Here is a 71,888-nt window from a genome sequence, read left to right as displayed (position 1 = left end):
TCGTCAAGTTACGTGAGGAACCAATATTTTTTATGGTCTATGTAAAAAAGAAAAAAATATTTTCTGAAAAGGCTTATTTTTAGCATTGAATTTTGTCTTTTTACACATGCTACACGACAAGTCGATTTTTCACGAAACGACTTTGTGAGCGTGTAGGACGTGAAGATGTACGTGCCAATTTTTCGTTTCATTATTTTTTGAAATTTTAAAATGTGTGTAACGTGCATTTTAAAATAAAGGGAGCATATGCTCCCATATGCCAAAACACCATTCTCCGAATATATGCGAATTTTCTGTGCCCATTTTTGGATTCGATGAGCGACGTGACGTTCCCTCTTTCGGAAGTAGGTCTACCACAACTCACTGTGATGAACAGTGGGCATAGGGGATGTGTGGGCATAGAGGACTTCAGAATTAGATACCAGTTCTAATGGGATAAGTTGCAACATCTAGTGTAGTTTGTTGAAACATTCCCGTGAATTGGCATGCATTTCTGTGTTAAGGGAAGTGCGCAAAAAGTAGTTTGGTGTATGGGCTACTGTGCATGGAGAATGCCTACTTAGTTGTCTTTTTCGTTGATGACCAATGGTTATCAAAACCAAATCTGTCTATTGGGTATTTGTATCATATCCTCCCTGTTCTTTGTAGAAGTATTCGCCTATCATGCTCTTTGCAGTGTATGGGCTACTGTGTGCAACACTTCGTAGTAGTATGTATATGTTTTAAGATGCGCAAAATAAAGGGCACAACATGTTTTTTTGCTTTGCATATGATTGCTTACTGGTGATGACTGATGGCACTGTTTCTGTTATAAATAGGTGGGATTCTCAAGGTCCATTCAAACCATTGCACTTGATGAATCCAGCACGGCTATCTTTTATCCGCTCCACACTCTGTAGACATTTCAGGTACGTTTACTGTATCCTGCATTTTATTTTCTATGGAGCATTGCTATGGTGTTTTTTAGTTTTTCTTTTCCTGAAGAGCAAGCAGCTATTGGATAGCTAATTGCAGCCATCTTTATTCCGTATTCTGATCATTTACCATTCCTCAGTTCTCGTGATCAATATTGTTACCTTTTGCTATATTTGGCCTAAGTGGTCCCTCAGGGTTCCACATTTGCTCTAGTTCTTTCCCCCTAAAGTTCACTCTTCCAGGAGGGATCCATATTCAGCTAAGCCACTTGAAGGTCTTAAACTTATCGATGTCGGATGTGGAGGTGGCATTCTCTCAGAGGTATCAAGCTTTAACAACCAATCCTTTTAAGAAAACCTTCTGTTGTTTAACATACGAAATAATAAATATATCTTGAGGGTCTTAGAGCAGGTCTAACAGGCCCCGTATAACCCGCCCACCCCGTAAAATTCCGGCGACATACGGGGCAGGCGCGGTTTGGGCCGTCTAGCAGGCCCCGTATTCGGGCCGCCCCGTTTCGGCGGAATACGGGGCCCGGAAATCGGCCCCGTCGCCCCGTACATATAGTGGGCGCAGGTGCGAGTGAGGGGTTCACCCCTCGCTCGCAACCCTAGCTCCGCCGCGCGCCGCCGCCTCCTCCTCCTCGCTCCGGCGAGCAATTAGCCGCTCCCCGCGCCGCATTCGCCCGCGCCGCTAGGATGGACTCCCGCCGCCGCAGTAGGGCATCGCCGGCGAGCGGATCGAAGCGATCCCGCTCGCCGGACACCGTAGAGGAAGCATGGCGGCTCAAATGCAAGTACTCCGCCGCGGGGAGCCGTCGCGCGGCCTGCAAGTACGCCGGGGCGGAGTACGTGCCGGAGCCGCTCCGGGAGTACGCCGCCGGTGGGCGGTGGTACAAGCAGGACCCGCCGCTCAAGCCAATGAGCGGCGATGCGTTCGAGAAGTGGCTCGCCGACTGGCAGCGCGACCGCGCGTCCAAGGCGGCATGGAGGGCGACCATCGGCAGCAGCAGCGGCGGAGGAAGCGGAGGCGGCGACGAGGAAGAGGAGGCGGCGGAAGAGGAGGCGGCCTTCCGCCGTGCGCTCGCCTTATCCGAGGCGGATGCCGCCGAGAAAGCTCGGGCGGAGGCAGAGGAGGAGGCGGCGGCCATCGCTCAGGTGGAGGCGTTCGAGGCGCGGCAGGCGCGGGAGGCGCGGGAGGCGCGGGAGGAGGCGGCGAGGATCGCCTTCATCCCCTACGTCATTCTTGACGACTAGAGGTAGGTTAGCTTAGTTTGATCCGTAGTATGATCACCAATATGTATGTATGAATCCTAGTATGATCAATGAAGATGATCTTCCCGGGCTTTTTATTTTTGAAAATACGGGGCGAAATACGGGGTCTGCTAGACGGAATGGCTCGAAATGTTGCAGTTTTTCGATACGGGGCGAAAAAAGAGACTTATACGGGGCAGCGAAATACGGGGCCTGTTAGACATGCTCTTACATCTGTGTGAAAGGGAGAACTAAGTCAGGTTCTCTGGTATAGAAATGGATACTGGACATGTAGTAATTGGCCTCTTACTTATCATATTCTTTTTTATATGAGGTGTCACATTGTACAGTGTACCCACTTTGATCTTTTAGAGTGGAAATTCGTGTTCACATCTATAACCATCTTCCAGCATTTCAACTTATAGTCTCTATAGCCTATAAAGAAACATTGAACTATCCAAGCTCTTCACTGTGTTCCCTTGCCTATATTTGAGTCAGCTTATTAATGTAGAGTTAGTGCATCTGTAGTCCAGACATGCCATAACTAGTTGGTTTGAAATAGTCAGTTTTTGTCTTAGATCAATTTCCTTGTGGTGTTACAGTGCAATCAGGACTAACATCTGTTCTCTTTTTATGTGTGATTGAACCGACGAATAAAATATATGTTTTTTTTTTTTGGATTCTTGGTGTTGGGTGACAGCCTCTTGCTCGAATGGGAGCTACAGTTACTGGGATTGATGCTGGTGACGAGAATATAAAGATTGCACATATTCATGCCGTATGTATTACTCATCTTCATGCCAATTATTACTTAGATTTAGACAAGAAATGTATACTGCTAAGTTTTATTAGCTTACTGCTGATGCCTACGAAACATATAATGCTAATATACGGTCTGACTCATACGTTGCCTGATGGTATATTGGTATTAGAACATGATCAGTATGCATCCATATTAAGCTTCTGGGGACTGATAATTCCTTGTACTTTTCATCAACCTTTAGTCATTTACTCATGTAGACATTAAATTCCCCTACAAGTGCATCGATTGGTCATGATTTTGTAATGCAGGAATTGCCAGAGAAATGATGAATTTATTGTATTTTTAACTAACAATTTTTGGTTCTTGCCTTCGCAGGCATCTGATCCAACAACTGCTTCCATTGAGTATTGCTGCACAACAGCTGGTAATCACTAATCACTTTCAGGGCATGTTTGAGTGACACTTCAGTTATGTTGCTTCACTATGTAGTTAAAACATTTGCTATCTTGATTAAATATATTTTACTCTCAACAATTAACTGGACTGTAAAGGAACATCAGCATCTTCCAAATTTAAACTAGTTGAGGTTAAAATTTTTTTTTGAGCGAAGAGTCGAGGTTAAATTTACATATACAAGTGATTATCCCTGCTATTTCTTATGGCTGAAGACAGCATAACATATGTGTATTATTGTTCATATGCAGAGGATTTGGTAAAAGAGAACAGGCAATTTGATGCTGTAATTTCCCTTGAGGTATGGACTTTTTTCATCCCGTCTTACATCCATGTTGTTCTCCAGAGAAGGTGTTTGATCAAGAATAGAGTGCATCCATAGCTTATTTTTCATAGAATAGTGTATCGTGAGGTGTTTTGGTTATTATTGATGTGGGATCCTTTTTTTTACCCTCAAATGGTATTGGAAAATGATTTGATTAATATGTATTTGTTTTGCACATAGCTTCTGTTAGAGTCGCGTTGGGAGGGGAAGATGGCTCTAGCCACTCAAATAAAGACATCATTAGGCTAGTTAGGACTGTATTGATTAGTGGCATCTAAATAAAGAGGAGAGCTACCCACACCATCCAAACAATCAAGCCAGAAGAAGTTCATTAATCTATTCTGCCTCTGTGTGCATCTGTGTCCAACGAAAACAAGTCATCAAGTGAGAAATATCTGGAGAACTCGCATAATTTATAACAGAATATCGTAACACACCATATAAGCTCGTTGTGATAGCTATGTTCCCACCAGTCAGTGCAGATTTTAGCCTGTTGCATGTGTATCTTTCTTGACGAAAACTAATGTAGTGGATCATAAATATGAATTATCTTAATTTGCGTGCAGGTGATTGAGCACGTTGATAATCCTCTGGAGTTCTGCAAATCTCTATCGGCCTTGACAGTTCCCAATGGCGCCACTGTTCTTTCTACCATTAATCGGTCAATGAGAGCATATGCGACTGCCATCATTGGTGCTGAATATATTCTCAGATTGGTTAGTCCAATTGTCCATCTTATATTTTATTTATTTCATTTCCTATCGAAGATTGATTCACTTTCTCGGCAGTGTATTATGTTGGAGAAATATGGCATTCCATGGTGGTTAGCTTAGTGAAATCTTGACTCATCTGTTGATTGTAAGCTCTTAGCACTTTTGCTAATGTCATGAGTAATCTCGATCCAAACAAAATAGGTCATTGAATTTATCAGGTACATAAGTTTTGTGAAAGGAAATCGGTCGTTGAATTCATGGTAAAAATTGAAATGTCTATCCTCTCTAACATGTCTTTCGGTACATACTGGTCGGAAGTGCGGTCTTATGTTGAGTTCATGACTATGCCAGGTTGCACAGGTGACAGATAAATAAATGCATAGGGATATATTGATCAGGTAGTCAGCTGTGTTTACTGGGTTATAACACTAGAATTCAGTAACAACTCAGATCCTCCGACGAAACACTCATATGCTATATGCTCATCTGCACAATTACCAACATGCTGTTTCAACATATGCTAATTCGAACTTAACATGATGCTCCGCTGAATGAGCATCAAATATGACACTGTACTCTAAATTATTTTCTTTGTACTTTTACAGCTTCCTATAGGCACGCATGAGTGGTCCAAACTAGTCACCCCAGAGGAGCTAGTCCTAGCGCTGCAAAGAGCCTCGATCTCTGTAAACTACTAATCACTGCCACATGATGATTTTGCTGCCAGTTTATTTTACTTATAGCTTGACATCTTCTCTCCAGGTAGAAGAAATGTCAGGGTTTGTCTATAATCCGTTTACTCAAGGGTGGTCTCTGTCTGATGATATTAGTATAAATTACATTGCTTACGGCATAAAAAGAAGCGAAACACCGTCAACGATTTCACAGTAGCAAGATAATGGGTGGAGAAAGGATCGTCTGTGCACCTTTGGAACATTTCTTGGAAGCAAAACTTATGCAACTCCATATTTTATCAGGGATCTCACAATCAAGTAGCACCAAGAAGAGATTGTCCTTTTGCGTTATCCCCAGGAACAGGAAACACGGAGTAGTCTTGTTTTCTTTGAGAAGTTGATGGGAGAGAACAGCTACCATGTAGGGCTGCTTAAGTTTCCACAGTTTGTAATAAAAGTATGTTTCAGGCAAGTTTATCGAGTTCAGGGTAATACCTTGCATCTAATCTAGTACATCAAGGAGAGCAGGAAGTTAAGCAAGGAATATTGTTTTTGGCTGTCTTTATGTCAACAGGTAGTATACACAATTATATTTGTATATTGTTTACACTTGGCTAAGCTGATAATTTGGTAGTGTATTTATTGCTTCCGATGCCACTTTTATGTGATCGGGAAGAATACATTAGTCAAATGATATTACTCAATCTGCAAGGCAGGTCAAAACAATCAAGATCAGCCAAACGAAATGCCAACATGACACCACAAATAGCAGTCCCCAGGGTAGCTACAATGCATTAACATACGCTGCCAGAAGCATTTCTCCTAACTAAATTACCATAAGATTTCTCATTCCCAGAAGCAGGCTTGCACATCCCAGAAAAGGCGAACACTTCTTCTACCCTCATTCCCAGAAGCAGGCTTGCACATCCCAGAAATGGCGAACATTTCTTCTACTTGGGGCATCTCCAGCGGCGCGACGCAAACGGACGCTGAGCGACCATTTTCGTCCGCCGCGACCGGACGCTGAGCGACCGTTTTCGTCCGCCGTCATCAGAAATGCGTCTAGCACCACCTCCAGCAGGGCGACGCAAAGTGACCGGGCCGTCCGCGGAGACGCAAACCTGGACCAAATATACGCCTAGGATGCGTCTCTGTCGGACGCTCGGCGAACACGGAAAGTGTCCGCTCGCGTCAAGCGGATGTTTCGTCGGGCCCGCCTGGCAGCGACCCTGCGTCGATGCGTCTTCTCCGCCAGTACTGGCAGCGAGGCGTCGTTTCGGCAGTCTGCGGCCGCGTAAATGGCGATGCCTTGCGTGGCGCGGCCGTCGCCTACCTCTGCGCACGTAGTAATGGCGATGCCACGCGTGGTGCGGCCATCGCCCTGCCTCCGACCTATATATACAGGGGCGCGAGCATCTCATCTCCTTCCCACTAAACCCTAGCCGCCGCTGCCGTAGCGCCGCTTCCTCTCAGCCTCCAGCAGATCCACCATGAGCAGCGCCGGACGCGGCCAGGCTGCCGCTGACAAGGGATTAACTTGTCAATGCCTACAGATTGTAGACTAGGGTTTTGCTAGAAGTAGAGGGCAAGTAGATCTCGAAGGTTTAGGCGAAAAGTACTCGGCGATTATGAAAACTAGGGTTATGTTGACAGTAGATTCGATGCTTTCTTTGTCCCTCGACTCCCCCTTATATAGGAGGTGGAGCCGAGGGTTTCGTGATACAAAAGTTACAGAGTTCGGGAGGGATTCGTATCCAACCCGTAAGATTACAAATCTCTATCTTTCCTAATACAAACTATCTTTCCTAACCATTAAATGGGCTTCCGAGTCTTCGTATTCTTCGGGTTCTGGGCCTTCAGTAAACCCCGGGTACCATCTTTGGCAGGCCCATTGGGGATGCCTATGTCAGTAGCCCCCGAGATTTTTCTTGAATCGGAGAATCAGGGAAAATCTCCAATTTTACTCATCACATAATCTTTCGATATGCAAACACTATTTTGTACAGGGATAACGGTAGTTGGGGCTAGTTCATCTGACGGATCAGGTACTAGTTAACTGCTCTAGTGGCAATCCACAAAAACCTACTTCAAGATCACGTCCCTGGACATGATCTCGGGATGCTTGGTGTAAACTTCGACGGGTGCCGCTTAAGGTCTTACCATTCCGTCGAGTCCCGATCAAATTTATCGGGTACCTAACGCGTCCGTTAGGATTTTTCTTCGTATCCGTTGATACGGATAAAAGTAGCGAGCGCGAGTCTTTGGCGATGCCACGCCCAGCAGAACGGATGCTGGGGTCTTACCTTCGCAATTTTGCGGCATTCAGAAATTGATCGCAACTTTGGCGTTACGAGAATATATTGTCGAGTGCTTTTCGCCTTTGGAATAGCACATTTTATTGAGTCATATTTGATGACTTATTTTGTCTTCCCGATGGGAGTATATGTAGAGTTAGGTATAACTCGAAATATACTCTCTTGCTTTTCTATCTTTCTTTCTTTTTCTTTACAAATTTCATCGGGCACGCGAATAGCGTTCCCGATGGGAGTAGCCCCCGAGGCTACAGCCAAGAACTTGTGCTTGGTTGTAGGCTCAACATTTTATTGCATATTGTCGCTATATTTATAATCCTTGTCGATATTTTCATATCTATCGGGTGCGCGACCAGCGCTCCCGATGGGAGTAGCCCCCGAGGCTATGAACAAATGCTTGCATTTGAGCATAGGCTCTCGACATTTCTATATTGTCATACTCGAAATTTTCTATTTTTTCAAAGTAGCCCCCGAGCATTTGGGCAAAAACTTGTATTTGATCAAAGGCTCCAAAAGTATTCAACTGATTTGTCTTGTCGCCATTCTCTTTTTATTTTTCTTGTCGACATACTCTCCCTTGTCAAATTCTCTTCATCTCTATCAATAGTCGAAACTCTTTCTGCACTGTGGGTCCATTGTTCGCACCACGTTGACACGTCGTGCAAGTGGGGGATACACGTCCTCCGCTTTTCCTGGCGCACGTTCTGTAACCTCGTCAATGTTAAAAGACCAGTTTGCCCTTGTTGCCACGTGGTAATCATCTCCTGCATTCTTTCTTCATCCAACGGTTCCGTCGCTTCACCGCACCTCTATATAAATTCCCCTTCTTCCTCCTCGAGCACTTCTGCTCGCGCCGTTCTCTGCTTTCCTCTGCAAAATCTCCTCGTGCGCTCCACTGCTCCTAAAGCTCTCCGCTTCGTAGCCACGCTCCACCGCCATTGTTGATGCCACCGCGTCGCTTGACCAGGCACACCACACCTGAGTCGTCAATGGCTGCCGCGGATCTTGGAACTGCGGAGTGGGAGAGGTCCAAGATCACGAATCAGGATCTGAATCTCCTGAAGAAACTGGGAATCACTGCCAAAGCCAAAGCAGTGTGCTTCCCCAGTGAAGAAAGCTACCCAGCCCCTCCAATGGGATACCGGGTAAGTTTTGTCGACCATCTCATCCGTGGTTTATCCACCCCCATCCATCCTTTTCTCCGTGGACTACTCTTTGTCTACGGTCTCCAGCTTCACCACCTCACGCCAAACTCAATCCTCCACATTTCTATTTTCATCACGCTTTGTGAAGCCTTCCTTGGCGTCTCGCCCAATTGGGCGCTTTGGAAGCGCATTTTCTTTTGTCGCCGCAATGGCTCTCCCAATGTCGCCTATAATATAGGCGGCGTTGTTATCTCTATTCGTTCTACTGCTGATTACTTCGACGTCAAGCTCCCTGACTCCGTTCAAGGTTGGCGCAAGAGGTGGTTATACATTCGTGAAGAGAACCACGGATGTGCAGAGGACAACATCCCTCCGTTTGATGGTGCCGAGAAAATTCTCCGTCGCCGTTCCTGGGATGCAGAGGCTACCGAGGAAGAAAGAACTTCGACTGAAGCCCTGATGACTCGCATCCATGAGTTGCAAAATACTCGCGGCAAGGAATTGTCAGGTATCCAGATTATAGTATATTTCCTTAAGAGTAGAGTTCAGCCTCTGCAAGCTCGCAAATTCCCTCTCTGGAAATATACTGGCGACAAAGACGTGGATCGGCTGTCGGTGGATTTGGAAGTCAAGGACTTGGAAAGGCTTGTCCGAAAGATCACCTCCCTCAGCAAAAAGGATTCCGTCCCCTCTTCTTGTCGCGTGAAACCATACAGTGCCGCCCATGCACTTCCTGAGGTAATCATTGTCGCTTAATTTTTTATTGCCTTGCTTTTGGCATTGTTTGCTCCTTTCTAATATTCTTCTCTCTTTTTATACAGAATCACCCAAATCTTGTTTCACTTCCTCCTCTTCCTGAAGGTGGGGAAGTCGAAGAAAGGGCCGTTGTCTCTAATGACAACCAAGAGGCCTCCTCTTTTGTGAATGAACCCGCAGATTCTCAAAAGTCTGCGGGATCTGCTGAAAAAGATGGTGCCTCTGAAGACACTACATCGGCTCAATCTCCTCCTCCTGCTGTTTCTCCGAAGGGCAAAAGGAAGAGAAATGTCGACGAGGACTCCGGGACCTCTCAACCCGAAGAAGCTGCTCCTTTCTCGAAAAAGGCGGGTTATGACCCATATCTTGCGAGTATCATCAGCTCGTAAGTTCCCTGTCTTTTGTATTTTCTTATTCGAAGAATCTTTTGCTTGCCTTGCTCTTTATGCTGCCGCCCTTTTTTCCATAGTGATGATGACGAAGAAACGCCAACTTTGGACGTGGCTGCTCGAACGAGTACGTCACGTACCCTAGTTATTTCAGAGCCACGAGTTGAGGGAGAAGAATCTTCGCCTCCCCAACAAAACCTCGGCGCCTCTACTCCTCCGTCGAGCCCCCGAGCCCCTTCACCGAAAAGGGCAAGGACGGAGATTATCTCGGAGCCTACTCTCCAATTGGGTGGCTCCTCTAATCCTCTCATGGAAGATGTAAGTTCTTTTCTTTTTGTCGAAGTTTTATATTTCCTTTGTTTTCTTCTGTCTGTCACCATATTTTTCTCATACCTCCATTTTCTCTTTTTCTTCTCTTTTTTGTTAACAGCCTGTGATAAAAGATCTTCTTCGCATCGGTGCCCAATTTGTTGGGTACCGTGATTATGCGAATAAAGCTGAAGGTAATACTCTGCTTCTCTTTGCCTCTGTGCTTTTTGTTCCTTCTTTGTTGTCGAAATTTGTAACTATATTTATCTTTCACTGTAGAAAAACTGGCGGAAGCAAATGAGCGTGCGAACACACTTGCTCAGCAATTAGAGCAGAGTGAAAAGGCTCGCAAAAAGGCTGAGTCGGATGCTGTTAACGCGCGAGCAGAGGCCGACAAGGCCAAGGCTGACGCTGCTGGTGTCGAAGAACTTCGAAAGAGGCTTCACACTGCCGAAACTTCTCTAAGCGATCATATAGCTGCCCAATCTGCTCGCGAGGAGGCGATCCTTAAGCGTGTCACGACGCAAAGTCGCCGCTTCGTATGTAAGTACCACTTCAATATTTTTTGTATTTCCTTCTCTGTGCTTCTTTTGCTTACTCAATAAATTTCGTTCTTGACAGCTAGAACAGCTCAAAAGTTTCAACTTGATGAACCTGTCAATGATCCTCTGCTTGACGCCCTTTCACTCCTCGAAGTTCATGGATGCGAGGCACGCGAAGGCATTGATCAGGCTAAAGCAGGGCTGTCGCGACTTTTTCCTTATTTCTTCCCCAGGAGAGAGGCACCCGAGACTTTCCTTGACCTTGCCAAATGCTTCAATCCAGCAGAAGATCTTGGATTAAAGGTGCGCCATGAAAATATGAAGGTTGCCGTGGAGAACACTGTCGCCTTAGTTGTCGATAGCCAACGATCCGTCGACTCGGTCGAAGGTTGGCGACACGGAGCAAATAGAACAGTCGAGGTGGAGATCCTTGATCAAGGCAGCCAAGCCCAACACGAGGAAAATCCTGGCTTACATCGGGATCAAGCCATCTTCAACTCCTAGCTCGTCAAAGCCGGAGGTCTAGTTGAATGCCTCTGCTTTTTCTTTTTAGCGTACCTCTTTCTTTTGGCTTTGTCGCCGTAGTGTCGAGAACTGCTTCAGTATCCCTTTAGAAGGTCCTCCTTTTGTAATAGACATGTATATGTTTATGGAAATGAATGGAGATCTATCTTTGCTCAATGATTGATGTCGAAATTTTTCTCTTTGCCAGTTGATTTTTGACAATTATACGCCAGCTCCTGGTCCTTCCAATATTTCGCCTTCTTCTCCCACAAAGGAAACTCCTGCTGATGCTTCGCCTGTCGAAGATTCCTTGCCGCAAGAATTGGATAAACTTCGCCACCAACTTCAGTACGTGAAGAAGCAATCACTTGTACTGATGGAGAAGGCTCGCAAATCATCTGAAGCCGAGGAAATTGCACTCCAGCAAGCACAAGCTGCCATTGCTGAAAAGGATTCTGCTGTTGCTGAAGCCACTGCAGCTAAGTCTCGAGAGGATTCTATGCTCCAACTGCTAACAGATGCTAGCTTGGATATGGCGGGTAGGTTTCATTGTCTTTATCTTGCTGCTTTTCCTTTGCTGCTTGCCTCCTTATCGCTCACTGAGTTGTTTTGAGAAACAATAGGTGCTTTTTTGGATGCTACAACTGAAGATGAGCGTGTTGAAGCTCGTACCAGTGTTCTTCTTCGGCTTGCGCGTGAACATGGGTCGACTTTTTGGGGCACACCCGAACGGACTCGCCAAATTGTGAGATTCCAAGACCGTGCGGTTCAGGTTCGCGAGTATCTGGATTTCTGTACGAGGACTCTGGCTCTGGTTTATGGTACCATGTTTCCTCGTAATAAGATGCCAGAGACTCTTCCTGCATTGATGGACAAATTTCGAGATGCTCCTCGTATCCACGGCTTTGTACGAGCCCAACTAGCTGCTGGCGCAAGGTTTGCGATGATCATGATAAAGATTTGCTACCCGAAGTTGGATGTCGGGCAAATTGTTCCAAAGTGCCTGGAGAAGATGTCGAAGAAAAGGAGAAACTTCGGCAAATATGACGACCTTGTTACGCCTGTTGCTGAAGCTATGATGGACGAACTTCTTCGGATGGATGCCGAATTCTTCGTGAAAGGTAGCTATGCTGAGCATAGTACCCGTGCTGTAAATAATGAACGCTTGACCATAGATAATTTATTGAGAAATCCTTGAAGACAAACTTATTCCGAAGTTTGTGTCCTGTATATACGAACTATATTGTAAAGTCATTTTATTTTTGTCGCCAAGCCCCCGGGCGTTTTTTGATTGCAATTGTTTATTATAATGCGAGGGTGTCCCAAGGCAAGATAATATACACTGTGTACTATTTTTTGCGGGTGCAAGCCCCCGAGTCTTTTGTTGATCACTATTTTGTCTATATCTCTTTTTGTTTTGGCGAGGTATGTTTACCAAGGCCAGATACTTCTTTTGCATTTGTCGACACTGTGTTTATATATATATTGTATCGTGTAGGGAAAAACCCCTAATCTTGTCGAGAAGAAAGTATATAATTCCACTATCTTTATTATATTGCAGCACCACGAGCCCGCCTCATTAAAAACCTTTCCCGGCCCCACTCGGTGCCCCGAAAAAGGAAAAGAGTGCGTCTGAAAACTCGTGGGCGTTTCAGTACATTGTAGCTTTACAAAGGAGGACTATATTTTCGACACCTAGGCGTAGAAACGCCTGAGCTGTGCCACGTTCCAGGGATTTGGCTCGTCAATCCCTGTCTTCTTGTCTTTGATTACGTATGCTCCTCCTTCGATTACTTCTGTGACGATGTAGGGTCCAAGCCATGGTGATTCGAGTTTTTCGTGACTTTTTTGGTTGAGCCGCAGAACTAAGTCACCAACTTGAAAAGACCTTGGCCGCAATCGTCGACTGTGATAGTTTTTCGAGTCCTGCCGATATTTGGCGACTCTTGACAGGACTTCGTCTCGAGCTTCATCGAGAGCATCGACATCATCCTCCAAAGCTTTTCTCGATGTTTCTTCGTCATATTCTGTGACTCTTGGAGAATCGTGCTCTATTTCTATCGGCAGGACTGCTTCGGCGCCATGAACCAGAAAGAACGGTGTTTCCTGTGTCGCCGTATTTGGTGTTGTTCGGATACTCCACAACACACTTTGTAACTCCTCCGGCCAAGTATGCCGGGCTTTTTCCAATGGTCCTAGCGAGGCGTTTCTTGATGCCATTGCGAGATGATGCCATTGGCCTTCTCGACTTGTCCATTGGTCCGAGGGTGTGCAACGGACGCAAAACTTAATTTAATGCCCACTTCGCGCAGTATGCTTTGAACTCCTTGGACGTGAAATTGCTGCCGTTATCTGTCACAATCTTGTGAGGAACTCCAAATGCGAAGACAATGCTTTTCACGAACTTAATCGCTGACGCGCCGTCCGGTGAATTTATCGGCTTTGCTTCGATCCATTTTGTAAACTTGTCGACAGCAACAAGCATATACTCATAACCTCCTGGCGAAGCTTTGTGTAACTTGCCCACCATATCGAGACCCCATTGAGCAAAGGGCCAAGATAGCGGGATTGGCATAAGTTCCGCTGCTGGTGAGTGAGGTCTTGCCGCAAACCTTTGACACGCGTCACAAGTGCGCACTATTTCCTTTGCATCCTCGATTGCTGTGAGCCAATAAAATCCTGCTCTGAAAACCTTAGCTGCGATAGCTCTGCTACTCGCGTGGTGCCCGCATATCCCTTCGTGCACATCTTTCAGGATGATTCTTCCTTCTTCGGGTGTGACGCATCTCTGTAGCACTCCCGAGATACTTCGTTTGTACAATTCCCCTTTGACCACAGTGAAAGCTTTTGATCTCCTGATTATTCGCCTTGCTTCAACTGGATCGTCGGGTATGACTTTCCTTAGGATGTATGATATGTAAGCCTGCATCCATGGAACTTGTACCATCATGACTAGTTCTTGCTCTTCTTCTTCTTCTGCTGTGTTTTTGGCGATACTCGAGGGTTTCTCTTTCTTCTCCTTTGTTTTTGCTGGCTTTGTTGATCTCTCGCTAATCTCCTCCCAGAACACGCCTGGAGGGATCGCAAGGCATTGGGACCCGATGTTTGCAAGAACGTCGGCTTCATCATTGCTCATCCTGCTGATGTGGTTTACCTCGCAACCATCAAATAGTTTTTCCAGCTCGTTGTACACCTCCTTGTATGCCATCATACTTTCGTTTACTGCATCGCATTGGTTCATGACTTGCTGTGCCACCAATTGTGAGTCGCCGAAAATTTTCAATCGGGTTGCACCGCAAGCTTTCGCCATCTTCATCCCGTGTATGAGAGCTTCATATTCTGCTTCATTGTTAGATGCGTTTGGGAACGTCATCCGCAAGACATATTTCAACTTATCGCCTTCGGGTGATACCAAGATCACGCCTGCTCCAGCTCCTTCCAATCTTTTGGACCCGTCGAAATTCATGGTCCAGGTTCTCGATAAATCTGGGGGTCCTGTGTTTTGTAGCTCCATCCACTCTGCAATGAAATCTGGTAAGACCTGCGATTTTATTGCTTTTCTTTTCATACGTGATGTCCCGAGGGAAAGTTCTATTCCCCAAAGGGAGACACGACCCGTGGCTTCTGGGTTGTTCAATATGTTTGACAAAGGAGCTTCATTGACCACTATTATCGGGTGCGCCGAAAAATAGTGTCGCAGTTTTCTTGCTGTCGTGAAAACTCCATATGCCAGTTTCTGATATTGCGGATACCTCTGTTTTGAAGGCGACAGTACTTCGCTGATGAAATATACTGGCCTTTGAACTCCATGGAGCTTGCCTTCTTCTTCTCTTTCGACTACTAAGGCCGTGCTGACCACCTGAGGTGTGGCTGCAATGTATAAGAGGAGAGGTTCTTTTTCTTTAGGCGCCACCAAGATTGGTGGTGTCGAAATTGCTCGCTTGAGGTTCTCGAAGGCTCTGTCTGCTTCTTCGTTCCATTGGAATTTTTCCCCTTGCTTGATCAATGCGTAGAACGGCAACGCCTTTTCTCCTAGCCTGGCGACGAATCTGCTTAAAGCTGCGACTCGCCCCGTTAACTGCTGTATTTCTTTCAACTTTGTTGGCTTTCTCATAGTAACGATAGCCTGTATTTTTTCGGGATTAGCTTCAATCCCCCTTGCTGATACTAAGAACCCGAGAAGTTCTCCTGCGGGTACTCCAAAAGAGCACTTTGTCGGGTTCAGCTTGAGGCAGAACTTGTCGAGGTTTTCGAAGGTTTCCTTCAAATCTTCAATCAGCGTTGACCCTTTCTTTGATGTTATTACGACATCGTCGATGTAGACTTGTACATTTTTCCCGATCTGTGTTGCTAGGCACTTCGCATCATCCGTCGATATGTTGCTCCCGCGTTTTTCAGACCAAAGGGCATTGTTTTGTAACAAAACACGCCATAAGGTGTGATGAACGCTGTTTTGGCTTCATCTTCTTCTTTTAATCTGATCTGGTTATAACCAGAATATGCGTCCAGGAAGGAAAGACGTTCACATCCTGCCGTGGAGTCGATGATTTGATCGATCCTTGGGAGGGGAAAGTGATCCTTGGGACAATGTTTATTGAGACACGTAAAGTCGACGCACATGCGAAGGACTATTGTGTGTTTCTTCGGCACCATCACCTGGGTTAGCTACCCATGTGGCTTCCGTGGATATTTCTCCGATGAACCCGGCATCTTTGAGTCGATCTATTTCCGATAACATAGCTTTGCGGCTAGGCTCTGAAAAACGCCGCAAAGGTTGCTTTACTTGGTCGTGCAAGAGGATCCAAATTGAGGTGGTGCTCGGCAAGTTCCCTGGGTACTCCCGGCATGTCGGCTGGACACCATGCGAAGATTTTCCGAGTGCTCACGGAGGAACTCGACGAGCGCGCTTTCCTATGCGACATCCATGTTTGCAGCAATAGACGTCGTTTTCTTTGGATCTGTCGGGTGGATCTGTACCTCTTTTGAATCTTTATTTATATTGAAAGTTGGCTCCTTAGATCTTCCTACCTCTGGCAACACATCATAATCAGTGAGCCTAGGTGCCGCATATTCTGCTTGCATCCCGAAAGTTTCTGACAGTCGATGGAAATCTTTGTCGCATTTATCGGCCAGTGCAAAGCTTCCTTTGATTGTGATAGGTCCCTTAGGCCCAGGCAACCTCCACAGCAGATATGTATAATGCGGCACTGCCATGAACCTAGCATATGCTGGTCGTCCCAACAAAGCGTGATACTGCGACGGGAAATCCACAACTTCGAACTCCAAATTCTCTATCCTGTAGTTCTCTCGGGTTCCAAACTGAACGTCGAGGTTGATTTTGCCCAGTGGGTAACTTGGCTTCTCTGGTGTAATCCCATGGAAACGTGTGTCAGTTGGTTTCAAGTTTGCTAGGGATATGTTCATCTTCCTCAATGTATCTGCGTACATAAGGTTTAAGCTGCTGCCGCCATCTATGAAAACTCTCGACACGTCAAAACCAGCAATTACTGCGGGTAAAATAAGTGCTGATTGTCCAGGTCGAGGAACTTGCTGTGGATGATCCGCGATTGTGAAGCCAATATCTTGCCCTGACCAGTTTAAGTATTCGACTGTTGGTGGGGGCATCTTCTCTGCCATGAACACTTGTCGAGATATCACCTTCTGCGCTCTGTTGGATGGCCTAGCTTTCTGAATCATTAGGACTGCACCATTGGAATTGGGATCAACATATGGGAGTGGTTGTGGTGCTGCCGCTATTCTGAGATGATGCCGATTTTCGTCGGTAATTGCGGGAGGAGGTGGGATGTGAATTTCACTTCTTGGCCCTTGAGGATTTCTGTTCATAGCTTGATTGTTTGCGATTCCTGCGGCTCTCAACATTGCTTGAAAATTGCGACAATCTTTCTGGAGATGTCCTGACTGCCTCTTGCCATTACTGTCGAGATAAAAGTGCATCTGACATGGTCCGTTCATCATTTCCTCGGGGGACACGTAAGGTCTTGGGAACCTTGGCCCATTATTTTGTCTGCTGCCGCGAGAATCACCTCTATTGTCGCCTTGATGCTCGTTACTCCTTTGATAATCATCGCGACTGTTTCCTCCAGAGTTTCCTCGAAAACTAGCCGATATATGGCCGGGAGCATCGTTGTTGTAGAACTGGCGAGAAAATCGCCTTCTATTTTGAAAATTTCGACCACGATCCTCTTCTGGCGACCTGTGTCGCTTGTTATATATTGCGTCTTCTCCATCTGCCCACTTGTTAGCTATCTCCATCAATGCTGAGATTGACTTGGGGTTAGTTCTCCCCAAATCCTCGACGAAATCTGCTCGTCGGATTCCTGCTACGAACGCATCTATGGCTCTCTCGTCAGATATATCCTCTGCCGAGTTTTTAATAATGTTCCACCTCTGTATATACTTTCTCATCGACTCGTCGTGTTTACGTCGGCATGCCCTCGAGCTCTTCCAACGACGCGGTTTCTTGCGGGTGGATCGGAAGTTCTTTACGAAGATTTCCTCAAAGCTTTCCCAGTCGTCGATGGAATTTATGGGGAGTTTCTTTATCCAAGATCTTGCGGCACCGCTCGGGTGGACTTGGATACTCCGCATAGTCGTTGCTCTGGTTCCTCCTACCAGCTTTACCATCTCGAGATAATCCACTAGCCAATCCTCGGGATCTTGTAGGCCATCGAATTTCTTGAAATGCTCGGGTAACTTGAATCCTTTTGGGACTCGAGTTTTTCGGACTCTTCTCGTAAAACACGGGAGCCCACACATGTCTTCGTCGGCAAGCTCTTCTGAGTGCTGACGATCTCTTCTTTCTTGTCGCGCTCTGTCCACCCTTGTTTGGGCTGCTGTGTCTCTTGCACCACTTGCTCTTGGTGGGTCCTGAACTGCTGTGTTGTGTCGTGGACTATTTTGCCTAGGATTTTCTTCGGGAGGCGTTGTTGCAAACGCTGTTCCCATTACTCCTACTCCAGCCATCGCCATATTGAACAATGGTTCTCTCGGGTCCCCAGGAGGTGGTCTAGACGCTAGGATGTAAGCCTGTGTCGCCATGTATCCTGCTTCTGGCGTTTTTGGGATGATATTTCCCCTTGTATCAATCGACATGAAGGACATGTCGAGATTTTGAATTATGTTTCCTCTCTCTGCTTCTGGTATGTTTTGTAGTCGAGACATTGCTCTCCTTCGAGCTTCTCTGTGACTATCTCCTGTATTTCCTGATTGTCGACTGAGTTCTGCTCGACGTCTGCTTGACGCGGATGCCGCCTCTTTTCTTCTGTTCAGGGAAGCTGTCTGTTTTACCAACTCTCTGTTTACTCGAGCAAGTCTATATTGATATGCTTGAAGTTCTTGCACAGTAGCAGTGGTGGTCATAGGTTCTGAACCATCCATGGCTTTCGCAGCCCTATCCCATGCTTCTTGCGGGAGTTGGACTTTGTTGCGGGGAGGATTCCCGATATATTTGGTGCCTAGACCTCTTGTGAGATCAGCGGGATCGACGTATGGATTTCCCAAATCGTCGAAAGCCTCTGATGTTTCTGGATCTGATCGGCTTGCCTCTCCTATCACATAGATCTGATGATATTTTGCACATTGATTTTTTTCAGGATTAGTGACACCATCGTATAGAGTGGTGAAGACCTTTCCGATGGCAGCAGATTTGTCGATGAAGTTGAAGCTGTCGATGCTGTCGGAGTCGCTGCTTATATAGGAGTCCGCAGACGACTCGAAGGATGTGTTGCTGAAGATCTTGGCGAGCTTTCCGCTGGCCTTGCTGTCGACGAAGCGTGTCGATGAAGACTCCTCGTCACTCGACGAAAAGTTAGAATCGTCCGCTGAAAATTCCGACGAGATCGGAACTTCGAGACGGTAGGATCCTTCCTTGTTGACGCCAAATCGGAATTTTCCGAACGTCATGATGATGGGCTCCTCCAGATAGGCACATGCATCCATACGGGAGGGCGGGTGAGGAATAAAATTGAATAGATCAGTTTTTTCCTTGTTACCTCGATCCATCGCGTTGCTTGCAGTCGATGAAGTCGAAGATCTTGAGCGTGCCATCGAAATCAGATCCTTGCAGCCTCTAGTTCCCACAGACGGCGCCAATTGACAAGGGATTAACTTGTCAATGCCTACAGATTGTAGACTAGGGTTTTGCTAGAAGTAGAGGGCAAGTAGATCTCGAAGGTTTAGGCGAAAAGTACTCGGCGATTATGAAAACTAGGGTTATGTTGACAGTAGATTCGATGCTTTCTTTGTCCCTCGACTCCCCCTTATATAGGAGGCGGAGCCGAGGGTTTCGTGATACAAAAGTTACAGAGTTCGGGAGGGATTCGTATCCAACCCGTAAGATTACAAATCTCTATCTTTCCTAATACAAACTATCTTTCCTAACCATTAAATGGGCTTCCGAGTCTTCGTATTCTTCGGGTTCTGGGCCTTCAGTAAACCCCGGGTACCATCTTTGGCAGGCCCATTGGGGATGCCTATGTCAGCCGCGCCTCCACCTCCCACTCCACCTCCTCCGGCCTCGAGCTCCTCCAAGGAGTTCGACTCCGAAGACAGCACGGGCGACCTCTGATACGTCTCCAACGTATCGATAATTTCTTATGTTCCATGCTACTTTATTGATGATACCTACATGTTTTATGCACATTATATGTCATATTTATGCATTTTCCGGAACTAACCTATTAACAAGATGCCGAAGAGCCGATTCTGTCGTTTTCTGCTGTTTTTGGTTTCGAAATCCTAGTAAGGAAATATTCTCGGAATTGGACGAAATCACCGCCCGGGGTCCTATTTTTGCACGGAGCTTCCGGAAGACCGAAGAGGGAAGGAAGTGGGGCCACGAGGTGGCCACACCATAGGGCGGCGCGGCCCGGGCCCCGGCCGCGCCGGCCTGTGGTGTGGGCCCCTCGCGCCGCCTCTTGACCTGCCCTTTCGCCTACTTAAAGCCCCCGTCGCGAAACCCCCGATACCGAGAGCCACGATACGGAAAACCTTCCGGAGACGCCGCCGCCGCGAATCCCATCTCGGGGGATTCAGGAGATCGCCTCCGGCACCCTGCCGGAGAGGGGATTCATCTCCCGGAGGACTCTTCATCGCCATGATCGCCTCCGGAGTGATGAGTGAGTAGTTCACCCCTGGACCATGGGTCCATAGCAGTAGCTAGATGGTCGTCTTCTCCTTGTTGTGCTTCATTGTTGGATCTTGTGAGCTGCCTAACATGATCAAGATCATCTATATGTAATTCTATATGTTGTGTTTGTCGGGATCCGATTGATAGAGAATACTATGTTATGGTGATTATCAATCTATTGTTTATGTGTTGTTTATGATCTTGCATGCTCTCCGTTATTAGTAGAGGCTCGGCCAAGTTTGTACTCTTAACTCCAAGAGGGAGTATTTATGCTCGATAGTGGGTTCATGCCTTCATTGACACCGGGACAGTGATGTGAAAGTTCTAAGGTTGTGATGTGCTGTTGCCACTACGGATAAAACATTGATTCTATGTCTAAGGATGTAGTTGTCGATTACATTACGCACCATACTTAATGCAATTGTCTGTTGCTTAGCAACTTAATACTGAATGAGGTTCGGATGATAACCTGAAGGTGGACTTTTTAGGCATAGATGCAGTTGGATGGCGGTCTATGTACTTTGTCGTAATGCCCAATTAAATCTCACTATATTTATCATATCATGTATATGCATTGTTATGCCCTTCTCTATTTGTCAATTATCCGACTGTAATTTGTTCACCCAACATGCTTTTATCTTATGGGAGAGACACCTCTAGTGAACTGTGGACCCCGGTCCTATTCTTTACATAGCATACAATCTACTGCAATACTTGTTTTACTATTTTCTTGCAAACAATCATCTTCCACTCGATACGTTTAATCCTTTGTTACAGCAAGCCGGTGAGATTGACAACCTCACTGTTTCGTTGGGGCAAAGTACTTTGGTTTTGTTGTGCAGATTCCACGTTGGCGCCGGAATCCCTGTTGTTGCGCCGCATCACATTTCGCCACCATCAACCTTCAACGTGCTTCTTGGCTCCTACTCGGTTCGATTAAACCTTGGTTTCATACTGAGGGAAACTTGCTTCTATACGCATCATACCTTCCACTTGGGGTTCCCAACGGACGTGTGCATCTACGCGTATCAAGCTAAATTTATGGCGCCGTTGCCGGGGAGATCAAGACACGCTGCAAGGGGAGTCTCCACTTCTCAATCTCTTTACTTTGTTTTTGTCTTGCTTTATTTTATTTACTACTTTGTTTGCTGCACCTAAACAAAACACAAAAAAATTAGTTGCTAGTTTTACTTTATTTACTGTCTTGCTCTCCATATCGAAAACACAAAAAAATTAGTTACTTGTCTTTACTTTGTTTGCCTAGTTTACTTTTTGCTTATTTCATCATGCTTAATCCTAAGTTTACTTTGGAAGAGATACCGGTAGGACGTGGGTCCATAGTTGGGAGAAATAATATAGAAGAATTTTTCAATCATGTTAGTATTACTGAAGATTTTGAAGATAGACACTTGGTAGAACTTGCACCTACCTATGAAATTGCTGCTGCTCGCTTTAGTTCGCATGTTGGAAACTAAATTTGTTAATCTCAATCCTATAATCCAACACATGTTTCTTACACTCGGTGATATGGAAGAAGGGGAAAAGAAAGATTTTGTTCTAGAAACTCTTCTTAGAGAATTTGGGGGATTAGCAAGAGAGGCTAGAAAGGTCTTAGCTAAATTTAATATGCTAGGTTCTCATACTAATTTTGTTGGTCTCCTTGAAAAAATGGACATAGATAGAATAAGATACACTAATAATATTAATGATGGTGGGGAGATCAAAGCACCAATACCATGTAAACTCCTAGCTATGAATGATGCACTAGAAAATAACTATGCTTGGCTTGTTCCTGAAAATTCGTTCGATGAGAGTAGCAAGCCCAAGACTAATGAAAAGGGAGACGCTAAAACTTATGTATCCAATATACTACGCTTAGTTGAGAAAACTCCCAACACCCCTGGTTATGATGTTGATGCTTCTACTCTCGATGTTACTTGATTTGCACTTTCTGCGCCTAGCTGAAAGGCGTTAAAGAAAAGCGCTTATGGGAGACAACCCATGTTTTTACTACAGCAATTTTTGTTTTGTTGAGTCTTGGAAGTTGTTTACTACTGTAGCAACCTCTCCTTATCATGTTTTTGTGCCAAGTAAACTTTCTATGTTAAAGTTGATGTTATATTTGGGATCGCTGCGCAGAAACAGCATTGCTGTCTGTCACGAATCTGGGCACAGGCCTCTGTAGAAAATTCTAAAAAATCTGCCAATTTACGAGCGTGATCCTCAGATATGTACGCAACTTTCATTAGTTTTGAGTTTTTCCATTTGAGCAAGTCTGGTGCCATCTTTAAATTCGTCTTTACGGACTGTTCTGTTTTTGACAGATTCTGTCTTTTATTTCGCATTGCCTCTTTTGCTATGTTGGATTCATTTCTTTGATCCATTAATGTCCAGTAGCTTTATGCAATGTCCAGAAGTGTAAAGAATGATTGTGCCACCTCTGAACATGTGAATTATTAATTGTGCACTAACCCTCTAATGAGTTTGCTTGAAGTTTGGTGTGAAGGAAGTTTTCAAGGGTCAAGAGAGGAGTATGATATACTATGATCAAGAGGAGTGAAAGCTCTAAGCTTGGGGATGCCCCCGTGGTTCACCCCTGCATATTTTAAGAAGACTCAAGCATCTAAGCTTGGGGATGCCCAAGGCATCCCCTTCTTCATCGACAACATCATCAGGTTCCTCCCCTGAAACTATATTTTTATTCAATCACATCTTGTGTTCTTTACTTGGAGCGTCGGTTTTGTTTTTGTTTTTGTTTTTGTTTGAATAAAATGGATCCTAGCATTCACTTTGTGGGAGAGAGACACGCTCCGCTGTTGCATATGGACAAATATGTCCTTAGGCTTTACTCATAATGTTCAAGGCGAAGTTTCTTCTTCGTTAAATTGTTATATGGTTGGAATTGGAAAATGCTACATGTAGTAATTCTAAAATGTCTTGGATAATGTGATACTTGGCAATTGTTGTGCTCATGTATAAGCTCTTGCATCATATACTTTGCACCCATTAATGAATAAATACATAGAGCTTGCTAAAATTTGATTTGCATATTTGGTCTCTCTAAGGTCTAGATAATATCTAGTATTGAGTTTTGAACAACAAGGAAGACGGTGTAGAGTCTTATAATGTTTACAATATGTCTTTTATATGAGTTTTGCTGCACCGGTTCATCCTTGAGTTTGCTTCAAATAACCTTGCTAGCCTAAACCTTGTATCGAGAGGGAATACTTCTCATGCATCCAAAATCCTTGAGCCAACCACTATGCCATTTGTGTCCACCATACCTACCTACTACATGGTATTTCTCCGCCATTCCAAAGTAAATTGCTTGAGTGCTACCTTTAAAATTCCATCATTCACCTTTGCAATATATAGCTCATGGGACAAAATAGCCTTAAAAACTATTGTAGTATTGAATATGTACTTATGCACTTTATCTTTTATTAAGTTGCTTGTTGTGCGATAACCATGCTTCTGGGGAACGCCATCAACTATTGTTGAATATCATGTGAGTTGCTATGCATGTCCGTCTTGTCTGAAGGATCTATCACCTTAGTGGTTGGAGCATGCAAAATTGTTAGAGAAAAACATTGGGCTGCTAACTAAAGCCATGAATCATGGTTGAAGTTTCAGTTTTGGACATATATCCTCAATCTCATATGAGAATAATAATTGTTGCTACATGCTTATGCATTTAAGAGGAGTCCATTATCCGTTGTCCATGTTGTCCCGGTATGGATGTCTAAGTTGAGAATAATCAAAAGCGAGAAATCCAAAATGCGAGCATTCTCCTTAGACCTTTGTACAGAGCGGCATGGAGGTACCCCTTTGTGACACTTGGTTGAAACATGGCATGCAAAGATCCGGTAGTCCAAGCTAAGTAGGACGAGGTGCGGGCACTATTAGTATACTATGCATGAGGCTTGCAACTTGTAAGATATAATTTACATAACTCATATGCTTTATTACTACCGTTGACAAAATTGTTTCATGTTTTCAAAATAAAAAGCTTTAGCACAAATATAACGAATCGATGCTTTCCTCTTTGAAGGACCTTTCTTTTACTTTTATTGTTGAGTCGGTTTACCTATCTCTCTCCACCTTAAGAAGCAAACACTTGTGTGAACTGTGCATTGATTCCTACATACTTGCATATTGCACTTGTTATATTACTTTATGTTGACACTATCCATGAGATATACATGTTATAAGTTGAAAGCAACCGCTGAAACTTAATCTTCCTTTGTGTTGCTTCAACACCTTTACTTTGATTTATTGCTTTATGAGTTAACTCTTATGCAAGACTTATTGATGCTTGTCTTGAAGTACTATTCATGAAAAGTCTTTGCTTTATGATTCACTTGTTTACTCATGTCATTACTTTTGTTTTGATCGCTGCATTCATTACATATGTTTACAAATAGTATGATCAAGATTATGATGGCATGTCACTTCAGAAATTATCTTTGTTATCGTTTTACCCGCTCGGGACGAGCGTAACTAAGCTTGGGGATGCTGATACGTCTCCAACGTATCGATAATTTCTTATGTTCCATGCTACTTTATTGATGATACCTACATGTTTTATGCACATTATATGTCATATTTATGCATTTTCCGGAACTAACCTATTAACAAGATGCCGAAGAGCCAGTTGCTGTTTTCTGCTGTTTTTGGTTTCAGAAATCGTAGTAAGGAAATATTCTCGGAATTGGACGAAATCACCGCCCAGGGTCCTATTTTTGCACGGAGCTTCCAGAAGACCGAAGAGGGGAGGAAGTGGGGCCACGAGGTGGCCACACCATAGGGCGGCGCGGCCCTAGCCCTGGCCGCGCCGGCCTGTGGTGTGGGCCCTCGCGCCGCCTCTTGACCTGCCCTTTCGCCTACTTAAAGCCCCCGTCGCGAAACCCCCGCATCGAGAGCCACGATACGGAAAACCTTCCGGAGACGCCGCCGCCGCGAATCCCATCTTGGGGGATTCAGGAGATCGCCTCCGGCACCCCGCCGGAGAGGGGATTCATCTCCCGGAGGACTCTTCATCGCCATGATCGCCTCCGGAGTGATGAGTGAGTAGTTCACCCCTGGACCATGGGTCCATAGCAGTAGCTAGATGGTCGTCTTCTCCTTGTTGTGCTTCATTGTTGGATCTTGTGAGCTGCCTAACATGATCAAGATCATCTATATGTAATTCTATATGTTGTGTTTGTCGGGATCCGATTGATAGAGAATACTATGTTATGGTGATTATCAATCTATTGTTTATGTGTTGTTTATGATCTTGCATGCTCTCCGTTATTAGTAGAGGCTCTGGCCAAGTTTGTACTCTTAACTCCAAGAGGGAGTATTTATGCTCGATAGTGGGTTCATGCCTTCATTGACACTCGGGACAGTGTGATGAAAGTTCTAAGGTTGTGATGTGCTTGTTGCCACTAGGGATAAAACATTGATTCTATGTCTAAGGATGTAGTTGTCGATTACATTACGCACCATACTTAATGCAATTGTCCGTTGCTTAGCAACTTAATACCGAATGAGGTTCGGATGATAACTCGAAGGTGGACTTTTTAGGCATAGATGCAGTTGGATGGCGGTCTATGTACTTTGTCGTAATGCCCAATTAAATCTCACTATATTTATCATATCATGTATATGCATTGTTATGCCCTTCTCTATTTGTCAATTGCCCGACCGTAATTTGTTCACCCAATATGCTTTTATCTTATGGGAGAGACACCTCTAGTGAACTGTGGACCCCGGTCCTATTCTTTACATAGCATACAATCTACTGCAATACTTGTTTTACTATTTTCTTGCAAACAATCATCTTCCACTCGATACGTTTAATCCTTTGTTACAGCAAGCCGGTGAGATTGACAACCTCACCTGTTTCGTTGGGGCAAAGTACTTTGGTTTTGTTGTGCGGATTCCACGTTGGCGCCGGAATCCTCGTTGTTGCGCCGCATCACATTTCGCCACCATCAACCTTCAACGTGCTTCTTGGCTCCTACTGGTTCGATTAAACCTTGGTTTCATACTGAGGGAAACTTGCTTCTATACGCATCATACCTTCCACTTGGGGTTCCCAACGGACGTGTGCATCTACGCGTATCAACCTCCTCAACCCGGTCAGGGACGCCGCGGCCCTGGCACTCGCGGCACAGGAAGCAGAGGAGGAGCTGGCGGGCCACGCGGCGTTGGACGCCGAGCTGGAACAGCGCAGGCTGGCGGCCGCCGCTGCAGCAGAGGACTCCGACTCGGAGATATCTTGGTCCTCTGAAGACCCTGATGCGCCGACGCCGGAGGAGAAGGCGGCGGAGCAGAGGGCCCTCGTCGAGTCTTTCGAGACGCTCAAGGACGACGCTGCCAACGCGAGGGAGAGCTCTGGGGTTACCCGGAGGTGGCCTTCGCACAGCGTCACATGGTTGCTGATGGCCAGTATGCTGTTCGGCGAGATGTTGTGCGGCTGCAGCCCGTACGCCTTTAGAATTTCCGAGAAGAAATCGCTAGGCGAAAAGGAGAAGCCACGCTCGATGAGCGCCTTGGTCACCACCATTTCTCCGGCTTCGGGGGCTGGAGTCAATGAACCCGGAAGTGTCCGCCAGGACCCGGGCTTCAGGAATCCTTCCGCCTCAAGGTTGCAGAGCTCGGTTTCCTGGTGGTGCAGGGCCACCACTTTCCCTTGGCTTCGTTGTCTCTCGCGCGAGCCTTGGATTATTTGGCGGCTGCTTCCTCCACCTTCTTCTCCATTTGTTCTGCCCCCGCGGTTTCTTCCGGGTTGGCAGATGTCCCCTCGATGTTTTTGCCGGAATCCTTTGAGGGCTCCAGCTGAATTGGGACAAAAGGAGGAGGGGCGGAAGAGATAGGCGTCGCCATGATCGGCTCGGAGGAGGGAGGCGGAGTTGAAGAAGACATCTGAAAACAGAATGCGAAGATATCTAAGCTTAGCCGGATCCAACATTGATACCCTATTCATCCCTACCAACTACGGCGAGAAAGCAAAGCTTTAAGGGCTTACCGGAATGGATTCCGCGGTGGCCGGAGTCGCCGGCGGTGAGGTTTTGCTGCGGCGGCTTGCTGAACTTAAGAACATGAAGAACAGCTCACGGCGGCGACTCGGCTCCGGCGAACTTCCGGTGAACTCCGGTGCGGCGGAGGAGGAGCTTGGAGGCGGCGCTGTGCGAGAGGTGAAAAGGGGGGCGAATGAGGTGATTAGGGGTGAACAGCAGATATTTATAGGCCGAGGGGAGGAGATTCGTGCTCCACATCCTATGGTCGGAACGCAAGCGTCGCGCCGTTGGATGATCGACACGTGTCAAAAACCCTAAGCGGTAAAAATGGCTAAGGATAAGTTACCGCTCAAATCGCGCGAAAATGGCGCCAAGATTGGCGGAACCATTTGAACTTTTCAAGGTTCCGGGTAGCATTTTGAAAATATGTAAACTCTTGTCCAGAGCAGGGGAGTAACCCGGAGACGTGTTGTAACGATACTCTCGATGGATGAAGTCCCGCGGGATAAATGTATTTTCCGACTAAAAGTTGGGAAAGGAAATGATATGAAGTTGGAGTTCTTCAAGTTTCCCCATGTTGCCAAGATTGTTGGAGGTTGTTAAGCTTTAGCAAGGCGGAAACAAGAAGTGAATCTCGGAGAACTCTGGGGGCTACTGTTGTGGGTATACTTCATGGGTGTACCATCGACATTGCCTAGATCCGGCAAGCCCGGGTGGCCCACAGACAGTGGTGTGGCATGTGGCCAATCGGGCGGCCCAGTTGCTGTTGATCATGAAGGATGAGGTTCAGCCCAGGATCGGGAAGCCGGATCCTAACCGACCTTCGGAGGAGGCCGGATCCGTGAAGGCCCATGAGGAACCCGGATCCAGTACGACGTAGATAGAAGGCGGATCCTTGACGTACACGGCAAGATATTGTACCGTAGCTAGGCAATCTGTAATCCGGCTAGGACTCTCCATGTAAACCCTAGATCCGTGCGCCTTTATAAGCCGGATCCCGGGAGCCCTAGAGGCACAACCACAACCATTGTAACAACGCGAAAGCGCCCAGATAATTGCAGACAAGCAGCAGTAGGCCCTGTCTTCGAGCAGGTGTTCCGAAGCTGGGTAAATCGCGTACCACCGTCCCGAGTGCTCTCCGTCCTATGGCCCCTACTTCTTTTCCCCCTCGTGAGGATCCCTCCTCCGAGGTATTGTCGAATAGGCAACGACACCACCACAGCCTAGTGTGCTCAATCGGGGTATGTCATATTCAGCGGCGCCGCAAGGTGCGACAACCGGTCCGGGGGCGAGCAGTGGCATCAGGTCCTTTATTCCGCTGTAGGGTGTGGCAGGCGATCCGGGAGCAGGCGGCGCCGACGGCAGGCGTGGTGGCTGTGACCTGTGAGCGAACCCTAGACGTCGGGAGAGAGCAGAGAGGAGAAAGAGAGAATTGTGTGGGTTGTGGCAAGCAGGGTTGGGTCTGGGGGTGGGGGGGGGCGGTGCGAGTGCTGAAAGCGGTGATGACTTCGTATCTTTTTACACCATGAAGATTGCCCATCGTTGTAAATTGTGGCCTAGGAGTAGTAGGTGAGACCTAATGTCAGCGGGAAAAGGCAGACATAAAAGTGTCAAAACTCTCACCGACCGAGCTAAACGAACGACCTAGATCATCTGAAGTGGAGATCCAACGCCTCTAAATGCACCAATCGGAGGTGGTCTCAGCAGACTGGGTACACAACAGGCTTAATTGCTTACTGTAGTATTTCTCTTACAGAGCATTGAGAACAAGCAAGTGCGTGTGCACTTGCCCTATGCTAGAGCGTTCCACGATAGCGCAGGTTGTTTTGGCTGGCGGAGTATTTGCCTCGTTAATGGATTTCGTCTGGCCCGTGGCGATTGGCTGCAGCTGGGCAAAACCGCGGATGTTATACCCCTCTGTACACTGCCAATGGGCCGTAGCTGACGAGGGGCCATCCTGTCATCGTGTAATTATAGTGCTCATGGGATGGGCGCTGGCTTTTTGTACTACTCGTTGGAGTTGTACTGCATCTGCACGCAGGTAGGCACATCTCGAGCCCCACGCAGTGGCGGAGCCAGCACACAACCATAGGGTTCAGCTGAACCCAATAAAATTCATTAAACCTTAATGTAATCAATATGTGATGTTGCTAGTTAGTGCAAGATTACACAGCACAACCAAGAGCTGAACCCAATGATTTTTGGATCTAGCTTCGCCCCTGGCCCCACGTCCCTGCCATTGTTAGGTCTCCCACGCACGCAATGCTCCTCTTCCCAGTCCCACTCTCGGTCTCTTCTCCCACGGTCCCAAGGCGGCGGCGCTTCAGTGCACATCCGCATCTTCCCCTTCTTCTCGGCAACATCGTGGGGTCAAGGGCGGGCCACGACAGTGTGTGCAGACGGGGCTACAGCGCCAGCGCTCTGCATCTGGTGGAGGGGTGGCATCGTCGTCCGGAGCACCACACGGAAGACGAAGCTGGGATCATCGTCCGCGGGAGCAGCCGAAGCGGTTGGAGGCGAAGCATATCGCCTCGCTGGGCGGCCGGGAAAGGTAGAGTGGCTCGTCGACTCGGCCGCTGGAAAAAAAGATCGCCCTCACAGGTACCCTGATGTATTCATTCCTTTTTTTCTCTCATCGTTTCCACATCGGGTGTATGTCTTGTTAGGGAGGGGAAAATATTTTACACACGAAAGCAAGATACATGGAGAAGGATGCACCGCTGCTACGAAGGTTCCTTTTCTGAAACTATTTCTGTTGCCCATTTTGCTTTATTTCCACTTGTAGCTGTATCGGTAAGAAATTCAGATTTCTCATGTTTATTGCATGCTTGTGTCTTTACCTTTGGTTTTAACAAGGTTACATTCCTATGCAACCACCATAGGTACGAATTCTACTGTATTGACCGAGGGGCAATTCATACTGTTTGGGGAGATTGGAGAAGCACTTCTTAGTAAACAGGTAGGCCTTTACATACTGCTGCATCATCTCGTAGTGCAGATTTAGGATGCAAATCAGCATGACAATGTTCCCTTTTTGTGTTTCACATATCTTTTATACGACACATTTAGGTTGCAGGCTCAATGACATATTTGTGGATATTTACACTGATCGACAGTCTATGGTTCTCTATGTGGACGTTTTAGATAGGTCTGAAGCGAATGTGGTGATTCAGGCTCTGACCTGCATTTGTGTGGTTGTTTCCTTGACTAACTTAGTGCAATTTCTTATATAGTATATTCCCTCTGCCCGACTTACTGATAAAAAAATATAGCCATTCATTCATGTACACTGAGTCTAATAGCGACTTCCCAGCAAAGGTCAATTTATTGTGTTCCACACTGACCCTGCAAGCCACAGGCTAGGTGAAATAAGCTTAAAAGTGGCAATATTTAGAGAATTAGTTAAGTATTAAGAACGTAGCTGAGAGTGCATCGACTCAATAAAATAGATATGGTGCATGTTTAAATTTTAAGCATCCAGATTTCCTTGCCCTACAATATGCAATGGTGAATTTATTTTCAAGCCTTATCTTGTGGTGTGTAGAAAGCTCTCATGTACGCCACCATGACCAGGCTGCTTCACGGTACAGCAAGACAACGGATGGTCTACACTTCTTGGCAGAGTTAGTATCATGCTGATTCCTCTATTTTCATTGCTTGATTCTTTGGCTTTAATGAACTTATTTTGTTCTCCTTTATAGTAGCATGATTGGAGGCTAGAAAGAAAATGTGCTTAAGTTATGATTCGTGTTGTAAGTTATAATATGAGAAGCTGGTTGCATTTTAGAGATTGAACAACACCTGCTTCATGTTTGTACAGAATGAGGACAACATACTTTGCATAAACAGGTGTAATTTATTACCGCTTTAGTTCATGGTCAGCATTTTTTGCCTCTCCATTGAAAGAAATCAGTGTTTCAGTAAATAATAGGACATAGCCATATTAATTTTTCCTGATAACATTCAGATTCACTGAACAACTTTTATTTTTTTGCGTCGCATTAAAAACTAGATCAAGTATTAGGTTATAGAGCTTTGTGTGTCATGCCCAACAATAGAACAATTTGTTTCTCCTACCGAAGTTTTTAAATTATTATTATGGAATTACTTACAATGTCATTTTACTAATTGCATAGAAAGATGGATTGAGCCTGATATATGGAGCATTTTTGTGTGTAGGTGCTCTCAGAGTGTAAATAATTCATGTTGATGCATTTAGTCCACATGCATGTCATACTCATGTTCTTTCTTCTTACAAGTGCTTCTGGATTGCTGGTCACCATACAGATGCAGGTAATTTTGCTTTGTTATGGATAATGAATGTTATTAGTTTGGTTTCTAAAACTTAATAAATTTAAAGTAAAATATAGACCTTGCATCATTCCTTTTCAGCTTACCGATTTGGCAGCGACACCAACTATCGCTTCAAGGTTTGTGTTCTGACCTTAGACTGGCTATTTGGCATGTTTGCTCTTTACTTAAATCAACGCCACAAGACATAGGTAGTGATTGATTTCGCTTATTGTTGGTGTTCTTAAATAAGAATTGCATTAGTCATTCAAATTGGGATAATTTAGTCAAGTGATGTCGAAAAATAGTGAATTCCTGAGAAATGGCCGTTTCAACTCTAGATTCAGGGAGGCCTCATGATGTTTCTCCGCTTACTCTTCATATGTAATGGGATATTGTTAAACAGATAATTATTTTTATAGATTTCTATGTTTTTTATTTATTTTTCCATCTCTCTTGCACATGGGTCTAATTAAAGAGCCAATGGATTGTGACCTTCTAAATCTCTGATTCTTGATGATGCAGTTCAGTGGCATTCTCTTGACAACATAGTTTCAAAGCCTTCAGTTGTGGCGGCGGTTGAGCAGTTTGAGTATCACTTTGGTCTTCGTGCCATGGTTTTGGATATGGTACAATTTCTTGCATGAGCATGGTAAATGTACATATCATTGGTTTATTTACACAAAATATTACTATTCTACCTGTAAAAAAATGGTGATTTTAGATATGGTATATTTACAGAAAATGTCAACATCCTGCCTGTTGCCAAGGGATCATCTTTGTTAAGCTCCGACATGTTAATGGGTTGCAAGACTCCCTTGTGTAAATATGATTGTTTATTTGGTCTTTCGGCTACCATCATTCTCTATGATGAACACCTGTTCTACTTTTTAGTCACCCCTTTAATGGTTTAATTAGTCTTATTTCATAATAGGATTCTATGTGTGATTTCCATTCATTGTGTACTGTAGTTATATATTCTCTTTCTATGTATGTTTAACTCTGTTGTTAGCCTTATGGGTATGCCACCAGTTGATCATTTCAAATATTTATTCAGAGTTACTTCTGCCATTGCAGCTAGATATATCATTAGTGTGGTATAGCGCCCATGTTCATCCTACCAGAGATGATAGTGATGCACATTATTTATTGGTTCTATTTTTCAGATCGTAAAACACTATTCTATTGATGGAGGAATCTCCATTTGCTTCCAAGGATCAAATCGTACTAAGATTTATTTGGTGGGAATAAAGATAATTACATGATCAAGACAAGTTAACCTGGCTATGTAGTATGTATTATTAAGATAAGAGTTATCTAAGGTTACTTCATGTCAATTGCCATATTACAAATGTAGCGGGCCAAATATGTTCTAGCAAATGTGTAAGCAAAACACTCTTAGCTACATCTTTGTTCATTTTGTTTAATTTGGGTCAGCTGCAGTCAAAGCAATGAATCCTTGCCATGTATATATCACAGCCATTTGCAGCCGTGGGTGATTGCTCATAGATAAGTGAATTAAGGTTCTAGCTGTTTTTTGAAGGTGAAGATATATATACTTTGTTCATTTCTTCACAAGATATGCTTAAAAGGTACATAATATTGATCGATTAACATCTGGGTGCGAATTTCTTACCATCTTACTTTGTATTTGCCTTATTAGTTTTGTTCCATGTTGAGACTGGGAGAAATGAATGTTTTGGGTAGGCCATTGACTTAGGTGCTCCTGTTTCTTTGTGTTAATTACTTGCAGAAGTACCGTATTCAAGAGGCGTGCCGATAATGCACCTACCTATTGCTGCTCCTCTGGACCACACATCTATCTCTTTCCAGTGTTTCGTTCCAGGTTTTTCATATATCTGGTCTGTTTCTTCTTGAATCCTATTCGGAAACGTTGCGACACCAAATGATATTTATCGGATTGTTTAGTTTTCAGATGACTAGGTATGTGATTCATAACATCTTTACATAGGGTTGTGCTGAAAAGAGCATTGTATTATTCGTACATTCTCTCATCAATAAACTATTTCTTGCTTGCTGGATGGGTTTATTTTGGAGGTGCATACTCTGACTACCCTAGAATATATGGGCTTGTGGACTTTCCAGGCTGTCACTGTCTTTTTTTAGAGTCATGCACATGTACCGTGGAGATCAGCATATTGAGCTATGTCTAGATAGAGCTGCAATAAAGGCTACATAAATAGTATTAACTAGGTAGACTACACAATTCTGATGTCTTTCTGTATGCTAATTTTATTCTAGGTCATATATTTTCTCTTTTATGTAATTCACTATGTATCTTATTTGTGCTCGCCAAAATGGAACAATAGTTTTTTTTTAGATAAAAGGCATCACATGCCTGACTTTAAATTAATAAAACCTGAAGAAATGGAGCAATAGTTGCTTTCTATGGCCACTGCTACTCCATCTCTCTAAGTATACATTATATACCTGTGTGCATACACACTACAAAGGTCTAGGTGTATTGTCAACTATTTTGTTATTAGGCTGTACTTATCTTCTGATGAAGCTGGGTTGTAATTATCTTCTGCCGAAGCTGATATGATTGCTTAGAGATTATACTGGTGTGTCCTAATTTATGTTCTATGCTTGAGATAGAATAGTAATACGAAACTAAAACAACAAGCAGTGTTAGTTATTCAGTAAGCTTTTTGAGTCACACCACTCCTATATTGAATCCCTGTGATTCGAGCCAAAAACAGAGAGAAGAGGGGAGGGGAGGGGCGCAACTTCTGCCTTCATAGGATGCATGATCCATGACCAGGAGATGCAGGCCCGATCTCACCCAACTATATGGTGTGCTGTTGAAGCTTTAAAATATGACATGTTACCGGAGTATGGGCACTTCGGTGCAGCATTGCATAAATTACAGATTCCAGAACCTATAAAATGTTTGTTGCTTGGTATGCAATTTTTTCTAGGGTGGTTCCAGTACACATTAAATGTTATTTATTACATGTTGTAGCTTCTTACTTACAGAACTAGAATATCATAGAGTTCTAGGAGGTGGCATTTTGGCTCATAGGTGCATATGCACCTATTATAATTTTTTTTAAATGTCAAAAAATTCTGAAATAAAATTTCAGGTGTACATGCTGACATTCTATATTCGTACACAAATTTTCGTGAGAATTTTTTTTATGTGCTATGTATAAAAAGACAAAAAAATGTCCCTTACGTAGTCGTGTTGAAGCATCAAAATTTATCTTTTTTACACGAGACACAAAAAATATTATTTTCCCCGAAAACTTGTGTGCGAACATAGAATGTGTAGACATACATGCAAACATTTATTTTAGAATTTTTTGACACTTCAAAATGTATTTTCCCACAACGAGTTCATATGCACCCGGGAGCCGAATTGGATTTCCCATAGTTCTGTTTATAGTCTCTAGAAGGCATGTGATGTGCAATACATGTACTACTCTTCAGCTTTTTGACACTCGTATTATGATTTTGCAAGATTGGAAATGATTGTTCCTTTAGTAGATTCTCTCATTTGCAGAACTATCCATTACACAACATCTTACATCATGTTTTCTGGTTTGTTAATTTGCTTTAATAAATAAATAATTATTCCCTTCAATTCCTATAGTTTGCAATTTAGACTTTGACATTTGCACAGAAATAAACAATTGTCTTAGATCCAGTTCAGGGAATCATTAGGCTTTGCAACACTATGGTGTTGGCTAATCATCAATGTTATTGTTCTTACGCACGGTTATGATGAGAATTTGGGAAGAAATGCAATGACTCCAATGACCCCTGAAGTGTCAGCATTGTTAGAAAATTTCTTGCTCTTGCATTTTCCTTACCACATCTAACCTTAGTTATTTACTATGTCAAAGGAGATAAGTATTATTCGTGGCAGGATATAAATCCAGAGCTGCTCAAGCCCTCATCTTTTTATGCCCAAAGCAATGGATGATGAGAACTGAGAAGAACGTTCGGATATTTGGAGTCAACAAGGCCTATGAATCTACAATATTGAAGGAGCGCACTCCCAAGAATATCTGGCTTTGTATCACGGGTCATGATACTATCAATTAAGAAAGACTACATTAGAAATATAGCAATCGTGTCTGTCATCTTTTTCGTCTGTTTATGGGAGGTTGGAAGTACCTACTACTTTTTTTTTCAATTTTTGTTAAACCTATATTGTAAGATTCTCCATATTTAGGAAAAAATATATATTTACTTTTTGATACTTTGGCCAGCATTTAAGCAAACAAAACAAATGATCTATTCAGGCTTTCTTAGTTATGTTTGATGTATGTCAGGCTCATATGCGTTGCCACCTCAGGGGCTTGATTTGTATGCACCTGACTAGCGAGGAGGTGCCCCAAGGGGCACCCCAACCACTAGTGGTGGTAATCGGCAAGACTTTGCCGTTGGTGCCCTTCGTATTCGTTCGACGACGCGACGTGCCGTGGTCCCGAAACCAAGCAATGGGGGCCGTACGGCCAACCCGCCGCGTCGGCAGAGACGGGCCGGGCCCGCGCGCTGTGCTGGGCCCAGCCCGAACGGGTCCCAGGCACACGTCAACGGTCGGATCATATCCGTATGGATCTCGGGCGGGGCGGCTGCGGAGTCCCTCTCAAATCGCAATCACTGCTTCCCCTTTTCCCCCAAACCTGCGCCCGCTAGCCTTGCCCTGTCTGTCTACCCCAAAATTGGAATCGCCCGGCGCTTCCTAGGGTTTCCCCCCGCCCGCCGACGACGAGCCCTCCCCCGCCAGCCGCCGGCCGCCTCCTTAAAGCCTTCCCCCACGCTGCCATCCGTCCCAATTGCGCGTTCTCCTCTCCGTTCTGCCACCCCGACCCACCCACCCTATCCACCGCCGGCTGCGGCGCCGATCCCTTCGCGAGTCGCCGGGGCCGGAGCAGCGAGAGCGAGCGGCCTCCTCGGACGGGCGTCTTCCTCGCGTCGCGTCGGTGGTTCTTGGTAAGTGACGAGGAGCAGTCGATTTGTTCTGCGGAATGGAGATCGTTTAGTCCGCGCTCGTGTTCTCACTTCCAGTCTTGGTAGGGTAGGAGAGGCTGGTTCGTCCGGCTGGATCGGCTGGTGCCCCTTGTATTTCTCCAGTATGATCTATAGGCCTTGAACAGAGAAGCATCGGTGAATTCTGAAAGGTATGGGACCCCGTTGTCCCTTGGGTGAGTGAGGAACTGAGGATCACTCGATTTGTTCCACGGGATGTAGATCGTTTAGTCCGCGCTCGTGTTCTCACTTCCAGTCTTGGTAGGGTAGGAGAGGTTGGCTTGTCCAGCCGGATCGACTGGTGCCCCTTGTCTTTTCTCCACTACGATGATCTATATGCCTTGAAAAGAGAAGCACCGGTGGATTCTGAAAGTGGGAATTCAGTTTTCGTCGTGTTCTCTTAAGACAGATAAATAGATATGGGGCTGCGTTGGCCCTTGGGCAAGTGAGGACCAGTGGATTTGTTCCACGGGATGTAGATCGTTTGGTCCGCGCTGGTATTTCACTTATTGCCTTTGTAGCGCCGTAGTGGTAGGGTAGTATACGCTGGCTGTCTGCTACGATTGGTCTTGTGTTTCGCCAGATGGTTTAGGAGCGGAGAAGCCTGAGAGAATTCTGATAGGGGGGTTCAGGTCTAATATTGATCCTTTACGCCAAGAGAAACATGTCTGCATAGTGCATATATCCCTTGGGGTGTGTGCATTGGGAGGTCCTGTGATCATGCAGGATCCAAGGTCGTAGCAACAACTGGATGTAGTGATATATGTACTAGCGTCTGTAGGGGTGTGCAGGATAGCGCATTGAGGGGAGGAAGGGTGTGGCGCGTCATGCATGGAAGGCGCGAAAGAGATGGAGGGGAGAGTAGGTAGAATTTGATAGGTTTTTGTGATGTATAACGTTATTTTTGTCTTTACGTAATCAACTTAGCAATTAATTTTCCCGCGTAAATATCTCTGTATGGAATTAACACACTTATGACAGCACGCGTACTTGCCGTGCATGGAAGGCGTGAAAGAGCTGAAGGGGAGAGTAGGCAGAAGTTGATAGGTTTTTGTGTTGTATAACATTGTTTTTGTCTTTACGTAATCAACTTTGCAATTAATTTTCCCGCGTAAATATCTCTGTACGGAATTTACACAATTATGACGGCACGCATACTTGCCATACTTAAGGAATAAACCGTACGGCGCTCCACGTCGCCAATAATTCTTATTGCTGAAATGCTGCATCACATCATTATTGGTTTCTTTATTCTGCACATGTTCTCTGTATTAGCTGGTTGCTTGTAGTACTCGATGCAGCACCGTTGTTTAGCAGCATTAATTTTTTGACGTATGATTCATGTGTGCATAGCGTGCCGAGCACGCTTACTTGCATGTGTAAGGTGACATGAGAGGACATATTTTTGTATGGACATATTGGAGAGAATGTTCGTTAGCTGTATGGAATTTTTTTTGTGTACCAGCAGTTTTTTGTTTGGTGTAAATTGTGCGCTATTTGTGAAATTCCAGACGAATGCCCGCTAATCTGTCTGTGCGATATCAATCTTATCGTGTCTAACATCGTAATACATTTTTTGTAGGCTGAAGTTTGGTGGTCACGCTCTTCACACAGTACTAGCAACCACTTAAAGCTGTCTGCAGTTAATGGCTTCCATGGTGAGCATAACTTTTATTAGGATTTGAGTTTTATGCTGGCTTCCATGATTCTGATGGGTCTATACATGTCACTGAAGGCAACCAACGAGAACCTCCCACCAACTGTCATCAGGCAATTGGCTAAAGAACTGAAGAATCTTGATGACTCTCCTCCAGAAGGGATCAAAGTTATTGTTAATGATGAAGACTTCACCACTATTTTTGCTGATATTGAGGGCCCTGGTAAGATTCTGTCGGATGCATTGCTTTGCACCTTACATCATTTTGTGCTTTGTAGTAATTTATAAATTTTGTGCTTATCGCCCTGCCATGCTCTGGTACTTTCTTAATGCTGTCCTTGTTCATTCTTGTCTTTCTGTCACGTTTTATTCGGAGCTAACTATTTGATTAAGCTTGCTGCTTCTAGATTTTTGCATTTTAACATGAAGTTATGAAGCCACTTTTCTTTCCTGTTACACTACTTTCTGATATTGCGTTCTTAAACCTGAACCTGGCCATGTGCAGCTGGAACTCCATATGAGAATGGAATATTTCGGATGAAGCTTATATTATCTCGTGACTTCCCTCACTCTCCTCCAAAAGGTAGCCATCTTGTCAGACACCCATAATCGTTCATACTTTAGCTTAGTTCTTGAAGTAGAGCTTTAGTTGAAAATCTTGGGCCCTCTTTGATTTGCAGGATTCTTCACAACTAAAATTTTCCATCCAAACATAGCAACTAGTGGTGAGATATGTGTTAACACACTGAAGAAAGACTGGAATCCTAGCCTTGGATTAAGGCATGTTCTGCTGGTAAGCTCGAAGTTCAACCTACAACTTATGCTGTTGGTAGTGAACTTATAGTGCATGATTTGTTTCGTAAGCATTTCCTAGTATCTTAGATTATTGAAAAAGGTTTAAACTGACTGCATAAAATGTGGGGAGCTTACGATGCATTGCTGGATGACAGGTAGTGAGATGCCTCCTGATCGAGCCATTTCCTGAATCTGCCCTCAATGAACAGGCTGGGAAGTTGCTGCTTGAGAACTATGAGGACTTTGCACGCCATGCAAGGTCAGTAATCTTCAACTTTATTTTGCAATAGAGCTTTTCTAATCGTTCTCAACTACTACATTGCTAGGATTGCATTTGCATATTCAAAACAATTTAAACACCTAGAATGTCATTTCTACCATTTCTAGCAAATTAGACCAGACCTCTGGCTGAAACATCTGATGCAGCTGTAGCTAGATAGTAATGATGCCATTGTGCTCCATATGCAGGCTGTACACTAGCATCCATGCGCTCAGGCCCAAGAATAAGTCCAAGTCCAGCTCAGTTCTGAATAAAGATCAGCCTCACACTATCCTCGCACCCATATCTACCTCTACTGCTACAAAAGCATTTGGCCTGAACTCACAGGACCAGAATGCTGCTCCGTCTACTGTTCTTGGAGGAGCATCAGCAGCACCCAAGAAGGACGGGCCACTGAGCGTGAAAGTTCCGGTCGATAAGAAGAAGATGGACGCAAGGAAGAAGAGTCTGAAGAGATTATAGGGAAAGCAGCAAACTGTCAAGATTCCAGTGCCAAAAAATACTGCGAAGTTACCTGTTGTTTGCTTAGTCCTAGTCATTGATTTATAGTAGTTCAGCGGTGCCAGACTCGGCAGATGCATGCCCAGAAATAACGAGTGTGGCACCCTGTATTTGGGAGAGAAGCTGATGCTTCTCTTCTGCTCGGACCCAATAGTTGGGCCCGTTGGATTAAAATAAACTGTGTATGGAGAATATTGTGCCGTTGGTTCCGTCCTGTATTAGTGCTGTTGTTGTTCCTGCATTTGTTTGTGATTCCATGGTACAATGTAAACTTGAGTTGCGGAGAACATTCCCCTCATAAAAGTTGGTTAGAGAGATTTTCTTTCTGGAACTGTAGACTGTAGTTAGTGTGCCTCTGCAATTCTTAATGTTATGACAAAGTTAAAGTCACTAACACTGTATTCCATCGAATGAAGTGGATTAAATCCTTAAATTTTAGATAGTCCTGTGTGTGGCTTGTCCTTTAAGGCTTTAACTAGTACGCCACTAACTCTGGCTAGTCTGCTGTCGTCGGACGGGGCTTAAGGGCACAGTCATCCGTCAGTGGAGCTTGGGATGTCGGTTTTCCTTTAGCCAGCAGTAGCAGTCGTTGCCCGTTGGTATTTACAGTCTCTTGTTGGTCTACAATTGCTTGTATCTCATGATTTCAATGTAATCGGAATGGAGTCTAATTCTCCACCAAAGTCGTAGGCAATTTGAAGGGCTGAGATTCTTTATACTTTTCTGATGACTTGTTTGCATTATATTTGTAGGGAATTTTTTATCCAATCAGATCTCTCCGAAGTATTTCTTTGTTCTCATGTATCTATGGGTTAATAAAACAAGCTTTGGTGCAAACACAATACAAAGCAATCAAAGTGAGCATGGCAGTCATGGGCTGCATTTTTCATGAATTCGAGAATGTTTTTCAATGAGTTTCTTTTTCATAACTAAAACTATCAGCAATCACCATTTTTCAAAATACTTACTAACATCGAGGCTCCAGATTTACATCGTGAGTTACAAAAAGGACCTCCAGTAAAAGCAGGAGTTAATAGCATAAAACCACCACTTTGATGGTGAAATTTACCATATGCCACCACTTTACGTTTACGGGACAAAAAACCACCACATTTTGCGAAGTTTTTTGCGGGAATCTGACAGGTGGGTCCTATTGAGGTGGCAACACTATGCAGTAAGTTGCTGATGTGGACAGAGGGCCCACATGTCAATCCACATTAAAAAATAAAAAAAAAACACAAAAAAATTATCTCCTCCGCCGGCCGGCGTTCACCCTGCACTCCCCCGCCGACGTTCACCCTGCAGCACCCGTGCCGCCGCCCCTGCATCTCCCGCGCCGCCACCCCTGTAGCCCCCGCGCCGCCGCCCCCTGCAGCACGGACGCACGAACTCGAGGGAGGCGCCGCCTCGAGCCCAAGCTCGGTAATGGCGGGGTTGACCGCCACCTCCCCCGTGCCCTCCTCCTACTCCTCTCCAGCCGCATGTCGGATCCACGGACGGGTGCGCGGCGGCGGATGGCGAGGTGCGCGGCGGCGGACGGTGAGGTGCGCGGCGGACGGGCACGGACGGCGAGGCGGCGGCGTGCGGGCTCGGCCAGTCGGCGGCGGCGTGCGGGACGGCTTGGGAATTTTTATACATACTTTTTGGATTTTTTTAATTGAATTATTATATGGGTCCCTCTCCATCTCACAGATTCCTGCCACATCATCACTTACAGCAGACCCCACTGGTAAGAAACTGTGTCAATTCCGGATCAATTCAGGTTTAGCGTATTCTGTAAAAAAATCTACCAAAATGTGGTGGTTTTTTGTCCGCAAACGTAAAGTGGTGGTATATGGTAAATTTCACCATCAATGTGGTGATTTTATGCTATTAACACGTAAAAGCAGAAACACAAACAGGCCCTTAGCCAGTACGTACATAGCATCGCGTCGAACAGCACATCTCCACCGACCTTTGAACATCCTTTAGGCTCTTCTTACACTCGGGAAGTGAATCCTTAAAAGAGGGTGTAAATCCATGTTGAAACAGTTGATAAGTGAGATCCTTTGCTTCTTTGTCCACGGGTATCTGTCCTTTCGCTTCTTGCACTTATGCGTCTCACATATTGGCCTCCCATGAAGGTATATGTCCTGGAGATTGAGAGTTGATTCCATGACGCCGCTGACATAGTTCACAAACTTTTCTTCTAACTGAAACCCAAAAATCCTGAGAACGGCCAGATTGTGGTGCTTGGAAGCAGATCCTTCCCACTCTACGCCCGTGTCCTTCTTCTCCTCGCTAAACGCATACTCCTTCCTTTCCTCCTCATCCCTTCTCATTGTACATCTATTCCAGATTTTTAAGCATAGCTCCTTTAGGGAAGGGGCACCTTCCAGAATGAACAATGTCCATGCCAGATCACATTCTTCCGAAATGTCAGCCAAGTTCACAAACCTTAGCTTGTGGAACACCGGCCATAACTCTCTAGGACCTTCGGGTTTAACCCAAATCTTTTCGCTTTCGAAGTTCAAATGCAGGTCGCTTACAGTAGCTTTGCCAAGAACTTCACTTAACGTCAGCATCTTGTGCCATGAAAGAGCAGTATTACTCATGGTCACGGTCTGGAGCAGCGGCGCATAACCAACAGACAAAGGATCATGCGTAGATTCCCAATATGAAAAAGTCAGAGTTGTGAGTTTTGGCAGCCAGTTGAGATCAACCCTCTCAAAACTACACTTGGCAATCTCAAGTTCACGGAGTTGTGGGTGTTGCACTTCAAGCAGAGACGGAACTCCCATCTCGATGTTGAACAAGTGGAGGAAATCCAGTCTCTTGCATATAGTGCAAATTTTGGTGAAAACTGATGGAAAAAGCACCAAGCTCTCTAGCTTGAGCCGCGTGAGACAGCTGAATGTGCCTGGACAAGCATCAACAAATGACCTGAGCTGCCTCCCATTGGCGAGCAAGTCGTCATCGGTGCATCCTCTGTAATCCTTCTTTGCCAAGAGACTTAACTCAGCTGACCCAACCTTATGTGCTGCTATGTTGTCGGCAACAACCTGCCCAATGCCAATAGATCCAAAAGTACTGGCCAGACGGCTTGGTCCAGTACTTCCTCGGGTTGTGGGTGAAAACCAAGGTGCTTTCCTGAAGGGTCGCTCCCTTCATGACAATTTCAGTATTGTACGTGAATCAACAAGATTTCTCGGGGGGGGGGGGGGATACAACAATGTTCTGCTCAAATTGGATATAGCCAAAGCCTTTGACACTGTGGCGTGGCAATTCCTGCTCGAGATACTTCAGCTCAAAGGTTCTGGACCTCTGTGGTGTGCCTGGGTCATTATGCTTCAGGTTAGGGTTAGGGTTAGGTTTAGGGTTAGGGTTAGGATTTCAGGTTAGGTTTAGGTTTAGGGTTTAGAGTTAGGGTTAGGGTTTAGGATTTAAGGTTTTGCAGCTCCGTGTCAGCAGCTGCAGTTGCATTACTCGAAGCCTCCCCAGTTTAGGGTTTAGGGAAGCTATTTTCACACCATTACACCTTCCACTACACTTTCACACATAGCATAGGTCCACATGCAAGATTTGGTAGGATTCCGGTGCTCCGGCGGTCATTCTCCCCCCAAAACAGCGGTATGTGTTCCCCGGCGAGTCTAACCCCCTAGATTTCTTCGTGCGAGGTTCCACCAATGTAATTTTTCATTGTTTTAGATTTGTTTGGGACATATACACATGGAAAGCCGAGCTTGGGACCCTTTGGCACATGGTAGCCTCCAGTAATATACCCACATCCATTATCACACGCGCCACCCTTCTCTGTAACTTGTTCTTGAAGGCAATCTTCAAAAGTGGGCACATATACCAAGCTTCCCATCCAATTCTAGTGATAAGCAGATATCATCCATCGCGTTGTCTTCAACAAGTTAGTCCACATGCGCTGACGACACTTAGGCACATTATTCCAAGAAGAACTGCCTTGATCTACTCGTTAGGGTTAGGGTTTATGGTTAGGGTTAGGGTTTAGGGTTTAGGGTTAGAGTTAGGGTTAGGGTTTAGGGTTAGGGTTAGGGTTAGGGTTTAGGGTTAGGGTAAGGATTTAGGGTTAGAGTTAGGGTTAGGGTTTAGGATTTAAGGTGTTGCAGCTCCCGTGTCAACAGGTGTAGTTAATGGTTTAGGGTCTAGGGATTTAGAGCTCGAAGCCTCCCCAATTTAGGGTTTAGGGTTTAGGGAAGCTATTTTTTGCATCATTACACCTTCCACCACACTTTTACACATATCATATGTTCACATGCAAGTTTTGGTGGGATTCCGGTGCTCCGGCCGTCCGACGGTCGTTCTCCCCCTCCTCCCCTAAAACAACGATATGTGTGTGCCCTGGCGGCGGGTGTAGTCCTTACATTTCTCCGCACAAGGTATGGTACCGTGTTCTCTGCGTCTGTCTACCGAGTAAAGCCTTGCTGTAAAACAAAGGATTGGTGTCATTTAAAAGTCGACAAACACTTTAAAGAAGCATTGTGGGAATGGTGAAAATAAAAAATATAGTTGTCGTGCATAAGTGCACGGCAAAGACTCCTGCCGCACGACAAAGTGTTTATGCCGCACGGCAAAGGCCTTTTGCACGGCAGAGAACCTTTGCCGCACGGCAAAGGTCCCATGTAAGCAACCCTATCGGGCCACGCGTGCGTCGTCCCGACCACACAACGCACGCACGCGCGACCGCGACCCAACCTATCTCCACCCTCCTGCGCCCCTCCCGCGCCGTCGCCGCCGGAGCACCTCCCTGCTGCCGCCGCTGGAGCACCTCCCCTGGCTGCTGCTGCTGCTGCTCGCCCCCTCCCCCGTCGCCCGTGTTGTTCGCCCCTCCCTCGCGCGCGGACCGTGCTGCTCGCCCCCTCCCCCGCCGCTAGTGTTGCTCGCCCCTCTGCCGCCGCCCGTGCTGCTGCTCCTCGCCCCCTCCGCCCGCCACCAGCCGTGGGAGCTGCCGCCGCCACCAGCCGCGGAAGCTCCGGCCACCACTTGGTACGTATGTGGCTATCTTCCTCTTTTTTTGTAAATTTTCATGTGTGATATATGCTTAGGTGTTGGTGCTTCGGCCACCAAGGTTCACATTATAAATTTGTGTGTGGCTGTGTGAATTAAGTAGAGGTCCGTAGGATGCACCTGGCAGCATAGCCGCACATGTAGCCGATGTTGCCGCCGGCGCCGCCGCGATGGAACCAGCTGTTGCTATCCATCATCCATGCGTAGCCGGGTGAGATTGATTCAGTCTGGTCAGCGGGATTTGCTGTGCAACATTCGCGACGCGCATGGCAAAGATGTTGTTGCCGTCGGAAACTTTGCCCTGCAGCGTCGCGTGGCAAAGTCTTTGCCGTGTATATAGGGCTCTTTGCCGTGCAAATTGTTGCACGGCAACATCCTTCTTTCCCGTAGTGGCCTCGGCCAACGATCCGATCCATAGTGATTGGAACGTCCGTTGAGACGCAAACACGACCCAAATTTGGGCCGCGAAGGCGTTCACGTGAACGCAGCGTGTGACTGCTTCCCTCCGCGTCGGGCCCGCATGGCAGCGACCACGCCCGCTTCGTCTTCTGCGCAGCGGCGCAGTGATGCAGGTTCTCTAGGCCTAGCAATGGGTTCCTTCCTTAATTCGAGCCACCGCCCCCCGGTTGCCTCTGGCGTATAAAATGTGGCATTGGCCCATGCATTTCCTCACACAACCCTAGCTACCTCCCCAATCCCAAACCCTTGTGCCTCCATCCACCTTATCCCCACGCGCTCCATGGAGGGTCCTAGGGGCCGAGGTTGCGGATGCGGCAGCCGTGGCCGAGGCAGGGTTAGGGCGGCCGTGCAAATCTGTCGTGCCTGCACGCTCGATGTAACCAACGCGCTCGCCCTCCTCTGTGTACACGGAGTAGCTGCACCACATGTACTTCAAGTTCATCGTCCACATCACCGAGGACCCTTCCGGCAGAAAGAGACTCCCGGACAAGGCAAGATGTACCTCGATGCTGGTTTCGAGAAGTTTTCCCGCGCCTACAGCCTGGAGGCCGGATGCGTGCTGCTCAGCTGTTACGAAGGCTACGGCCACATACGCGTCAGTGTGTTCGACGACTCATCCTGCCGCATGCACCACTACAACGACAACTCCGGTGAAGACAATGACAACATTTGTAGGTTTTAGAGTGTTCTTTATTTACAACGAAGATAGCTAAAACCAATTGAAGCCACTAGTGTAGGTTTCTGGATGTTCTTCCAGCGCATCGAAGAAGGCGAGGACGCACAAAACCATCTAGTTTTTCTAGTTTAGGTAACTAGGTGTTCTTTCTTCACGGAGAAAAAGGCGAGGTCCAACACAACTCACTAGTTAGGTTTCCTTATTTTTCACCGTTTCAAATTATGTCCAAAATCTATGTTAATGTTGTTAGAAGTATAATATGTAGGGATGTATATGTAAGACTAGGAGTTATCATCTTGTACTACAAGTTTATCCTCTCCCATTGTACCTCTATATATACACCACGAGGGTCCAAGCAATAAACACCGAATTCTAGGGTTCTACAAATTCAATTTGATATCATAGCGGTTAGCCTCACGGCGCCGATCGTAGGTCCTCTCACCACTTCCGCATCGCGTCGCCTACGGGGAGATCTCTCCTCGGGGTGCGCTACCCGGTTTCGATGAAAGATCGGATCCGTTGTTTAGTTTAGTTTAGATCCAAATTCGAAATTCTCCAATTCATAGATTAGATTTAATTATCCAAATAAATCCAGCCAAATCTCCCGGTGAAAAGCAGTGCAAGATCTGCGGCGTACAGCAAGGCTCCACCGTCAAGCCTCGTCTACATACGACACCACAAGCGCGGACAGCTACGGTTCAATCTACACCAACCCGCCGTCAACCAGATTGCATCTCCACGCGCGCCTCAACTGCGGCTGCACAGGAGCACATGCAGACCTGGCCATGGGCGGGCGTTACCAGCGCGACGAGGCGACGCGCGGCCGCGCGGGCGTCACCGACGCCGTCCGCCGGTAACAATTCACAACTTGACACACTTCTTTGTTCCCAAGTAAATTTCCCATGATTCTGAAATTTTAAAGGTCAGTTCGCCGACTCTCGCCATTTCAATTTCTGGGGCCCCGATTTTGAGAATAGGTCACACACCGCCTCTAGGCACGGTACACCCATATATTACTGATTTCACCGATCTTAGGAATATTAAATATTGTATAGTATTCCACAATTTCTACCTTCACATACATAATGCATAGTTGGTTCCATAAAGCATTTGATGTAGTGTTTTTTTGTAGAATTGTTTGCTATCATGTCATCCTCATCAAGGTGTTCACCTGGTCATGCTAAAAGGAAATGAGCGAAAGAGGTGGATGCCTTGATAAACTCACATAAGGAGATATTCAAATATTTTCAGGGCTAATACCGTTATTATCGGCTCAAAGAAGCTTTTCAAAGCTGAAATTATTAAAGAACTATTTGTCAACAATGACTCAACATGGGATAAATGGTTTGGCAACAGTATACGTCGTGAAGAAATTATTGGATGACATGTTATCGATCCCATCTGATGAGGACATCCCTACCTCACTACTACCTCCGTCATTACAAGCTGAAGATGATCCTGCTGTGAAGCTCAAGTCCAATGAAGTTAGGATTGGACCAATGACACGAGCTCGTGCGAAGCTACTTCACTGGTGGAAAAATGGCCTTTAGTCGCGGTGCGCAACTGTCATTAGTCGCGGTTGCGCAACCGCGACCTATTATGCGCGACTAAAGGCCCCCCCCTTTAGTCGCGGTTCCTTACGAACCGCGACTAAAGGCCCGTCCACGTGGGCGGCAGGCGAGCGCCAGGGCGGAGGACCTTTAGTCGCGGTTCTCCTCGCCAACCGCGACTAAAGGCCGCCGCAGGTTTAGGGTTTTAGCCCCCCCCCCCTAACCTGGTTCCCCTAACCTGGTTACTTTTTAAGTTGTATTGTTTTATTTCTTTTGTGTTTTATTTTAATTTTGAAGGAGTTTCACATATTCTACGGTATACATGCATATGAATGTACAATTTCAAACAAATTTGACATTAGAACCAAAAAGAATTCAAGAGGAATATACAATATATATTCAATATCGGATGACCACATATACAATTTTGAACAAGTTTCCATACATAATTTATAAGTGCATATAAAGTTCTACGTCCTCTACATAGTGTTCTCCTCTAGGATCGATGACTTGGTTCGCCAACCATCCAGCTAGTTCCTCTTGAATTGGTCGGAAGCGAGCTTCTGGACTAAGCGTCGCCCGGAGGTTAATCCTCTTGAGGTTGTTCTCAGACGGCTCCCGCTCAGTGGTGTATCTCCGGATCCTCTCACAAACATAGTATCCACATAGATTGGTTCCCGGTGGCTGAATATCCCCAGGTGCAGTCTTTGCCCTTTTAAATTGCAGCTCTTTTTTAAATTCACCGACCTTTTGATCTACGAACCGTCTCCAAACCCTACGAGGCAAAGAAAATTAAATGAACAAGAGAGTTATTAATAATTACTTTTGATATTAGGAAATGATGAACTAAATAGGCCGATCGATATAGAGCGCAAATGAATGAAAATAATTACTTTTGCATCATTTTTCTCATGTCGGCCCAAAGCGCCGAATCCATATTCGGAGAGTCGTGGACGAGAACCGTGGAGTTATGAATTTGAATTACTAGCGAGAATCCGAGTGGAACCTGTGGACACGATACACGCACGAGTCATGCATAACTCATCGATTAGCCACATACCATGCATGGAGTAAACAAAAGAGAATGTGCTCAAGACAGAAACACTCACCCAAAATGGTAAGGAAATAGAATATCACTTTTGAGTTCCTGTTTTATAAGAAACCGCCACAGGTCATCCTCCACGTCCCTGGGGTGGTGTTCTAACGTATATGAATTAACGATGTGTGGGTCAATGAACCCAACATCATGGATGAGCCTTATTCGCATTTCCCGCTTCTTCAATCTGCATAATAGCGTACACAACAAGATAGTTAGGACAATATATATATATATATAGTGCAGGCAATGAACGAGATGGGGTAGAAATTAATAAATCACTTACGTAACATAGCAACCGATGATAGATTTGTCGAGCTCGCGCAGATTGAACAGCTGGAACAATTCATTCCGTTGAATTGTTATAGAGTAATGTTTGAAGTGATGCTCAGGTCTAACATCCGCATAAATATAGTCTCTGGCGTTTTTAAGTTTTATGTAACCCTTGTACCAATTTAGCAGTACCTTTCATTTGTCGAGGTAGATCATTTTCCTGCGCAGGCTCGACGAGAGGCCCATTCGCCACATATGTAAATACTGCGTCCTTCATTGGCGCCTCATCAAGGCCTAACACCGCACGAAGAGTGATACCTAAGTTGGCCGCTTGTTCCGTGGCACTCGCTACGGTCAATCCATGTGCTGCCGCAGCTGCTATGATTTGGGGGTCATCCGGATCGGCGGCTTGCACTATGAGCGGGGCGATCGATTGTTTACTTTGTTCCCCGAGCTGGGCAACTTCTTTCCCCATTTCAAATTTTTTCTTCTCCTCGCTTCTCCGCCTCCTCCTCGCTTCCTCCCGAACGTGAGTGCTTGCCTACGAAGTTCACGTTCATAGTCGTCAGGGAGATTCTTCGCGGCTTGGGACGGTGTGTTCAAAAATGTCTTAGCCCACTTCTTTTGCTCATCAGAAAATACTGGCTTGGGCTCGCCCTCTATTTTCTTCTTGCAGCTCGCCCTCCATTTCTCTAAATCAGCAGCCGCGCCCGCCGCGACTTCCTCGGCACTACATTCCCAAGACCTCTTGGGGAGAGGCTTAAGTGATGGCTCCGGTATCTTTGTGGTTGTAGGTACGTAAGGGTCCGGGTTAATAACCCAGGACTGCTTCTGCTTCTTCGCCGGAGGTGGATTGGGGGGCGGCGTCTGATCACCCGCCGGACGAGGACTGGGGGCGGCGTCTGCTTACCCGCCGGAGGTGAATTGGGGGCGGCGTCGGCTTGACCCGCCGGAGGTGTAGGTGAGCCACCACCACCACCACCGCCGCCGCCACCACCACCGGAGGGGGTGGACTTGTTTGCCTTGGCGCCTCGCCCGGAAACTTGATAAACTTCTTCTCGCCACAGAATGAACCGGCGCTTGACATCTCCAAGTCTTGTCGCCCCTTCAGGTGTAGCAATGTCAATGTCCGGGTCCTCAAACCCTTGGACTATCTCCTCCACCGTGACACGAGCATAGCCATCCGGAATGGGGTTGTTGTGGTGGAGTGCTCCGGTGGTAAAGCACTCGCCGGTGGCTACCTTCATGGACATGTTCCCGATAGGATAATACAGATGACATGCTTTCATCTCCTTTATATCGTCCACGGGGTAGCGAGGAGGCTCCGGTGCAGTAATTTCGACCACCGGATGCTCCGGTGCGGTAATTTCGATCGTCGGTGCACCGGCCGGTGAGGCCTCCGTGGAAGCCACGCTGCTTCTTCTCTCGCGGCTTCCGAGATCCATTGGATGATCTTCATGCTCGCGCCCGAGCTGCATCTCTTTCGGCTACTAGTACACTCACGGTTTTCTTCATCACATCCATTTCCGTTACCAGCTTCGCCACAACATCCGCATCCCGATCCATCTTTCTCTTACGGCTTCGTAACCGTACGGGTCATCGTTACGGGGAACCCTACTTTCCACGGAATGTCCCCGGGCATGCCTCGTACACGTCCTCCGTGTTCGGGATTCCCGAGGGCTTTTGTCGTGGCGTCGTTCTCTCCGTTGAACTTGATCCTCCCCTCTTGAGCATCCTCATTGCCTCAATAAGCTTTTGGGTGGGTTTAATTATTTTGCCCCGATAAACACACTCCCTCGTCTCCGGGTTCGAGCGATCCCCCATGCCCGTACCACCAGCTTTTGGCCCTTGGGTCCCATCCCTCCGTACCTGGACGGATTCCTCGCGCCCTCAGCTCGTTCTCCATCTTCTCCCACCTAGGCTGCCAAAAGCGATACCCTCCTGGCCCCATAATATGATTGTACTCCTTCTTGGCCGCATTCTTCTTATTTTTTTCGACATTTCAAGGAACTCGCTCCGATTTCTTTTGCTTCACAAATTCTGGCCAATCATGTTGCGGTTTCTCATATTGTCCTTCGAAAACCGGAGTCTTGCCCTGCTTGACAAAGTCATGGCCTAGTTTTTGCTTGTATTTCCGGAATGCGTCGGCCATCTTAGAAAGAGCGAACTGTTTGACTAGCCTGCACCTCTCCTTGTTTTCCGGAATCTTGTTACCCGCCTCATCTTTTCTGCGGTATTCCGGAGGTAGAACGAAATGTTCTATAAGCTTCTTGAAGCAATCTTTTTTTGTTCTCTCATCGACAAAAGTGAAACCAAGACGTGCCTTCTTTGGCTCATTCCACTCCTGGACGGTGATCGAGACGTTGTCTCTAACAACGGCTCCGCATTGGCTGATAAACTTGGTGGCGTTCTTGCTCGGCTCCAGCGGCCTGCCGGTTGCTTCATCGACAACCTCGATGGTGCATGTTTCGTTTGGTTTCATCGTCTTGGTTGCGCCACGCTTTGACGACGACGTACTCGATTTTTTCGACGATCCGGCCGAGGGCTAAAATAAGAAAGAGAGTCGCGCGCGTTAGTACACACACATTTATTCAAATCAGTTAGTTGTATCACCAGACGCTCAATATGTATATATATATACCTCGGCGCCGGAGGTGGTTGCTACTTCCAATTCAAGATCGTCGTTTATCGACGTTTCTTCGGCACCATCTTCCTGACGGCGCCCTTCATCTTCACCGTCCAGGTTCAGATAAGAAGAGATATCATCTTCTTCTTGTCCGGTCGGCACATATAGAATATCGCCGTTTATGATTGATGTCTACGTTCCCCCTCCTTTCCTGTAGACAGTGTTGGGCCTCCAAGTGCAGAGGTTTGTAGAACAGCAGCAAGTTTCCCTTAAGTGGATCACCCAAGGTTTATCGAACTCAGGGAGGAAGAGGTCAAAGATATCCCTCTCATGCAACCACCGCAACCACAAAGCAAGAAGTCTCTTGTGTCCCCAACACACCAAATAGGTGCACTAGTTCGGCGAAGAGATAGTGAAATACGGGTGGTATGAATATATATGAGCGTAGCAAGCGTGCCAGAAAATAGCTTGCTGGCGTGTAGTTGATGGTGGTAGTATTGCAGCAGTAGTAACACAATAAAACAGTAAACAAGCAGTAGTAACTCAGCAAGTATTTAGGAACAAGGCCTAGGGATTACACTTTCACTAGTGGACACTCTCAACATTGATCACATAACGAGAATAGATAAATGCATACTCTACACTTTTGTTGGATGATGAACACATTGCGTAGGATTACACGAACCCTCAATGCCGGAGTTAACAAGCTCCACAATAATGCTCATATTTTAGTAACCTTTAGTGTAAGATAGATCAAAAGACTAAACCAAGTACTAGCATAGCATGCACACTGTCACCTTCATGCATATGTAGGAGGAATAGATCACATCAATATTATCATAGAAATAGTTAACTTCGCAATCTACAAGAGATCATGATCATAGCATAAACCAAGTACTAACACGGTGCACACACTTGTCACCTTTGCACACATGCGGGAGGAATAAAACTACTTTAATAACTTTGCTAGAGTAGCACATAGATAAATTGTGATACGATGCACATTGCAATCATCAAGAGATATAAATAAGCACTTCACTACGCTCTTCAACGAGTGAATAAGTACTTCGTGAAATATAGCCTAAGAGACCCACACGGTGCACACACTCGTCACCTTTACACACGTGGGACAAGGAGTCTCACGGAGATCACATAAGTAAAACCCACTTGACTAGCATAATGACATCTAGATTACAAGCATCATCATATGAATCTCAATCATGTAAGGCAGCTCATGAGATTATTGTATTGAACTACATAGGAGAGAGATGAACCACATAGCTACCGGTACAGCCCCGAGCCTCGATGGAGAACTACTCCCTCCTCATGGGAGCAGCAGCGGTGATGAAGATGGCGGTGGAGATGGCAGCGGTGTTGATGGAGAAGCCTTCCGGGGGCACTTCCCCGCTCCGGCGAGGGTGCCGGAACGAGACTCTGTCCCCCGGATCTTGGCTTCGCGAGGGCGGCGGCTCCGGAACTTTTCTCGTATCGTGGCTTCTTCGCGTGAGGGTTTTCGACGGCGGGGGCTTTATATAGGCGAAGAGGCGGCGCGGGAGGGTCAACGAGGGCGACGAGACCATAGGGTGGCGCGGCCGGGGCCTGGGCCGCGCCACCATGTCATCTGGGCCCACCGGGGCCCCCTTCGGCGGCTCTCGGGTGTTACGGATGCTTCCGGGCAAAATAGGAACCCGGGCGGTGATTTCGTCCGATTCCGAGAATATTTCGTTACTAGGATTTACGAAACCAAAAACAGCGAGAAAACAGAAGCGGCACTTCGGCATCTTGTTAATAGGTTAGTTCCGGAAAATGCATAAATATGACATATAATGTGCATAAAACATGTAGGTATCATCAATAAAGTAGCATGGAACATAAGAAATTATCGATACGTTGGAGACGTATCAGCATCCCAAGCTTAGTTACTGCTCGTCCCGAGCGAGGTAAAACGATAACAAAGATAATTTCCGAAGTGACATGCCATCATAATCTTGATCATACTATTTGTAAACATATGTAATGAATGCAGCGATCAAAACAAAGGTAATGACATGAGTAAACAACTGAATCATAAAGCAAAGACTTTTCATGAATAGTACTTCAAGACAAGCATCAATAAGTCTTGCATAAGAGTTAACTCATAAAGCAATAAATCAAAGTAAAGGTATTGAAGCAACACATAGGAAGATTAAGTTTCAGCGGTTGCTTTCAACTTATAACATGTATATCTCATGGATAGTTGTCAATGCAAAGTAATATAATAAGTGCAATATGCAAGTATGTAGGAATCAATGCACAGTTCACACAAGTGTTTGCTTCTTAGGTGGAAGGAGATAGGTAAACTGACTCAACAATAAAAGTAAAAGAATGGTCCTTCAAAGAGGAAAGCATCGATTGCTGTATTTGTGCTAGAGCTTTTATTTTGAAAACATGAAACAATTTTGTCAACGGTAGTAATAAAGCATATGAGTTATGAAAATTATATCTTACAAGTTGCAAGCCTCATGCATAGTATACTAATAGTGCCCGCACCTCGTCCTACTTAGCTTGGACTACCGGATCTTTGCATGCCATGTTTCAACCAAGTGTCACAAAGGGGTACCTCCATGCCGCTCTGTACAAAGGTCTAAGGAGAATGCTCGCATTTCGGATTTCTCGCTTTTGATTATTCTCAACTTAGACATCCATACCGGGACAACATGGACAACAGATAATGGACTCCTCTTAAATGCATAAGCATGTAGCAATGATTATTATTCTCATATGAGATTGAGGATATATGTCCAAAACTGAAACTTCCACCATGATTCATGGCTTTAGTTAGCGGCCCAATGTTCTTCTCTAACAATTTTGCATGCTCCAACCACTAAAATGATAGATCCTTCGGACAAGACGGACATGCATAGCAACTCACATGATATTCAACAAAGAGTAGTTGATGGCGTTCCCCGAAGCATGGTTATCGCACAACAAGCAACTTAATAAGAGATAAAGTGCATAAGTACATATTCAATACTACGATAGTTTTTAAGGCTATTTTGTCCCATGAGCTATATATTGCAAAGGTGAATGATGGAATTTTAAAGGTAGCACTCAAGCAATTTACTTTGGAATGGCGGAGAAATACCATGTAGTAGGTAGGTATGGTGGACACAAATGGCATAGTAGTTGGCTCAAGGATTTTGGATGCATGAGAAGTATTCCCTCTCGATACAAGGTTTAGGCTAGCAAGGTTATTTGAAGCAAACTCAAGGATGAACCGGTGCAGCAAAACTCACATAAAAGACATATTGTAAACATTATAAGACTCTACACCGTCTTCCTTGTTGTTCACAACTCAATACTAGATATTATCTAGACCTTAGAGAGACCAATTATGCAAACCAAATTTTAGCAAGCTCTATGTATTTCTTCATTAATGGGTGCAAAGTATATGATGCAAGAGCTTAAACATGAGCACAACAATTGCCAAGTATCACATTATCCAAGACATTTTACCAATTACTACATGTAGCATTTTCCAATTCCAACCATATAACAATTTAACGAAGAAGAAACTTCGCCATGAATATTATGAGCTAAGAACACATGTGTTCATATGAACCAGCGGAGCGTGTCTCTCTCCCACACAAGGATGAACTTATTCAGAGAACTAATGATAACAAAACAAAAACAAAAATAAAAGCACACGGACGCTCCAAGTAAAATACATAGGATGTGACGGAATAAAAATATAGTTTCACTAGAAGAAACCTGATAATGTTGTCGATGAAGAAGGGGATGCCTTGGGCATCCCCAAGCTTAGATGCTTGAGTCTTCTTGAAATATGCAGGGATGAACCACCGGGGCATCCCCAAGCTTAGACCTTTCACTCTTCTTGATCACATTATATCACCCTCTTCTATTGACCCTTGAAAACTTCCTTCACACCAAACTTCAAGCAAACTCATTAGAGGGTTAGTGCATAATCAAAAATTCACATGTTCAGAGGTGACACAATCATTCTTAACACTTCTGGACATTGCACAAAACTTCTGAAAGTTAATGGAACAAAGAAACTCATTCAACTTAACAAAAGCGGCAATGCGAAATAAAAGGCAGAATCTGTCAAAAACAGAACAGTCCGTAAAGACGAATTTAAAGATGGCACCAGACTTGCTCAAACGGAAAAACTCAAAACTAATGAAAGTTGCGTACATATCTGAGGATCACGCTCGTAAATTGGCAGATTTTTCTGAATTTTCTACAGAGAACTGTGCCCAGATTCGTGACAGACAGCAATGCTGTTTCTGCGCAGCGATCCCAAATATAACATCAACTTTGACATAGAAACTTTACTTGGCACAACAAAACACAAAACTAAGATAAGGAGAGGTTGCTACAGTAGTAAACAACTTCCAAGACACAAATATAAAACAAAGTACTGTAGCAAAATAACACATGGGTTATCTCCCAAGAAGTTCTTTCCTTTATAGCCATTAAGATGGGCTCAGCAGTTTTAATAATGCACTCGCAAGAAATAGTATTTGAGGCAAAAGAGAGCATAAAGAGGCAAATTCAAAACACATTTAAGTCTAACATGCTTCCTATGCATAGGAATCTTGTAAATAAACAAGTTCATGAAGAGCAAAGTAACAAGCATAGGAAGATAAAACAAGTGTAGCTTCAAAAATTTCAGCACATAGAGAGGTGTTTTAGTAACATGAAAATTTCTACAACCATATTTTCCTCTCTCATAATAACTTTCAGTAGCATCATGAGCAAACTCAACAATATAACTATCACATAAAGCATTCTTATCATGAGTCTCATGCATAAAATAATTACTACTCCCAACATAAGCATAGTCATTCTTATTAATTGTAGTGGGAGCAAATTCAACAAAGTAGCTATCAAATATAGGAGGTATATTGTAATCATAATCAAATTTATCCTCCATAACAGGTGGTAACAAAAGACTACTATCATTATAATCATCATAAATAGGAGGCAAAGTATCATCAAAGTAAATTTTCTCCTCAATGCTTGGGGGACTAAAAATATCATGCTCATCAAAGCCAGCTTCCCCAAGCTTAGAATTTTCCATAGCATTAGCAACAATAGTGTTCAAGGCGTTCATACTATATATATGTTCCATGGGTTTTTTAATTTTCGCATCAAACCATCCATGTCTTAAATCAGGAAATAGAATAAAAAGGTCATTGTTGTCCATTATGCCTAACTAGTGTAAACAAGAAACCAAATGTCGCAATTGCGAGTCTAAAGAAAATAGCTTCGAGTACACACAGCGCGGAAAATAGTGTGCCGAGACAAGTATAGTACCTGTTACCTTTCCTCCCCGACAACGGCGCCGAGAAAAGTGCTTGATGTCTACGTTCCCCCTCCTTTCCTGTAGACGGTGTTGGGCCTCCAAGTGCGAGAGGTTTGTAGAACAGCAGCAAGTTTCCCTTAAGTGGATCACCCAAGGTTTATCGAACTCGGGGAGGAAGAGGTCAAAGATATCCCTCTCATGCAACCCTGCAACCACAAAGCAAGAAGTCTCTTGTGTCCCCAACACACCAAATAGGTGCACTAGTTCGGCGAAGAGATAGTGAAATACAGGTGGTATGAATATATATGAGCAGTAGCAAGCTGTGCCGAGAAAATAGCTTGCTGGCGTGTAGTTGATGGTGGTAGTATTGCAGCGAGTAGTAACACGGTAAAACGGTAAACAAGCGGTAGTAACTCAGCGGTATTTAGGAACAAGGCCTAGGGATTACACTTTCACTAGTGGACACTCTCAACATTGATCACATAACGAGAATAGATAAATGCATACTCTACACTTTTGTTGGATGATGAACACATTGCGTAGGATTACACGAACCCTCAATGCCGGAGTTAACAAGCTCCACAATAATGCTCATATTTTAGTAACCTTTAGTGTAAGATAGATCAAAAGACTAAACCAAGTACTAGCATAGCATGCACACTTGTCACCTTCATGCATATGTAGGAGGAATAGATCACATCAATATTATCATAGAAATAGTTAACTTCGCAATCTACAAGAGATCATGATCATAGCATAAACCAAGTACTAACACGGTGCACACCTTGTCACCTTTGCACACATGCGGGAGGAATAAAACTACTTTAATAACTTTGCTAGAGTAGCACATAGATAAATTGTGATACGATGCACATTGCAATCATCAAGAGATATAAATAAGCACTTCACTACGCTCTTCAACGGTGAATAAGTACTTCGTGAAATATAGCCTAAGAGACCCACACGGTGCACACACACGTCACCTTTACACACGTGGGACAAGGAGTCTCCGGAGATCACATAAGTAAAACCCACTTGACTAGCATAATGACATCTAGATTACAAGCATCATCATATGAATCTCAATCATGTAAGGCAGCTCATGAGATTATTGTATTGAACTACATAGGAGAGAGATGAACCACATAGCTACCGGTACAGCCCCGAGCCTCGATGGAGAACTACTCCCTCCTCATGGGAGCAGCAGCGGTGATGAAGATGGCGGTGGAGATGGCAGCGGTGTTGATGGAGAAGCCTTCGGGGGCACTTCCCCGCTCCGGCGGGGTGCCGGAACAGAGACTCCTGTCCCCCGGATCTTGGCTTCGCGAGGGCGGCGGCTGCTGGAACTTTTCTCGTATCGTGGCTTTTCCGTAAGGGTTTTCGATGCGGGGGGCTTTATATAGGCGAAGAGGCGGCGCGGGAGGGTCAACGAGGCGACGAGACCATAGGGTGGCGCGGGCAGGGGCTGGGCCGCGCCACCATGTCATCTGGGCCCACCGGGGCCCCCCTCTGGCGGCTCTCGGGTGTTCTGGATGCTTCCGGGCAAAATAGGAACCTGGGAGGTGATTTCGTCCGATTCCGAGAATATTTCGTTACTAGGATTTCTGAAACCAAAAACAGCAGAAAACGAGGAGCGGCACTTCGGCATCTTGTTAATAGGTTAGTTCCAGAAAATGCATAAATATGACATATAATGTGTATAAAACATGTAGGTATCATCAATAAAGTAGCATGGAACATAAGAAATTATCGATACGTTGGAGACGTATCAATGATGCCGAACATATGGTCTTCAGCGTCCGGATCATAGTTGTCCATAATCGGGTCAGCTCTATCGTCCGCCATATGTCAGTCCTGAAAACATGTAGTCAAAACAAATTAATTAAGTAAAGGAAGGGGGGCGGTGGCGGTGGCGAAAGGGCGGTGGCAAAAGGAGAGGGCGAGGAAGGGGTGGGAGAGGGTGTCGCGGCGGATTCATCGGACAAGTGCCGTGGCGAGGGGGGGAAGGGCGACGTGAACCGGTTGGGCAAACGAGAGACGGCGCGGTCTCGTGCGCGCGCGGCGCGCGCGGCCAGCGTCTCGTTGTGCGTGCACGGGCGGCGACGACTTACGGCGGCGGCCGGGCGGAGGTGGCGGTTATAAGTTACAAAGTTTTAAGTTTTTTGTTATAAGTTACAAAGTTTTAAGTTTTTTTTGTTAAGTGTATAGTTAAAATTAAAAATAACAAACAATTCATTAAACAAAATTTAACAATTTTAGTTTACAATTTTAATTAACAAATTTTTGAGTTAATTAATAAAAAAAAAAAATGGAGGCGCCGGCCACGGCCCCTGCTTCGTCTCTCTCCCTCCATCTCGATCTCCTCTCTGTACACTAGCGCGCGGCCGCGCGCGTGGCCGGAGGCCGGCGGCGGGCCGGTGAGAGCGGCGCGCGCGCGGGCGACGGGTGAGGGCGGCGCGCGCGGGCGACGGGTGAGGGCGGCGGCGGGCGAGGGCGGCGCGCTCGGGCGGCGGCGGGCGAGGGCGCGCGGCGCGAGGTACACGTGCGCGGCGGTGGTGACGTACGGGGCGGTGACCGACGGTTGCGGCGGCGGGCGAAGGGCGGCGGCGGCGAAGGCGAAGGCGGCGGCGGCGAAGGCGACGGCCGGCGGCGAAGGCGTCGGGCGTCGGGCAGCAGCGGGCTTCCCGTCGAGGGCGGCGGCGTCGAGGAGCGCAGCACTCTGGATCGCGCGGAGAAGAAGAAGTGCCGTGGCGGTTCGCGCGGCGAGTTTTTATAGGACCCCCCTTTAGTCGCGGTTGGGGTCCCCAACCGCGACTAAAGGTCCCTTTAGTCGCGGTTGGGGACCCCAACCGCGACTAAAGCTTTTTCGCCCCTTTGCGGTTCCGCGGAAAATGGCCTTTAGTCGCGGTTGGCCGGGCCAACCGCGACTAAAGGTATTTTTTCAAATTAGTTTTTCTTTTTCAAATTAGTTTTCTTTTTCGAATTACTTTTCTTTTTCAAATTACAAATAATATATCAAAAAGTAAAGAAAAATAAAACTAATTCATTTCAAAATCTGAAAAATACATATAATATATCAATAAATTCAGAAAAATAAAACTAATTCAATTCAAAAACTTGAAAATACAAATATTATATCAAAAAATTCAGAAAATTAAAACTAATTCATTTCTAAATGTTAAAAATACAAATAATGTATGAAAAAATTCAGGAAAATAAAACTAATTCATTTCTAAATCTTAAAAATACAAATATTATATCAGAAAAATCAGAAAAATAAAACTAATTCAATTCAAAATTTTAAAAATACAAATAATATATCAAAAAAATCAGAAAAAAAAAACTAATGCAATTCAAAATCTTAAAAATACAAATAATATATCAAAAAATTCATAAAAATAAAATTAATTCAATTCAAAAGTTCGTTGGCCCCCTCTTCCCGCCTCTTTCCGCCGACCCCCTCTTCCCTCCTCGTCTTCCCGCCATTTCTTCCCTGTCTTCCCGCCTCTTTCTTCCCGCCAATTGTTTCCCGCCAATTTCTTCCGGCCTCTTTCTTCCCGCCAATTTTTCCCGCCAATTTCTTCCCGCCACTTTCTCCCCGCCTCTTTCTTCCCGCCTCATGTCTTCCCGCTCCCATTTTTCCCGCCATTTGTCACTACATATAGGTAGCCCGGCTTGGCCGAGCATCACATCTCTACAATCTCTCATCACTCTCTCATGGCTTCCACCGCACCCACTCTAACCTACCGAGCGGGTGGAGGAGCTTTGCGCCTCGAACTACCCTTGCCCTCCGGGCTACCGCGTCCCTGCCGGGCTGGAGCCTAGCGCCGGCGGCGTGCCGGTCCCTCCCGTCCCTCGGGTGCTGCGCGCGCGGGCGGCCATCACGAACCACTACTACCTCGACCTCACGCCGGAGCAGCGGATGAATCCCCGGCGGCATCCCGATAACCAGCATACTTGGGACGCCTTCTTCATCAATCGGCGTGAGAGGGCGCTCGCCAGGTATGAGGAGGACGGTCTGCCTCCTGGAAACTTCCACGAGGCCGGCCGTCGGCTATGGTGGTACGGCCGGACTGTGCAGAGCGTCATGGACTACATCACGGCCGGCGATATCCCCGCTCGCGCTACCCTCGGTTCGAGCCACGAGCGCCGCCGGCCGACGGCGACGACGGCGGCGGCGGCGACGCCGGCAACTTAGAAGGCGACGACTACCGGTACAACGGCGGCGGCTATGAAGACTACGAGTATGCATATTATACGCCTAGGCAGGAGTATGACTAAATCACTACAAATTTCATGTATGCGGGAGTATGACTTAGTCACTCCAAATTTCCTATATGCGGGAGTATGACTTAGTCACTCCAAATTTCATGTATGCGGGAGTATGACTTAGTCACTCCAAATTTCATGTATCATCGGTGCTATCTCGAGTCAATTGAATCATTCGAAAATGGACACCAAACACATCACGGGTAATATAATTCACATGATTCATTCAACAAAGTTTGGTACAATAAATTATTACACATCATTTCTTCCCTTGTGTCCCTGCTTGCTTACGATTGTGCCGTATCCATGGAGCATCCTCATCATTTAACTTAATGCTTGGGTCGGTGTTCACTTTGAAGGGCGGAATTTCAGCAAACATATTATAATCTTCGACATGTCTGTCTTGTCCTCCACTCCCACGATGTTTCTTTTCCCCGAAAGAACAATGTGGCGCTTTGGATCATCGCATGATGTGCTGATCGTTTTCTTATCTTTCCGTTTCCTCGGTTTGCTACTCATGTCCTTCACATAGAAAACCTGAGCGACATCTTTCGCTAGGACGAATGGTTCGTCAAGATAACCAAGATTGTTGAAATCCACCATTGTCATTCCGTATTGCTTGGTCCACCTTTACCCCACCTCCTGTTAGCTTGAACCATTTGCACCGGAACAAAGGGACCCTAAAGGAGGGTCCATAGTCAAGTTCCCATATCTCCTCTATGTAACCATAATATGTGACCTTTTGCCCATTCTCGGTTGCTTGCATCAAAGCGGACACCACTGTTTTGGTTGGTGCTCTTTTTATCTTGGGCGATCGTGTAAAATGTATTCCCATTTATCTCGTACCCTTGGAAAGTCGTTATAGTCGAAGATGGTATCTTGGCCAACATGTACAGCTGATCTACAACCTTATTGTCACTCATTAAATGTTTTCTCAACCAACTGCCGAAAGTCTCCATGTGGGCCTTCCTAATCCGGGATTCGAGGCTTCCCGGGGTTGTCCGAGCGTAAAATATTCTTGTGTTTCTCAAAGTACGGAGCCACCAAGCTGGAATTGGTCGGAAGCTGTGTGGTGTGCTTCGGTCGGAGAATGGCCGTCCATACATATCGTTGATTTCCTTCCGATCGTGCCTTTTCCACTTAGTCTCCCCTCGTGCCGCGATTGAGGAAGACCAATCGGCTTAAGGTCGGGAACAAAGTCAACACAAAACTCAATTACCTCCTCATTTCCATAGCCCTTGGCGATGCTTCCTTCCGGCCTAGCACGGTTACGAACATATTTCTTTAATACTCCCATGAACCTCTCGAAGGGGAACATATTGTGTAGAAATACGGGACCGAGAATGGAAATCTCATCGACTAGGTGAACCAGGGAGGTGCGTCATAATATTGAAGAAGGATGGCGGGAACACCAACTCGAAACCGACAAGACATTGGACCACATCGTTACGTAACCGTGGTAGAACTTCCGGATTGATTACCTTCGAGAGATTGCATTGAGGAATGCACATAGCTTCATAATGGCTACTCGAACATTTTCCGGCGAGAGCCCCTCAAAGCAATCGGAAGCAATTGCGTCATAATCACGTGGCGGTCGTGAGACTTCGGGTTTTGGAACTTTTTCTCCGCCATGTTTATTATTCCCTTTATATTGGACGAGAATCTGACGGGACCTTCATACTGCTCGGGCATTCAAAAAAGATGACCTTCTCTTCTTTGGTCGGAGCGTAGGCGGCACGACCTTGAAACCGTTCCGGATGCCGGTCATCGGGGTCTTTCAAACTTTGCTTGGTCTGCCGTGCTTCCTTTGTATCATTTGACTTCCCATACACGCCCAAGAAGCTTAGGATGTTCACGCAAATATTCTTCGTAACGTGCATCACGTCGATTGCGGAGCGGACTTCTAGGACTTTCCAATATTCTAGCTCCCCGAATATAGATTTCTTCTTCCACATGGCTACGTGCCCGTCGGCTCCCTTCGGAACTGATTGTCCGCCGGGACCCTTTCCAAAGATGACTTTCAAATCCTTGACCATATCAAATACCTCGGCACCGGTGTGTTCCGCGAGGCTTCGGCCGGTGATCTGCCTTGCCGTTGTAATGCTTGCCTTTCTTTCTTCTTGGATGACCTTTCGGAAGAAATCGACGATGCCCAAGGTACACGTTCTTCTTACAATTTGGCAAATGTTCACTTTCGGTCTCATGTAAGCGGTGCGTGCATGCATTGTATCCCTTATTTGGTAGTCCCGAAAGGTTACTAAGAGCGAGGCCAATCGTTGATGGTTACGAAAAGCAACGCTCGTAGGTCAAATTCCTCTTCTTTGTGCTCATCCCACACACGGACACCAGGTCTGCCCCACAGCTGTAAAAGCTCATCAACTAATGGCCTTAGGTACACATCGATGTCGTTGCCGGGTTGCTTCGGACCTTGGATGAGCACGGGCATCATAATGAACTTCCGCTTCATGCACAACCAAGGAGGAAGGTTGTAGATGCATAGAGTCACGGGCCAGGTGCTATGGCTGGAGCTCTGCTCGCCAAAAGGATTCATGCCATCCGTACTTAGACCAAATCTTATGTTCCTTGCGTCGAGCTGCAAAATCTTTGAACTCTCTGTCGATCTTTCTCCATTGCGTTCCATCCGCGGGGTGTCTCAACTCCCCGTCCGACTTACGGTCCTCTTTGTGCCATCGCAACAACTTGGCATGCTCTTTGTTCCTGAACGGACGTTTCAACCGTGGTATTATAGGAGCATACCACATCACCTTGGCGGGAACCTTCTTCCTGGGTTTACGGCCCTCAACATCGTCACCGGGGTCATCGCCTCCGATCTTATAACGCAATGCGGTGCATACCGGGCATTCATTCAAATTCTCGTATTCACCGCGGTAGAGGATGCGATCGTTGATGCATGCATGTATCTTCGGAACCTCTAAACCTAGAGGGCGAGACAACCTTCTTTGCTTCGTACGTGCTGGCGGGCAACTCGTTATTCTTTGGAAACATATTCTTCAACATTTTCAGCAAGTCTTCAAATGCCGAGTCGGCTACACCTGCTCGTGCCTTCCATCTCAGCAAATCCGGTGTGCAGCCCGGCTTTTTCGGACCATCATCGCATCCGAGGTACGGCGCCTTCCTGTGATCCTCTAACATGCGATCCAAATTCTCCCTCTCTTTTTCGGTTTCGCGACGTCTCCGTGCATCAGCAATGGTCCGACCAAGATCATCAACGGGATCATCACGTGCCTCTTCTTCACCTTCCCCTTCACCTTCTCCTTCACCTTCAGCATCCTCCATGAAAGTATCACCGAAATGAGCAAGATAGCTTTCATCGATGAAATCATCCCCTTCTTCATCTTCTTCCATTATAACCCCTCTTTCTCCATGCTTGGTCCAACAATTATAGCTTGGCATGAAACCGTGCCGAAGCAGGTGCAGCTGAACATCTCTTGAGGAAGAGTAACCCTTCGATTCTTACATTTAACACATGGACAGATAACAAAACCCCCCGCTTGTTCGCATTAGCCACTACGAGGAAATCATTCAAACCCGTACTGAACTCGCCGGAGAGTCGGTTACCGTACATCCATTGTCGATTCATCTGCATTATTATAATATAAAATATATAATTAACCATCATGCATTTGTTAAACTAACTAGCTACAAACAATATAAATTAAACAATGAACTACACACACATGCACATTTTATCAACGACACATCAAAGGTTCAAGTTGCTAACCGCGATCGAGGAGGAAAAAATAAATGAGAAAGCTCAAATGTGGCTCCAACACTTCATATCATGTTTGTTTCATGCTCTTGGGGCATTTCATCAAACACCTTATGTGCATAAGAGGAACCAAAAGCAAACCTAACACCCACTTGTGAAGCTTGTGAAGAAAATGGCACCAAATGGCTAAGTGTTGGCTGCTGGGTGGGTATATATAGGGGGCGGCTTTAGCCGCGGTTGGCCGAGCCAACCGCGACTAAAGGCCTTCGGGCACCTTTAGTCGCGGTTGGCCCGGCCAACCGCGGCTCAAGCCCCCACGTGCAACGGCTGGCCACCGAGCGCCCTGGGCCCGGAGCCTTTGGTCGCGGTTCGCCTCCCGAACCGCGACTAAAGGTACCATTAGTCGCGGTTCCTTTACCTTCGCGACTTATGGGGCTCACCCGAAGCCTGTTTTTCTAGTAGTGCTTAAACAACAGGTGAACTTGTTCCTTAGTGATACTTTGATCGATGAGAATTTTATATTGCCTAAGTCCTACTCCCTCCGTTCCTTTCTATAATGCCTATTGTTTTTTCGCATTTGTTTCAGAATATAAGAGTAAAGCCATGTTTTTTTTGCAAAGAACCCCTTCCACCGATCAGGTGAAGTCTAGAAAATCTGAAAACCGATCTGGTCATGTATTTTTGAGATCTGTTTTCAGTTTCCTATTTTGTCTGTGATATCGTTAGGGGGTTTTGTGTCAAAAAAACGGCTCGCGCTAATTTCCGTGCCAAAAAACAATAGGCACTATAGAAAGAAACGGAGGGAGTATTACTTATGTATGATCAGGTATGAAGAGGAACCAAGCATTACATGAGGAGGAGAGGAGCAGCTGGACCAGAAGATGGACGTGAAGCTGGAGATGGAGCTGGACATGAAGACATCCCATGGACGCGCGAGGGAGGAGCGGGAGGAATGCGCGAGAGGGGAAGGTGCTGTCCAGACGGTGCCAGATCCGGCCCGACCGATCGTACCGCTGGACCACCCGGTCCCAGGCCCGGTCCGACCGGATCCTGCGCCGGACACGCCCGGTCCAAACCGGCGTTGGCGCTTGTGCCAACCAGGTGACCATCCAGGGGCTTTTTCCCCTTGTCCGGTCACCACCCGGCGCCAGGCCCGGTTTCGACCGGACCGGCGGTCCCAGACCGGCCGAGTCTGAGTCTGTCTCGACCAGATCTATTCTGGGTCGGTTATTTTCGTACTTTTTGGACCCGAGGTCATCCCAGACGCCTATATAAGTCCCTGGGATGCCCCACAAGTTGCTTTAGACCACGTTTAAGATAAACCCTAGTTCATAGTTGTTGGCTTTGCAACTCTATTGAATCTCTACACCCGATTGCTTTGTTTTGGTGTGGATTTGCTGAAAGTCTTGTGTGATCTGCTGTTCCATTGGGAATTGGGAGGTTGCAACATACCGCTTCGTGGTCGGCGGCTACGTGCGCAAGTGTGTGGAGTTGCGAATATCTTGCAGGATTGAGAGCTGTTGCATCTGGTGACAGGGACCAATCGAGAGATCTCGTTGCGTCATACAAGTTATCTCCGCTGTGTTCATCGTGTGTTCATCACCATCCACCTCGCTTACTGAGAAGATCGGGCCACCCCTTATCATCTTGGTATCAGAGCTCAGTGTTTCCTCGGTAAGCCATCCACAATCCACCCCATAGTTGAGTTGTGAGTGTTTTCCTATCTAGAAAAAGCCAAACAAAATTAGGGTTAGGGTTTGCCATAGCCATAGCTTGCACTAATTTCGAGTTTTAGTTGCTTTTCGTAGTTGTTTTTGCGTAACTTTATCTTTCTTCTAGTAGAATTGTTAGGGTTTGTGTTTCTACATCATCTAGTTATATCTTGTGGTGTCAGTTTTTCTTTTCTCCGAGTCCCCATAGCTTACAGTGTGTTTGTCCAAACCATAGACACAGCCTATCGATATAAGTGACTAGGAACTTCCCCAGAAGAGACTAGTTTTACCGCTCGACAGGCTGCTCATTAGGGTTTTGGTGCTTTGCATATTTTGTTGGCCGTGTTATCAAGGAGTTGAGTCATAAAATCAAAAAAAAAAGAGAAAATAGAAAAGAAGCAAAAAGAGCCACATAGCTGCGTTACAAAAGAAAAATACCAAAAAGAAAAGTGCAGTGCTAGTAGAATCAAGTGAAGGCCTAAGTTTACTTTAACTGCACCCGTAGTTGAGCAATCTTGTGCCTGTTTCGTTGAGCTTTGCTAGCGTCTCTCCAATGCATTGCAACCTTTCATCCATATAGTTTCATTGCCACATTTATCGCCTTGTGTGAGTATCTTTGGTTGTCTACGGTCAGCGCTAGAGCTTGTTATTGGTGCAAATAGGTAGCCTACCTACAGCCCCACATATAACCTGCTTTGTCATGTGATTGTTCTTATACCCTTGATATTCGCTTTGCTACATCTGTGCACTAGTTGTTCCTACAAGTGGTAAGCAACACTAATTTACTTTGGAACGGTAAGATCTCCTTTTCTTATCAGTTTTAAGTAAGTTGTGAGAGTACCACCATATATTTTTGATTTAGTGCACTAACCTACTAATCATGTCTGCTAGTGATCATAAGCTTGTTAACCAGGAAAACAAGGATTCCGTAGATATTATCACATGGAGGGAGTTTGAAGCTCTTCGTAATGAGATGCGGCGTGAATTCCGCACTCAGGATGATGAGCTTAAGGGCACGATTGATGAGATCAACCAAAAGATGGATGCTACTAATGAGACCGTTACTGCAATGGCGGATCAAATGACAGATATTCAGCGTACTCTTCAAACTTTACAATTGGCTGTTGACAATCTCACAAACCAACAACAACAACAAGATGAAGATCCTGATGAAGTACCTGGTCGTGGTAATCGTCCCCGTGGTTGGGCTCCGCTTGGCCGCCATGGTCGTGGACAAGATGAAGAAGATGGATTGGGTAAGCCCAAATTTTCCATACCCAAGTTTGAAGGAGGAGCTGACGTTGAAGAATACCTCACTTGGGAGCTCAAGATTGAGAAGTTATGGAGCTTACATCCAAACTACACTGAAGATAGAAAGATCAAGCTTGCTTCTTCCGAATTTGATGCTTATGCATTGCGTTGGTGGGATGCACTTGTTCGTAATCGCCAAGCAGATGGTGAGCTGCCTATTATTACATGGCGTGCTATGAAGGAGGCGATGAATGCTCAGTTTGTGCCCACTAATTATTTGCGTACAATATTTGATATGTTGACCTTGTTGAGGCAAGGTGTGAAGACTGTGGATGAGTACTACATGGAGATGGAGATGCTTATGCAGCGTGGCCGTATCCGTGAGTCTCTAGAGATGAAAATGCAGCATTTTCTCAATAGATTGAAGTATGATGTCAAAGGCATTGTTCGTCATTACAACTACACTAATATGAATCAGTTGTTACATCATGCAAGAGAAGCTGAATCACAGTTGGCTGAAGAAGCTAAGGTTAAGGGACGTGCTACGGGAGCTGGGCGCTTCACGCCTCGCGCGCCCCCACCTGCGGCGCCGGCGCCATCGACGCGTTCTGCATCATACTCTACTCCGCCTAGTAAGTTGGGCTCCAATGTGTCTAACCCAAAGAAGTACGAATCTGCTGCAAGTACGAGTGGTTCTAGCATGTCTACTGCGCGCAACCGTGATATGGTTTGTCATACATGTGGTGGCAAGGGTCACTTCAAGAGAGATTGTCCTAACCGCAAAGTCATGATTATCAATGAGGACAATGAGTATGAGACTGGAGATGATGTTGATCCAAATGCTCCAGACGATGATGACTATGACACTGATGGTGAAGATGCATATCCTTCTGATGCTCGCACTATTGTTGTGTCGCAGCGTGCTCTTAATGTGTTGTCTAGTGCATCTACTCAGCGCTGCAATTTGTTCCAAACCAAGGCTTTAGTTGGTCCCGACAAGGCCTGCAAGGTCATTATTGATGGCGGGAGTTGCCGCAATTTAGCAAGCAAGGAGTTGTGTACCAAGCTGAAGTTGAAGTATCTACCGCACCCGCATCCATACTATATTCAGTGGTTGAGCGACAATGGTGAGATGAAGGTCAACCACATGGTGCGTGTTGAGTTTGCGATTGGACCATATAAGGATTGCATTGACTTTGATGTGGTTCCTATGACGGTGTGTCACCTACTATTGGGTCGGCCTTGGCTCTATGACCGTTCTGTGCAACACAATGGCCGCGCCAATACATATCACTTGGAGTTCAAGGGCAAGAAAATTAACTTACAGCCTATGTCACCACAACAAATTGTCAATGAGTCTCGTCAGAAGATTGAAGTAAACTTGGAGGATGCACTTCTAGATAGACGAGAGAATTATAATGTCGTGAGTGATATAACGAAATGTGAGAGAGTGAATTCCTTATTGCTTATAGCCACCAAAGAAGACATGAGAGAATTTAGTGAGGATCCTACAGCCATGCCTCTTGTGCTTATGTACAGGGGTACGGTTTTGGTTTCTAACGACATGACCCCTCTTTCTCTTGGTGTTTCTAATGTTTTGCAGGAATTCAACGACGTGTTTCCGGAGGAGCTGCCCGCAGGATTACCACCGCTACGTGGTATTGAGCATCAAATTGACTTGATTCCCGGCGCCTCGCTGCCCAATAGGACGCCATATCGCACTAATCTCGAAGAGACGAAGGAGATACAGAAGCAAGTACAAGCGCTACTCGACAAAGGTTATATCCGCATAAGCCTTAGTCCTTGTGCTGTTCCTGTTATTCTAGTTCCTAAGAAAGATGGTACATGGCGTATGTGTGTAGATTGTAGAGCAATTAACAACATTACTATTCAATATCGTCATCCTATTCCCCGTTTAGAGGATATGCTAGATGAATTGAGTGGTGCTGCTGTTTTCTCTAAAATTGATTTGCGTAGTGGTTATCATCAAATTAGGATGAAAGAAAGGGATGAGTGGAAAACAGCCTTTAAAACAAAATTTGGTTTATATGAGTGGTTAGTAATGCGTTTTGGTTTAACTAATGCACCTAGCACTTTCATGAGACTGATGAACCATGTTTTGCGTGATTTTATTGGCAAGTTTGTGGTTGTGTACTTTGATGATATATTAATCTACAGCCGCAATGAATCTGATCATACTATTCATATTCGACATGTTTTGCAAGTGTTGCGTGATAATCAACTCTATGGTAATCTTGAAAAGTGCACATTTTGCAAAGATAAGGTCATATTTCTGGGTTATGTTGTCTCTAAGCATGGAGTAGAAGTAGATGAGTCTAAAATTGAAGCAATTCAAAATTGGCCTACTCCCATGAATGTGAGTCAAGTTAGAAGTTTTCATGGTCTAGCTGGGTTTTATAGAAGATTTGTGCCCAACTTTAGTACTAGTGCTGCACCTTTGAATGATTTGACAAAAAAGGTGTTGTTTTTGAGTGGGGCACAGCCCAAGATCATGCATTTGATGAACTGAAACGATCGTTAACTTCTGCACCGTTGCTTGCACTTCCTGATTTCAATAAGCAATTTGAGATTGAATGTGATGCTAGTGGTATTGGAATTGGTGGTGTGTTGATGCAAGAGGGTCATCCAATTGCATATTTTTCTGAGAAACTTTACGGTGCTAAGTTGAACTATCCTATATATGATAAAGAATTGTATGCTTTAATTAGAGTTCTTGAGGTTTGGCAACATTACTTGTGGCCAAAAGAATTTATCATACATTCTGATCATGAAGCTTTAAAATATATGAAAGCCCAATCTACTTTGCATAAGCGTCTAGCTAAGTGGGTTGAGTTCATTGAGTCTTTTCTATACATTATTAAGCATAAGAAGGGAAAAGATAATATTGTTGCTGATGCTCTGTCTAGGAAGAATATGTATTAACTCAACTTGATGTTAAAGTTCCTGGATTAGAGATACTATGTGATTTATATGCTACTGATCATGATTTTGCTGAACCACATCGCTTGTGTGCTCTTGGTAAAGCATGGGAAAAATATCACATCCATGATGGGTTCTTGTTTAGGGCTAACAAACTATGTGTTCCAGAATCGTCTGTGCGTTTGCTCTTATTGCAGGAATCACATGCTGGAGGTTTGATGGGTCACTTTGGGCGTGATAAGACGCTACTCATGCTCGCTGACCACTTTTATTGGCCAAAGATGAGGCGGGACGTGGATAGATATGTGAAGAGATGCATTACTTGCAACAAGTTCAAGTCCAAGCTGAAGCCTCACGGTTTGTATATTCCGTTACCGGCACCTATTACACCTTGGGAGGACATAAGTATGGATTTTGTGTTGGGTTTGCCGCGTACTAAAAGAGGCCATGATTCTATATTTGTGGTAGTGGATAGATTTTCTAAAATGTCACACTTTATTGCCTGCCACAAGAGCGACGATGCGTCGCATATTGCTAACCTGTTTTTCAGGGAGATTGTACGTTTACATGGAGTCCCGAAGACTATTGTTTCTGATCGTGACGTGAAGTTTATGAGCTACTTTTGGAAGACGCTTTGGAAGAAGCTGGGGACGAAGCTGCTTTTCAGCACTACTTGTCATCCCCAAACTGATGGTCAAACTGAAGTGGTGAATAGAACCTTGTCACAACTATTGAGATCCATGATCAAGAAGAACCTGAAGGAGTGGGAAGAGTGTTTGCCGCATGTGAAGTTTCCTTACAACAGGGCGGTACATTCTACCACAGAGCTATGTCCTTTTGAGGTGGTGTATGGTTTCAAACCCATTACTTCGCTTGATTTGTTGCCTCTACCCATCCATGAGAGAGTCAATATGGAGGCATCCAAGAGGGCAGATTTTGTGAGAAAGATACATTTGAAGACTAAAGAGTTGATCGAAAAGAAAGGCAAGAGCAATGCTGCAAGAATGAATAAGAAGTGCAAGGAGATGTTGTTCAAGCCTGGTGGTTTGGTTTGGGTACACTTTCGCAAGGACAGGTTCCCGAAGCTACGGAAGTCCAAGTTGCTTCCTCGTGGCGCTGGTCCTTACAAGGTGCTTGCTAAGATCAATGATAATGCATACTCGATAGATCTTCCAGAAGATGAGTTTGGTGTCAGTACTTCTTTCAATGTTGCTGATTTGACACCATATGACGGAGAAGACCTTGGAGCG

At 45.6% G+C, this 71,888-nt stretch overlaps 3 protein-coding genes across 3 annotated transcripts in view; 2 read left to right on the top strand and 1 right to left on the bottom strand.

The window, feature by feature from the left end:
* The window catches only part of LOC124699434 (ubiquinone biosynthesis O-methyltransferase, mitochondrial-like), a 7,066-nt gene extending 1,313 nt beyond the window's left edge, over positions 1–5,753 (top strand). The window contains exons 3-10 of the mRNA XM_047231738.1: positions 819–908; positions 1,158–1,236; positions 2,869–2,946; positions 3,307–3,355; positions 3,636–3,685; positions 4,276–4,425; positions 5,028–5,108; positions 5,185–5,753. Of these exons, the coding sequence (XP_047087694.1) occupies positions 819–908; positions 1,158–1,236; positions 2,869–2,946; positions 3,307–3,355; positions 3,636–3,685; positions 4,276–4,425; positions 5,028–5,108; positions 5,185–5,313 (706 nt within the window). The 3' untranslated portion in view covers positions 5,314–5,753. The remainder of the gene's footprint in view (positions 1–818; positions 909–1,157; positions 1,237–2,868; positions 2,947–3,306; positions 3,356–3,635; positions 3,686–4,275; positions 4,426–5,027; positions 5,109–5,184) is intronic.
* Positions 5,754–36,423: 30,670 nt separating this feature from the next.
* LOC124699422 (ubiquitin-conjugating enzyme E2 22-like) lies at positions 36,424–40,063 on the top strand. Its single transcript, XM_047231730.1, has 7 exons — positions 36,424–36,463; positions 38,082–38,157; positions 38,235–38,379; positions 38,662–38,739; positions 38,837–38,949; positions 39,107–39,210; positions 39,420–40,063. Exons 2-7 carry the CDS (start codon positions 38,146–38,148, stop codon positions 39,691–39,693), a joined length of 726 nt encoding a protein of 241 aa, XP_047087686.1. The 5' UTR covers positions 36,424–36,463; positions 38,082–38,145; the 3' UTR covers positions 39,694–40,063.
* Positions 40,064–41,699: 1,636 nt separating this feature from the next.
* On the bottom strand, positions 41,700–44,945 carry LOC124662928. Its single transcript, XM_047200710.1, has 2 exons — positions 44,869–44,945; positions 41,700–42,876 (listed from the first exon to the last, which is right to left on the bottom strand). Exons 1-2 carry the CDS (start codon positions 44,943–44,945, stop codon positions 41,700–41,702), a joined length of 1,254 nt encoding a protein of 417 aa, XP_047056666.1.
* Positions 44,946–71,888: the final 26,943 nt, after the last annotated feature.

Source organism: Lolium rigidum, chromosome 1, assembly GCF_022539505.1.
Source record: "Lolium rigidum isolate FL_2022 chromosome 1, APGP_CSIRO_Lrig_0.1, whole genome shotgun sequence".
Lineage (NCBI taxonomy): Eukaryota > Viridiplantae > Streptophyta > Magnoliopsida > Poales > Poaceae > Lolium > Lolium rigidum.
Note: the sequence above shows the minus strand (reverse complement) of the source record. Positions and strands in the feature narration are given on the sequence as shown.

Excerpts from the sequence above, each read along its gene's own strand:
- LOC124699422 (XM_047231730.1), top strand. Across the intron at positions 38,740-38,836 it reads CCCTCACTCTCCTCCAAAAG|GATTCTTCACAACTAAAATT; the intron begins GTAGCCATCTTG and ends TTTGATTTGCAG. Across the intron at positions 39,211-39,419 it reads GACTTTGCACGCCATGCAAG|GCTGTACACTAGCATCCATG; the intron begins GTCAGTAATCTT and ends CTCCATATGCAG.
- LOC124662928 (XM_047200710.1), bottom strand. The coding sequence starts at position 44,945 with ATGATGGATAGCAACAGCTGGTTCCATCGCGGCGGCGCCGGCGGCAAC. Across the intron at positions 42,877-44,868 it reads ATGTGCGGCTATGCTGCCAG|GGAGCGACCCTTCAGGAAAG; the intron begins GTGCATCCTACG and ends ATTGTCATGAAG.